General features: G+C 35.8%; 7 protein-coding genes across 8 annotated transcripts; 6 read left to right on the top strand and 1 right to left on the bottom strand.

Moving 5' to 3' along the window:
* Positions 1–2848: 2848 nt before the first annotated feature.
* LOC146164064 (ornithine aminotransferase, mitochondrial-like) lies at positions 2849–8069 on the top strand. The gene is made up of 9 exons (XM_083381231.1): positions 2849–2998; positions 3135–3305; positions 3685–3802; positions 4947–5170; positions 5377–5520; positions 5786–5864; positions 6433–6575; positions 6996–7140; positions 7292–8069. Exons 1-9 carry the CDS (start codon positions 2867–2869, stop codon positions 7465–7467), a joined length of 1332 nt encoding a protein of 443 aa, XP_083237357.1. The 5' UTR covers positions 2849–2866; the 3' UTR covers positions 7468–8069.
* A 14280-nt stretch (positions 8070–22349) lies between these two features.
* Positions 22350–26775, top strand: LOC146164063 (BBSome complex member BBS5-like). Its single transcript, XM_083381590.1, has 8 exons — positions 22350–22488; positions 23750–23898; positions 23959–24008; positions 24074–24201; positions 24272–24356; positions 25038–25184; positions 25562–25762; positions 25852–26775. The coding sequence occupies exons 1-8, from the start codon at positions 22436–22438 to the stop codon at positions 26080–26082; spliced, it is 1044 nt and encodes a 347-aa protein (XP_083237716.1). The 5' UTR covers positions 22350–22435; the 3' UTR covers positions 26083–26775.
* A 1627-nt stretch (positions 26776–28402) lies between these two features.
* On the bottom strand, positions 28403–29956 carry LOC146164062 (uncharacterized). The gene is made up of 3 exons (XM_083382499.1): positions 29863–29956; positions 29515–29688; positions 28403–29254 (listed from the first exon to the last, which is right to left on the bottom strand). Exons 1-3 carry the CDS (start codon positions 29883–29885, stop codon positions 29020–29022), a joined length of 432 nt encoding a protein of 143 aa, XP_083238625.1. The 5' UTR covers positions 29886–29956; the 3' UTR covers positions 28403–29019.
* Positions 29957–32391: 2435 nt separating this feature from the next.
* On the top strand, positions 32392–33798 carry LOC146164061 (general transcription factor II-I repeat domain-containing protein 2A-like). Its single transcript, XM_083380661.1, has 2 exons — positions 32392–33020; positions 33336–33798. The coding sequence occupies exons 1-2, from the start codon at positions 32392–32394 to the stop codon at positions 33796–33798; spliced, it is 1092 nt and encodes a 363-aa protein (XP_083236787.1).
* A 4336-nt stretch (positions 33799–38134) lies between these two features.
* Positions 38135–45510, top strand: LOC146164060 (RNA exonuclease 1 homolog). The gene is made up of 20 exons (XM_083381759.1): positions 38135–38269; positions 38479–38661; positions 38741–38840; positions 38906–39060; positions 39126–39894; positions 40503–40632; positions 40869–40982; positions 41514–41633; positions 41785–41942; positions 42699–42834; positions 42905–42997; positions 43130–43475; positions 43683–43824; positions 43915–44023; positions 44201–44275; positions 44340–44447; positions 44505–44620; positions 44693–44831; positions 44905–45025; positions 45284–45510. The coding sequence occupies exons 1-20, from the start codon at positions 38161–38163 to the stop codon at positions 45373–45375; spliced, it is 3315 nt and encodes a 1104-aa protein (XP_083237885.1). The 5' UTR covers positions 38135–38160; the 3' UTR covers positions 45376–45510.
* A 1672-nt stretch (positions 45511–47182) lies between these two features.
* LOC146164059 (ras-related protein Rab-3C-like) lies at positions 47183–58674 on the top strand. Of its 2 annotated transcripts, XM_083383103.1 has the most exons (7): positions 47183–47296; positions 50431–50494; positions 54884–55111; positions 56209–56327; positions 56441–56565; positions 57647–57707; positions 57784–58674. In XM_083383103.1, the coding sequence occupies exons 3-7, from the start codon at positions 54884–54886 to the stop codon at positions 57911–57913; spliced, it is 663 nt and encodes a 220-aa protein (XP_083239229.1). In that variant the 5' UTR covers positions 47183–47296; positions 50431–50494; the 3' UTR covers positions 57914–58674. The 2 variants fall into 2 exon arrangements, with proteins under 2 accessions (XP_083239229.1, XP_083239228.1); XM_083383102.1 differs by lacking the exons at positions 47183–47296; positions 50431–50494 and adding an exon at positions 52622–52785.
* A 5653-nt stretch (positions 58675–64327) lies between these two features.
* Positions 64328–66017, top strand: LOC146164058 (uncharacterized). Its single transcript, XM_083380660.1, has 5 exons — positions 64328–64481; positions 64635–64642; positions 65372–65424; positions 65484–65610; positions 65994–66017. The coding sequence occupies exons 1-5, from the start codon at positions 64328–64330 to the stop codon at positions 66015–66017; spliced, it is 366 nt and encodes a 121-aa protein (XP_083236786.1).
* The last annotated feature ends 4382 nt before the right edge of the window (positions 66018–70399 follow it).

Raw genomic sequence — 70399 nt, 5'->3', positions numbered from 1 at the left:
GTCGCGCGAATTTTGAGTTTTATTTGGTCGAATTGGCTAAACTGCAACCGAAGAGGCGTTTCGCATTGGGCACCCAACAAATTGCGCGAGCTCGACACATTGATTTTATCGAGCTGATTTTGACAAACGTGTTGCGAGGGCATTTATTCCACAGTTGTAAGAGTTATGATGTCGAGCGCAAAAAATGTCAAGCGCAAATATTAAACATTGCGTTATCGTGTTTCAAAAGATGTAACGACACACAATACAACGGCAATATTGCAAAAACAATATAGTTTCGCACAAAAAATGTTCGACTCCCCCTGTTTCTATAAGTTAATTTAATAGGGCGGTGATACCGTTGATTTTCTAAAAGGGTATTAGAAGATTCGCGCGCAGCGCGAAATTTTTTGCAGTTTTAATGTTAAAGTTGGCAAAAAACAGAGTTTGTATGTAGGAATTATGCCTAACCCAAACGAAACCATTAAAATCCCTGCAAAAAGTTAAAATATTGAAGTCGAGCTCGCGCCCCCTTAGAATTCCTTGGCGCCCCCCTAGGGGGTTGCGCCCCCCCGGTTAAGAACCGCTGTTATAGACATTAATTTGGTATACAGAAACGTAATGTGTTCACTTTTTGATCGAGCGGTAGAACACAACTGCCGGCTTACCAGCCGCGAATGCTTTCAGGAAAATCAGTTGTAGAGCAATATGCAAGATACAAGTGATTTTTGCTTTCGCAATTGAGTGCTTATCGAATTACCAATATTTTAATGTTTGTTATGGTAGAAGTAAATTTGTCATTAAAAATCATAGATTTGTTACAAAGAATCTTCTTTTGTAACAAGTCTGTTAATTAGTGTAGTAATATTCATTTAAATACATCATGAATTTAGCTTGATTCATTGACGACATTTTAATATTGACTGCTTTCATATTTGTCTTTTTTATTAAAAGTGTTCAGCTCTGTTCGACGCTATATGACTCTTTCCTGTTGGACCATTTTTTTGCTGCCTAAGATAATTATACCCACCTGATTTATAGGTATATTTTATTATTTACAATAGAAACAGGCAAATATCCATTTGGCCTTTTTTTGGTATTATTTTGGCTTGAAGACCTTTTCATAGTCTGGCAACCCTGCTATGAAACCCTTTTTTGTCGAGCTTGAATGCCCGCATAGTGCGTGTACTGTACAATGTACATTGACTTCTTGTAGTGTAAAGCTCTAAAGTTGAAAAGAAGTTGTCATAAATATAGGCAGACCTGTTGCAAAGTTTTGCATCAGACGAATGGACAAAAAAATAACACGCAACTGCACAACTTTTAAAGAGCTTGGTAAAAAAAGGAGTGGATGTGTGGCTGTCATAGGCGTAGCCAGGGGGCCAGGCCACCTAAAAATTAATAAATATTGTACTCTTAATAATAATTTGTTTTGCAGCTTTTATGAGCAGTAGCGTACCATAACGTCGATCACAGGCATGCCACACCTTAAATTGTCATGCACTGTTACGTCATAAACAATGTAGTCATTATTACGTTTGCTATATTAATGTAGTTTTACTAATTTTAAGTCATCTTGTTTTTGCTCTCTGAATGGATTTTGAGTATTGCGCTAAAACTCAGTCAGTTGATGCTCGAAACGGTTTGCTAGCTAATTTTTTGGTTTTCGATACGCGGTTGATACAATGGCAAAAGCTAAACAAAAAAAAGTTCAAACGTTTTTATTGTTATTAGTACAATACCGATTTTGTGGTTGAGAAAAACGTGACTCCAAAACAAAACAAAAAAATACGTCCCACTGAATACTCTTAAGTTAATTTCATCCAAACTGTGTTGTGATTGGATGCGAAAAGGGGTGGGGGGACCACCCGTGGACCAACTGTAAAAAAGAACGGCGCTCTTTCACTATTGTACGTGAAAAGTTATGCAAAAAAAAAATAACAATAATACCGCATACCACAACGCATATTGTTTGGGTTAGGGTGCGGGTTAGCGTTTGGTTGAGGGTGGGTCAAGTAATATTATGTTTATTATTAATAATAACTTGACCCACCCTCAACCAAACGCTAACCCGCACCCTAACCCAAACAATATGCGTTGTGGTAAGCGGCATTTGAAGAAAAAAATTTTTTATTAATTTTTACGTACAATAGTGAAAGAGCGCCATATTTTCACAAATGGTTTTCTGTGTACCGGAATAATGTGGCTAATAAGCTCTTTTCTGAGGCTATTTACCGGGCCAAAAAAGTGTTTTTAACAGATTAGGGCATAATCAAAACAATGCAAAAGTCATAAAATTTAATTTTGTACTAGAGAAGAGTTTTAAGTTTGATATATCAGTGCATCTAAGTTTTCAAAGTACTGTCCCAAGCTTTAAATTGTTTTATAATTTTGCGGATCGTTGGACAGTACTGTGAATTTCGAAGTTAGGTACATGGGTGAGCCATGAAAATAGCTTCTTCCATTAGTAATACCACCACCTGAACCTAAACGCTAACCAAACCCTACCCCTAAATAAAAAGTTTTGCCAAGTGCACTCTTATCCGGTGCGTGTCAGGTAAAATCGGAGTAAAAAGCATTAATTTAGTCAAAACTTCAGTCCTGCTTTAGTTTTTGGTAGTTTAATTCCTTTACTGTCACAAAAGTCAAAAATTTTAGCGTTACCTTGATTACAACCAAGCAATTTTAGACTGCATAAACGTCTTCCCTGCACAATATCAAAGTTTCCAATCTCGCCCTAACCCAAATTAATGTAAATCACCAATAGATGTATGTGTGCCAAAGTAACCTGGGCAAATAGTTAAATCTAATAAGCTGTGCTGCCCTAAAAAGCTCCTAACTTTTACAATTTTGTTTATGTTATAGAAATCGTAAGTAACAATATAAAATGTTTGCCGGGAGATCCTTGAAATCATTCGAAACACTAGTATTTGGTCATTTAATTAAAAGGGGTAAACACACTATTTTAGGACAGTCCCAAGCTGTTGACAATTGTGCAGCTTCGCAAGCAATATTTGAGGTGGGCAAAATTATTTTTTGTTTTGAATATATTTTCTTTCAGTAAACATGGTAAACTAGGAAGTATATAATAGGCTTAAATAAGTTACTGTTATGCCTCTATGTATTCTTGCTAATAATGTAATTTCGCTTTATAGAGAGAAAAAAAGTATGGAGCACATAATTATGGCCCACTTCCTGTTGCCTTAACTGAGGGAAAAGGAATACATGTGTGGGATGTGGAAGGAAACAAGTATTATGATTTCCTTAGTGGTTACAGCTCACTAAACCAAGGTCATTGCCACCCAAAGATATTGGAGGCATTATTGGTAAATAAAGTTATTTTTTTGTAGTGCTTTAAATCATATAGGTTCAAACATAGACCCACTATGGCAGTAGGCTGGTGACTTGGGAAGTACACTGGCCTAAAAATCAGCCACAAAACCAAAGGTAAAGGGCATGCTTATCTGTTAATGTAGCCCCATGGATGGAAAAATACTTCCTGATAATAGAATTATAAATATACCAAAATCTAATACACTTTTACATGGTTTTGGTTTTTGTTTTAACGGTAGAAAACAATTACGCACAAATCAATTTTGCGGCTGGGAAGTGTTAACAATGCACATGGTGGATTCACTATGTTTTTCTCTGTAATCGTATAAAAATAACCCATTCTAAATTTGTTTGTGCATCTATACATTTTAGACACAAGCTTCTAAACTCACTTTGACATCCCGGGCTTTCTACACCGATGCCTTAGGCGAATATGAGGAATTCATGGTGAAATTATTTGGTTATGACAAGTTGCTTCCAATGAACACAGGTATGCCTATATAAATATCATTGACAAGTTTTATTATTTTTACTGAATTCTGGAAAAAACATACTGTTTACACAGACAAGTAGTAGTTCACTTACAATTTATTGACAGAGACACCTTAACCTGCTGCATATGATATTAGGATATTTGTAATGCACAGGCTAAATATATAATGTTTATGTTTAACAATGAGCAAATATGATGGAGAGGATATTAATAAAGTTAACTAAACCCACCTTTAGCTGATAAGTGATAACTCTGCGATAATTACTGCATTTTCAGTTCAACTTACTGTTTGTGATGTTCTGCCAGTAATTTATAATGACAAAAGGCGATAAGAGTTGTCATAAGTTTGGATAAAGTCTTGCAAATAGAGGTCATTTTTTTGTAATTAAATGTATCTATGCTCTCATTTTCTATATATTATAATAAATTAAAAATATAAATTTTATTATATATGTTTTATTTTTTGCTTATTTGGCCAGTTGTTCTTAAATATTGACCAAACTGGACACAATAATGGAGAATGTACTGTACCAGATACTTTTAATGGCCAATATTCTACCTTAGTTCGCCTCCATTTCAATATTAGTATGATTCCAAATCCGAAATGTGTAGTATAGTCATTCACTAAAACCACAAGTGGGCTTTTTATTTCTTGCAAAGTTGTAAGCTGAGGCAAGTGTTACACATTAAACAGAATTAACAAATGTTCTATACACTTTCAAGGTTTTTTGTTGTATGTCTGGTTTTGTTTGATGATAAACTATATTATGTTAAAATATATAATTTACCGATTTGTTGTGGTGATAAACGATTTGATCAAAGGTTTAGTCTAGCAAATATCAAATCCAGGCACCTATATCAACAGTATTTTATTTCACCTTATCTGGAAATATTAACCCTTTCAATTTTACATTTTGATTTGGTTAGATCACTATGCAGGTTTGGTCTGCAGTGTGGGTAAAAAATATATCACCAATCTATAACTTACTATTATACTGACAGATTTGTATAACGCCATTTTGTGCCAAATAAATTAAAGAATAGTAAAACATTTTCCCCCATTTAAAAAATCAATTATACATGCTTTTACTCTTAAAATAAAAACAAATGTAATATAACTCAAAATTATTATTAAACTTAGGTGTAGAGGCTTGTGAAACTGCATGTAAGCTTGCTCGCCGCTGGGCTTATGACGTAAAAGGTGTGCCCAAAGATCAAGCTCGGATTATATTTGCCGAGGGTAATTTTTGGGGGAGATCATTTGCAGCTTTGTCTGCCTCTACTGATCCAGATTGCTATGGTGGGTTTGGCCCATTTCTTCCTGGCCTTCAAGTTGTGCCATATGATGACACTGATGCGTTAGAGGTATCTATCATATTAAAAGCTTTTACATTTTTATGATTTGGGTATTAAATTTCCTATTAATACCAAAACAACTTAATTATTGTCTGGTACAAAATAAAATCAGAATTGTAGCATAATAGAAAGATAATAGCTTTATTTTTTTTAATTTTACTGAAATGTAAAAAAACATCACACACACAGTGCAATTATGATTTATTGTACTTTAGAAAGAGTTACAAAACCCAAATACAGCTGCTTTTATGGTGGAACCTATCCAAGGTGAAGCAGGTGTTCGCATGCCAAGTCCTGGATATCTTACCAAAGTCCGGGCACTCTGTGACAAGCACAATGTCTTGTTTATCGCTGATGAGGTAACTTAGTAATTCCTGTTTAGATTACAATTTATTCTCATATGGTTTGATTTGCATTGTATATGCAATGCAGCAGCAATTCTTGCTAATTTTTTTGTTGGTGTTTAAAATTTAGGCACCACTAATCGAAACTACATTTATAGACCTATCTCTTGTTTTTTTAACCACAATTGCGCTATTATAAATAACTGCCTAACAGCAGCCACTAGTCTCTCTGTCAGTCTTTTCTTTGAATCTTATCTCAATTAACCAGAATATTTATCAGGTCCAGACAGGTTTAGGGAGAACTGGGAAGCTCCTGGCCTGTGATCATGAGAACGTTAAGCCAGACTTACTTGTACTTGGTAAGTTAACATTTTTTTCAAAGCATGTCCTAAATTTTGGTTTTCGGCCTTACATAAAACAATGGGAATATACCAAAGTCCTGATTGTAGCTGTAGTGTACAGAGTGTTAAGGATATCCGTACACAAAAAAAACAATCTTGAATACACAAAATTTGCATAAAATTAACTTCCCTTTAAATGTTCAAGTTTTTGCTGCCTGGTTACCTGTCTTAGATTAACATACATCCCACTTTTAGACATGTCCTTACCTTAATCTTTGGGCTAAATCAATCATTTTAACTAATAATCGCAATGGAAACTGTTGGATGCATTAACAGGTTGATTTTTGTTTGTTCACCTGAAGTGCATCCCAAATTTGTGTAATAAGAAATGGTAACCTAATATTAACCCATTTTTATAAGAAATTTGTTTTTTAACATAACAATTGAGCGCAATCTCAATAAAAATGTGCACTGCTTGTAACGAATTTTTTTATAACCCACATATTGGCTTGCATAAAAAGTTAGCTGCTTGAATTGCCCAGTTACTGCTTTTTGCTTTTTAGTTACTGGTTTTACAATGACTTAGGTAAGGCACTTGGTGGTGGCGTTTATCCAGTGTCTGCAGTTCTGGGCAGTGATGAGGTAATACTTTCAATTAAACCAGGACAACATGGATCAACTTTTGGGGGCAACCCTCTAGCTGCCAAAGTAGCTATTGCCTCATTAAAGGTTGGTCAAAGAACAAATAGCTGAAAAGCACAAGTTTTTTTTTTCTATGTGTACACTGTATATATACAGAATTTTTGTTTTGACTTAAACCATGTAAAACTAGTTAATAGTGTGTAAACGTTTAAACTAAATTGCATTTACTTTATCTGCCTTTTAATTGATATTGTTGCAATACAACTAGACAATAAATATGTCTTTTGTAGAAAAAACAGATTAATTAATTAATTATAATTATTAACATCAGTTACACGAGGTATAGGCCATTGGCCATATAAATGTTTTACACTTAAAGATCATTTTTGAAAAATAAGTTGCCAATTAGCTTCTTTCACACCTAGAAAAAGTTTCGAGATTCTACTGGTGAACTGTTTTCTATTGAAAGTTAAGTCATTAAATGTGTCACATTTTTTTAAATTAAAGGTAATTTTGGATGAAAATCTAACAGAAAATGCTGCCAATCTTGGTATACAAACAAGAGATATTCTGAACAAACTGCCTAAGAATGTTGTTAAGGAAGTGAGAGGGAAGGGTCTTTTAAATGCTATTGTTATTCACAACACAAAAGGTATTTAACTATTTATTTTATTCGTCAAATGCATAACATGTAAAGAAAAACCCTCAGTTTGCATGTACTACTCCTTTAATCCGATAATTTTGCCTACTTTTTAAATGTGTTTTAATTTGAGTTATTATAAAGAAAAAATATTACTTCACAGCATTCAACGCCTGGGAGGTCTGTTTGCATCTCAGAGACAATGGAATTCTTTGTAAACCAACCCACAATGATATAATCCGTCTTGCTCCACCTCTTTGTATCAGTCAAGCCCAACTGGAGGCCAGCACTTCCATTATTTCTTCTGTTGTTACATCTTTCAGCAAAGCTCTTCAATAAAGTAAAGAACATATACTAAACTTGTAAGATATTCAAACACAAAATTGAAGCTTTGGATTGAGTTATATTTTGCCCCCCCCCCCCTAGTTCCAACTTTTTGTGGTACGTTATAGACTTCGCTTGTTGTACATCTAGTTTTCGATTAACAATTTACTGTTGTGTCATTTACAAAACTAATACACAAAATACTGTGCATATTTATTTAAATTAATTTTTATACTTCACCCCACTTTTTGTGTATCGATTCTTGTTTATGTTTGTGTGGAAAGGTTGGGGACAGAAAAAAGCAATACAATCATGCATTTTTAGTTGTTTGTCAGATAATGGCAAAACACGTTTTTATTGCCTAGTTTTAAGCATGTAACTTATATTTGTTAGTTTATTCTGCTTTAAAACCTTGATCACTGTTACAATACACACCAGTATATATAGAGAGAGAAAATTGTTCGTTGTTTATTAATTGAAGGAGTTTGTTAAATCTTAAAAATGTTAACGTTAAATTTGACATTTTACACACAGAGAGTCTCATTTGCGAAAAAAGTTGTATATTTGGCAGAACTAAAATCTGCGGTCAAAAGTGAAAAACGCGTTTCCCATAATAAAATGTCAAACTAGACCAAGGTTTAACTCCTGGCCTTCGGTTAAGAACTTGTGTAGAGGTGCCAATAGCCATAAATGGCCGTGAGTCGCCGAATACCTGGGCACTGTAGGTTTTGTTGTTGCATTATCTGAATCAGTTTTATTTCATACTCCTCCGTGCAAACCTGAACACAGTCAATTCCTTCCCAGCAAAGAAAAACGTATTTCACCTTTTTGATGTTTTACTTAAATGTTACCTGCTGACAGAAAAAAAAGAAAAAACCGGCAACAAGTTAAAAAAATTCTCGTACCCTTGCTGTGCAGTACAACGACTGCACCGATGTACGTAACGGCCCTGCATCCACCCGAAAACATTAAAAAAATAAACGAATCGTGTGGTGTCCTTAAGATTACTCGTGACGTTAGGTTCTGACGTAACTTTTTATTGTCACGTTTTGAGGTAACTTTGTGACAAACAAAGCCTCGTAAACGAACCAGTTTTTAAATAGCTTGACTTTTAGTATTTTAATTGATAGGTGAGGGCATTTTCAACATATTTAACCCAAACAATTGCAACAAAAGGTTTTTCAACTGATTTGATTAGTAGTGGGTGTCAGTTTTAACATATTAAAAATCCAACTTCCGGAAAGGTCGATGAAACCATTCTCAGACTTGAATTATGTAATAGCCTATAAATATAATATTGCAATCCAAGATGGCTGCCATAAAAAATGAACAATAATAATATAATCTATTAGTGATTAAAAAAAACGGTGAATTTCTATATAGGCCTATATATTTGGGTAAACTAAACAGGCATAAAGAGTTCATCAATGTGGTCATACTTCTGACCTAATCAGCGTAAAGAAAGCATATGGATCAAGTTTTGCTAACGATCGTCGCTGTCACTCTCGATGTCATCGTCTGTAATTATGTGATTGCTGTATAGGTTGGCACATAAACCAGTTTGGCATGGTCCACATACAGCATGGCATGGTAGCCCACATCTCCAGAAACTACAGTGAGGTGGACACGATTCACATTTTCATTAGGTGGTCCGGGGCAGCTTTTATGTCCTTCATGATTTGAACCATCTGAATATTGTTTATTTTCCATCCCCAGTCTAGAGCATCCATACCGTCGTCAGTACTCATCCAGACCAGCATAATCTGGTAGTAAACTTTGGGGCAGTAGAGGATGATTTAGGTGGCAAACGTTCGGGGAGAATTGGCTGTTGTAATTTTCTTGATTAGTGCATGGTAGAGCAGTGTTTCCAGGTTACTACTGCTATAGTTGCCAAATAAACGGCCATCTCGGTGTCTGCAAAAAGTGAACAACCGGGTGGATGTTCATACCGCGTCTTTGATAGGTATTGTCTTTAATAGACGGATCATCATATCCGTCAAAGACCACCGTTGCTGTAATGACGAATTGTAAGATCTGCATACGACTGTTTAATAGACCCATAACTTTCTCTAGCTCCCCATGGGACTCGATGCAACAAGGACCCTCCATCAAGGACGTATAGCGATCGGTTTTTGAGGCGGATTCTTTCACTATTTTATAATCGCCTGACGTCACACTGCTGGCATGTTTTGTGATGGCGTAAGTTATTTGAGGCTCATCGACATCTTGGAAAATATGTCTATAGCTTCAAACAAGGCGGGAGGGTATATGTACTGAGCCCGTGCTTCATCACTTCCCGCATGGAGAGATCACCTGTTTAGGATACGACGATGAATCTGTGAAACAAGAAGTCGGGATAGGTCGTGCGGTCTGGGCCAATTGGCACGGAAGACGAATGTCAAGGGTTTTAGCCGTATCCTTACTAATGGTAGCCTACTTGGAAAGAGTATGTATGCCTCTCTTTAGGCGTGCATCTGTGGTTTCCCTGTGTTGTTACTGGTGGTATATGTTCGGTTGTTAATCTCCTACATTGTCATGTTGTACATTGCTGAAACTGGCATGGACATTGTCCAGAGTTATGTTCTTTATTCATGCCGCAACCATGTGACAAGCCTCCAATGTTTTTGAGAGACCTCATAAGTTGCTGTTCGATTCACGATCTGAGTTATGGGTCTTTGTACAGTCGTATGCAGATTTTACCATTTGTCATTATGGCTTAGCAACAGTGGTGTTTGATGGATATGGTGGTCCGTCTATCAAAGACAATACCCAACAAAAACGCGGCATAAACGTCCACCTGGTTGTTCACTTTACTGCAGACCCTGAGTTTATTGGAAAGAAGGAGCAGTTCTTGTCCCGAGCTTCCAACAAGAAAGGATTAATTTATCTAGGTTCAAAATGTGATCAACGCACCAGGCGATGGAGATGCTGACATCGTTTATGCGGCAGTGGACAACTCTCATCGACAAAGTACGACTTTAATTGGGAGAGATGCGGATCTTTAACTATATTTGTCTCAAAATTTACTACCAAATTATGGTCTGGATGGTTACTGAATGGTAATGGGGATAGAAAGTAGACAATAACCAGATGGTTCCAATCATGACGGACATGACAGCTGACCCGGACAACCTACTGAAAATGATACACTACAATTGCGACTCGTGTCCACCTCACTGTAGTTGCTGGAGATGTGGACTCCCATGCCATGCTGCATGTGGACCATGCCAAACTGGTTATGTGTCAGCCCATACATCAATCACATAATTACAGACGATGACATCGAGAGTGACAGCGGCAAGCTTTAGTAGGCTAATACTTGATCCATGTGCTTTCTTTATGCTGATTATGTCAAGAGTCTACATGACCACATTGTATGAACTCTTTATGCCTGCTTAGTTTACCCAAATATATATAGAAATTCACCGTGGATTGCCATATTATATTATAGGCTATCAGATAATTCAACATCTCTGAGAACGGTCTCATCAACTTCACAGGGTATAAAAACCTACATATAGACACCAAAACTACATATTTTGGTCATATGATGACCGAGTTATAGCCAATTTACTTTTATTTTAATGGTTTGGCGGCCATCTTAAAAGCCATCTTAAAAATAACCACTTTCCAGAAGTTGGAATCCTTATGATATTTAATATGTGATAATAGACACCTAGTACTGCCCAAATCAGTTAAAAAACCCGTTGTTACAATTTTTCTTGTGTCAAACCATATATGACCCTACCTATGAATCCCATCATTGGAAGTCATTACAACGACACTGCAGGCTAGTGTTTTTTCTAGCCAGCCCTGCTTGCATGATTGATCGACAGATTCGGTTAGTCTGCGATGGCTTTCGGTGTACTATAATATAGGCCTACCATATGTCCTCTTTTAGGAGGATTTGTCCTCTTTTTTCAAGAAAACTGAATGGTCCTCCGAGGACGCTAAAAATGCGCAAATGTCCTCTTTTTTCGTATTTCGAGTTAGTTGCTTATACTTTTAAACAATACATTTAGGCGAGACATTGTAGTTATTTCCAAAAAATACTGTAGCCATGAAACATGCCGAATTGCTGGTTTAAAACAGGTTTTCCAACAAATTGCCCTATCAGCCCTACCTTCTTGATTGTTATTATAAACATTGCGCCAGAAAAGCGGCAACAGATCTAAAAAAGCCTAGGGGGGCCGCCAAGCATTTCATTTTCTCAGGGGGGCACGAGCTCTAAGTTAATATTTAATTTTTTTGCAAAGAGTCTAATGGTTTTGTTGGGTTGCACACCACTCCTACAGCTCTGTACAAACTCCGTTTTTGTCAACTTTAACATGGAAACTGAAAAAAAATCTTAGGTTTTCTGCCTTTGTTCATTTTTTTAGCACAAAGTCTCTTTGAGTACTATTGCATGTTTTCACATCATTTAAGGCAGTGTTTCTTAATCGTGAATGAAACTATAGCATACAGGTGATTCTCAACCGATGCTTTCATTTTCCTTTTATTATTCTTTAAGTTTAGATAACCATAAAGTAAAATAAGCTATAAATGATATTGCCAAAGAGGAAAAGTTTGTTTACTGATGAGCTACGACAAAAGTATCCTTGTTTTGAAAGGACGTATTAATTTCGAAGCTGCATTTTTCTCAAACGTAACAATTCTACTTTTGTTTTACTTGCAGGCAAAATAATGTCCTCTTTTTGGGTGCTGAAAATATGGTAGCCCTACTATGTAAGCGGTAATCGTTGGTCAAAACGTAGCTTCAGAGGGGCTAGATAACAGCAGGGACGTGCAGTCAGGGGAGGCAGGTGAGGCACTGCCTCACCTGTCAACATCTGGCAAGGCAAAAGATATATCAAGCAAAAGTTATATCAGTTATATCTCTACAGCAAATTTTACGTTTCTATACCTAAAGCGAGTAAAGCGTGCTTTATTTTTTTCTTCTATTTCTGTTTCGTTTTCTTCTATTTCTGCTGCGTCAGTGGTTCTTAAACTGGGGGGCGCGCCCCCCTTGGGGGGCGTGTGAGGTTCACAAGAGGGGCGCGAAAAATTGACAAACTCTGTATGAATTATGACTAAACTTTAAGGTGAAGTGATGTTAGAATGGACAACATCGAGTTATCACACATTAGTTTTTTTCTGTTATGTAGAATAGTCCTGTTGATTTTAAGGTTAGTATTTTCGTTTTGTGAGGAGATGATTCCACAAAACCTTTATGCTAACGCATTAATCACGTGATTAAGTTACCAGCTCTGAACGGCCATTCGAGGAAAACATGATGTGTGCCGCACGCACGCATGCGATTAAAAATATATTTGTTAATACCAAAACTTGTTTAATTTTTTGTAGTGTTTAATAAATAGCTCAAATATTCACAGGGGGTAACTCGAGAAGTGCTAATACTGCTCATTGTTTGAAAATACTGTTCATTGTTACGTCACAGACTACCAAGTTTATGGCTTTCTAACAGTTTGTTTTCGCTTTTGAATAGTTTTTGCGTATTGCGTTCTGTTTTATTAGGCCCTGTTAGAAACTTTTACCTAGCATGTTTTTTTTATGTTTGTAAGTTAAATGATGGCAAAACAAACAAGCCTAAACAACAAGATTATATATTTTTCTTAGTAAATATGGATTTGCAGGTAAACATTATTTGCCTACCGCTAAACCTACTGTGGAAACTCACTTGTTTAGAGTTGTTTAAAGTCTTATTTTAGCTAGACACAATTTTTTTATCTGGCCAAGCTGCTGTTTATTAGCCGAATTGGTATAATAAACATGACCTCTTTTAAAAATTCGAGCTGAGTTTGTTAAGATCTTAAATTTACTCCTAAGAGAAAATGTAAATCCACGAGTGAAATACAAGTAGAATATCCAAATATCCATGCTTCAGAAATGGTAGAATTTGAATGGGAAGCAGAATGTTTAGTTTACAACCCAGCCACATATATGTCACTTTCATACAAAGGTAGCGCGAATTTAAAATCGTACATTAGTTCTGATAAACTTTGTAAAATTATGTGAATGAAAAGCGTGAAATCTATGTCTAACCCGTTATGTTGAAATCAGATCGGCCAGAGGCGTCGTGCGTCTCATCGCACCATCAAAAAAAAAATTTGGATAACTTAAACCAGGGGTCGGCAACCTTTTTCTAGTCGCGGACCAAAACCAAACTGATAAAGGTCTCTGCGGGCCGCACAAAATGTTTACTAATAATTGTGTTATTAACATGTTAGAAATGTGGATCAGGCAGGCCTCGGATCGTTTTTGCACTTAAAAACGTGTTTAATTACATTTAAGGAGGCAGTAAAGTGTTGACGCAAAGCGCGAAAAAGACGTTTGTTTGGTTTAAAATTAGAGTTCACTCGTCGTCATCCGTGCAACGAATGAAAAGTGTGATAAAACTACTTTGATGGAACGCGATAACACTTCATCTATAGCTCAGTGTTTGTTAACCTTTTGGGTCAAAGTAGATCTGGCGAGCGAAGCGAGCGCGATTTTTTTGTTGTATACGGGCATTTCTTTTAAATTTCTTGCAAGTTTTCATACATTGCCGAAAATGAAAAATAAATAAAATGTTAAAAAATATATGTCCAATGTTTTAGAATAAGTATGTTTTCCGTTTTTCCGCGACGCACTTGACAACCTTCCACGGCGCAACGGTAATAAAGAGCTAATCTAGTTCAAAAGACAGCATCAAAACGTAAACAAACCGGATGTAGAATGGTCATTCGCGCGAAGCGCGAAAATTTTTCGCTCTTACGTAGTTAAAATAGTCAAAAAGTATGCGAAATAGACTCGTTTCTAATTTATCAAAGAGGCGGCGGGCCGGATCAATTTCATCGGCGGGCCGGATCCGGCCCGCGGGCCGTAGGTTGCCGACCCCTGACTTAAACTATATACAAAGGCATTTTTCACGCAGCACACCATCGTTTCCAATCTTTTAATTTAAAAAATACGTCATGTTTTGACATAACTTTTCAGGGAGTCGAACCGGAACCGAACCGGAACTTTATGAACCGGTTTTGGGTCAATTTTTTCCGAACCGTAACCGAACCCGAACCGTTTTTTTATAAGATTCTAAGGAGCCGGACCGGAACTGAACCGAATAATTTGAAAGTACCTGAACCTTAACCGAACCCGAACCTGTAAATAAAAGCGGTTCGCTCCTGCATGACGTCACAACTTCTATTTTACAGAGTCAAGTTACGCCATGTTCGAAATTTTATGAAAAAAATATGAATATTTAATGAAAAAATCGTTGATTTTTTATTTTTTAGATATTTCAATAATGAGTTGCTGTTTTTTTTAATAAGTCACGTAACTTAGATTAAATGACTTACAACTCAAAGATTATTCTCTACATTTATTGACCCACATTGTGAGATTTAACGCAAATTATATTGTATCTGAACCGGAACTTTATAAGCCGGTTTTAAAATAACGATGGTTGAACCGGAGCTGAACCGGAACTTTTAAATTCCTCCGAACCGAAACCGGAACTGAACCGGATTTCGAAAAAATCCATGAACCCGAACCAAACCTGAACCGGAAAAGTCAAACGGTTCGACTCCCTGTAACTTTTCAACGTGGTTTACGAGTTTTTTTAAGGTCCCTGATCTGGAGTTGGCCACTGTAACTTGTCAGAATTTCAACTTTCAAAATATGGCAATCCTAGAGGTTAGGCTAGGTTAAATATAGTTACATCCTTTACATTGATGCAACTTACCTGGAAATAAATTGCTGTTATGCTTATGTTTTTTGATTTTGAAACAAGGGGGGCGCGAGTTTGTTAAAATTGTAAAAGGGGGGCGTGTCTCAAAAAGTTTAAGAACCACTGTGATGCGTTATTCATATCAAGCGTCAAAATCGTCAAAAGCATTGAATACCGGTACGCGAAGTGAGGCAGCGCCAATTAAGCCGTGCCTCTGTTCAGATTACAAAAGTGCCATACACTGCATTAAGCCTGCCTTTTTCTTTCGCAAATTCTCTCGGAAAACATGATGAACGATTTAGCTACGATTTGAGGCATGCCCAGGGTTGCCACTTAGGATTTTTTAATGCCAAATTTGAAAATTTAGGCTTTTTTCTAACCTCTTTGGATTTTATTTTTCCAAAAAATAAAACTTTTTGAGGCTTTTTTCGTTTTTTTCAAAAATGTCAGGAGTGTTATGTTAAGAAGATATCAAACTAACGCAAAAACAGAAAAAAAAAAAAAAAAATTTCAAAAAAATTACAAAAAAGAGAAAAATTGCCAAGAAAAAATTACAAAAAGAGAACAAAATTGTCAAGAAAAATTTACAAAAAAAGAAAAAAAATTAAGAAAATTTGCCACAAAAAGAGAAATTCAATGTACGAGTATGACCACTTATTGCATTTTTTATTTATTTAAGGAAAAACATAGGCTTGTTAGAGTTTGCAGTAGATTTGGCTTTTTTGGCCTTTTTTTGGAGTAATTTTGGCTTTTTTTATTTTTTCTATCTGGCAACCCTGGGCATCATAGTTGCCATTCTAGATTATTTTAATCTAGATTTAGATGTTTTGGTTTGAATCTAGATGTAGGATTATACAATCTAGATGTTAGATGTTTTTTTAGATTATTATAAAAAAATATTGTATAATCTAAATTAGTGACAGATTCGCTATTGACGATAAATATTTCAGTAATTTCAAAAGTTTTTTTTTGCAAATTGAAAAAAAAATGATGAGATATAAAATCGAAATTTCAGTAACTCGTCATATTCAGTAAAATGTTTTATAAAGCAGAAATCTTAAATCTAAAGCATCAAGCAAGTCCCTTTATGCAACTTTATACGGCATTAAGCCAACGCCTCAGTCGTTGATTAAGCTTTTAATGTTGATTTTTTGTCCAAAAGTATTAAATATTTTCAAAAATCATTTTTAGATTATTTTTTAGATTTCTCCATAAAAATCTAGATGTTTTTAGATTATTTTTTTGGTAAATCTAGATGATTACTGTGAGAAAAAAATGGCAACTATGCTGGGCATGCCTAATTGTGACGTCCACGCTATGAAACCTTTTTTCGGCCAGCTTGAATGCCCACATAGTACGTGTACATTGACTTCTTGTAGTGTAAAGCTCGAAAGTTGAAGTCATAAATAAAGGCAGACCTGTTGCAAATTTAAAAGTTTTGCATCAGACGACTGGACAAAAAAAATAACACGCAACTTTCAAAGAAATTGGTGAAAAAAGGAGTGGTTGTGTGGCTTTCATAGGCGTAGCCAGGGGTGGGGGGCTTACACAAACATTTATAAATATTGTACTCCTAATTATAATTTGTTTTGTAGGTTTTATGAGCAGTAGCCTTCTAAACAGTCGATCACAGGCATGCCACGCCTTCAATTGTCATGCACTGTTACGTCATAAACGATGTAGTCATTATTATGTTTGTTATGGTAATATAGTTTTACTACCGGTACTTTTTTGTTTTGCTCTCTGAATGCTTTTTTGAAGTTTTGCGCTAAAACTCAGTCAGTTGCTGCTCGAAACGGTTTGCTAGCATATTTATTTGTGTTAATATGCAGTTCATACAATGGCAAAAGCTAAACAAAAAAGGTTAAAACTTTTTTTTTATTAGTACGATAACGTTTTTGTGGTTGTTAAAGAAAACTGTGACTCAAAAAAAGTTGTGCCTCACCATCTACGAACTACACCGCACGTCACTGGATAACAGTTGTAAACACACATGTGTGTGCATGTTTCATTGAATAATGATATGTAACTGTAGATCCCCTTCAATATGAAGTTGCCTATACCAGTGCTCTTCAGCCTATGTGCAAAATATGCATGGGGTTCACTAGTACGAAAAGTTGTAGAAGGGTGCATCACAAACTTTTAATGAACCATTAATATTTGACATTCAGAATATTACCAAAGGAAGTAGGTTTCAACTGATGTATAAAAAGGCTGAACGTTTGTTATATGCAATAGTACTCACAAGCAGCCTGCATTCATATTTGAACTCTCACCGACAGTGTGTAAAACTTCGGCAGCTCCACTCGGTTTAATTGACATGATGATATTGATATGCATAATGATTTTCATATCGCTTTTTACCTTTTAAGTAAACAGTGTGCATGAGTTCCTCACAACAACTTTAAGGGTTCACCAGAGGCGTAGCTAGGGGAGGGCGGTGGGGTACATATATCCCCGGGCGCCAAGGTACAGGGGCGCCAAAATGAGGCTTACAAAAGCCAAAATGAGGCTGATTTTTCTTTAAATACAATGTTGTATCAATTTGAATCATAATTTTCGTATAAAGTACGGTATACTATGTTATTGTAGTAGAAAATGTGATTAAACATGGAGCAGGGAGCGCCAATTTTATAGTTTGCCCCTGGGCGCAAAACACCCCGGCGACGCCTCTGGGGTTCACCAAACCAAAAAAGATTGAAGAGCACTGGCTTATACTAACACAGTGATTCTCAACCTGGGGGTCGCGACCCCACGGGGGGTTGTCTGGGGGGGGGGTCGCCGTGTAGTATTTGATAAAGAAAAACTTCATGACAAATAAGCAATATGAACCACAAGTTTATCAGTATAGAATGAGCAAAAGCAACCGCCAGTCTAACATTGGTCTTTGTGTGGCTTTTGCTGCAGTGAACCTGTCGCGTTTATGACGTCAATATTACACTTTCCAATTAATGAATCAAGCGTAGCTCAGTCAAGCAATTTCTAATAAAAATGAATGGACGCTCAAAGCCTCAAACCGTAACTTTAGCTTGTGTAGCTCTTTTTAGCCAAATTTTGACACAATCCTAGTCTAAGCTTGTATGTGTATCCACAACAGAATCTGGCCCTCCAACAGAACACATAATGCCGACGATAAAAGTTCTAAAATTTATTAATAAAAGCTTGAGAAGCGCACCGCTCCGAACAAAAATCAGTCAGCTAGGTCTAAAACTTTAATACACATATGCGTTTCGCCATATAAATGGCATCATCAGTTTGTCTGTACAAATAAATAGTAAAAAATTAAAATGTAAATGTAAAATAAATTAATAAAATACATCCAAGATGAACAAAGACAAAGACAGTCTGCGTATAAACCCCAACCACTACTATAAAAACAAAAGCAAAAGGAGCATGCGATACGTGTAGCGGCCGCAGAAAGCCACTGATAAAAACACGGCCCAGAGGGAAGCGGTTTGAGAATCAGTGACGTAGCAAAACACGGTAGATAAGAAAAGGTGGAAAGGCAAAAGCAAACCTAAAACCACATTAGCGTATGGCAGGGGTCGGCAACCTACGGCCCGCGGGCCGGATCCGGCCCGCCGCCTCCTTGACAATTTAGACACGAGTCCGTTCCACATACTTTTTGACTATTTTAACTACGTAAGTGCGAAAATTTTTCGCTCTCCGCGCGACATCATTCTACATCCAGTTTGTTTACGTTTTGATGTTGTCTTTTCACCTATATCAGCGCTTCTTTACCGTTTCGCCGTGGAAGGCAGCCAAGTGCGTCCGTATTCAAAATGTTGGAAGTATATTTTTCAACATTGTTTTTATTTTTGGCAATGTAATAAAAACTTGCAAGAAATTTAAAAGAAATGCCGGTATATCAAAAAATCGCGCTCGCTTCGCTCGCCAGGTGTGCCAACACTTAGCTGGATTAACTTTAAATGTTAGCGCGTTCCCTCAAGGTAGTTTTATTACTTTTCGTTAGTAGTATAGATGGCGACGTGTCAACTCGAATTTTAAACCAAAAAAATGCTTATTTTAGCTCTTTGCACCAACACTTTACAGCCTTCTTAAATGTTATAACGATCCGAGGTCCGGCTGATTCACAGTTGTTTTAACATGAAAATAGCACAATTCTTAGTTATCATTTTGTGCGGCCCGCAGAGATCTTTCTGAGTTTGGTTTTGGCCCGCGACTAGAAAAAGGTTGCCGACCCCTGGCGTATGGTTTCTCAACTCGCTCCTCTCTGAGCCTGTGTAGCTATAGTTTGTAGAGCGACGGTCCCGGTACAGGGAGTCGAACCGTTTGACTTTTTCTTTCGGTTTCGAGCAATTTAAAAGTTACGGTTCAGCACCGGTTCGACCATCGTTATTTCAAAACCGGTTTAAAAAGTTCCGGTTCGGATACAATATAAGTTGCGTTAAATCTAAAAATGTGCGTTAATAAATATAGAGAATAACCTTTGAATTGTAATAAAGTCATTTAATCTAAGTTACGTGACGTATTAAAAAACTGAAATATCCGAAAAATAAAGAAAATCAACGTACGTGTTATTTAATCAATGTTTATAATTTTTTCATAGAATTTCTAACATGACATGACTTGACTCAGTAAAATACAAGTTGTAACGTCATGGTGGAGTAAACCGCTTTTTTGACAGGTTCGGTTAAGGTTCAAGCAGGTTCTTTTAAATTATTCGGTTCAGTTCCGGTTCTGCTCCTTAAAATATTACAAAAAACGGTTCAGGTTCGGCTACGGTTCGGAAAAAATTAACCCAAAACCGGTTCATTAATTTCCGGTTCGGTTCCGGTTCCGGTTCGGTTTGACTCCCTGTCCCGGTATGACCGGAGGCCGTGAGTTCGAACCTAACTGCAGGCTAGTTGTTTTTCTAGCCTGACCTCCTTGCATCATTACTAATTATACGTCGCCTAAGCCGTAATCGTTGGTCAAAAAGTAGCTTGACCGTAGCTTTTTTAGTTTTGAACGTCAGACGCTAAAAATTTTACAACTTGCCCCGAGGCCATTCCTCATAAATTTTTGACTATTTCAACTACGAAAAAGCAAATAATTTTTGCGCTTTGCATAAATCTTGTTCCTCCATCAGTGTAAATTGCAAAATACCCCGGTTTTATCCCTTATCAACTGTCGTTACGGTCATAATAAGATGTGTAAAGTCTACACAGTTAACTTTAAACGGCCCACAGAGAACTTTTTGAGTTTAGTTTTGGCCGGCGACTAGAAAAAGTTGCCCACTTCTGCGTTAACCAACCACAATAGACGAAAGTTGGTTAGAAATGTATTACTTGATGAAAGAACGACCAGTTTCGAACCTTTAAACAGCAGAGTAAGTTAGCATAAAGCAGATGCCACATACAAGTATTTCAGTGGGCAGTTAGCGTACGCAAGTCGATAATAATAATCAAGAAGGTTCATGTGTGGGCCAGGGGCGCCCGCAGAAAAATTTCCAGGGGGGGGCAATCAGGAGCGTAACCTGAAAATAAAAAATGGGGGATCCTGAATTTCAACTTAGGGAATTCCCCTATTTTTCGTCTGACGTTAATGAATAATGACGTAATAAAACAGTGGCAGTATGACGTCATAAAATGGTGATTGCAAGACGTCATAAAAAAACTCAAAAACAGCCAAATACGTCCAGCAAAAGCGAGCACGTGCGTCGTCGACAATCCTGTCAGGCGCCAGCTGCGAAACCACTGTGTGCAACCGATAACTTCAGGCAAAAATACAAGCCAAGACCGTAAAATATGTGTGATTAGTTGTGGTAGAATCATACATAATTCGACTATCAGCATCGCAGTTTTCAAGTTCCATGAACGGAACTAGCGCTAAATTACAAGCAAGCCTTTCACCACGTGCAATTGCAAACGAAGATCGTTTTTACCGGGTGTTATTATGCCAGGATTAGCGCAACATCTGCGCCGAGCTGTGTGCCAAGTCAGCTAAATTACAAGCTGCGATTGAGGGGAAATAAGTTGTGCCCCTTGCACAGCACGTGGTCTTAGAGTATGCTTAAAGAGCATAATTTTGTGTTAACTATCATTACTTAAAAATGCAGGCTTTGAAACGCGCACGACAGTCACCATTATACCTCCTTTTAAGAATCTGCTTCAATTAAACAAATGTCAATGTTACACCAACATCGGATATTAGCGCAGAGACCGAACATCGAGGAACATACTGCGTATAACTCGACGTTTTTCAGCGAGAAAAAAGGAAAGAAGGTTTGACTTAGCGTTGTCAAATGTCGAACACACACTTGCTAATCAGTCAACCTAAACCACGGTTCTCAACCAGTGGGCCATGGCTCACTGGTGGGCCATAAAAACATTTGAGGTGGGCCACCGAATGATTTAAAAAGCTAGATTTAGTTTCATTTGTGTCATTATATTTAATTTTACAGAAATGATGCCTTGGGGAGGAATTAAAAAGGAATGTAAATTTATTGTTCAGCCACAAGTATCTCACTAATGCACGATTGAATAAATAATCTTTTTTGAAATATGTTCTGCTGTGTTTTGTTCTAAACCTATTTTAAAGCTTTTTCTTTCATAAAAATTCTATTGGGCCACAGAAATTTTTTGCAACGTAAATGGGCCACGAAAGGAAAAAGGTTGAGAACCACTGACCTAAATAAATAACGAAAGAGAAAAACTATTCAGCGTTTACGTCGACCAAACTAAAGACGAAAAACGGCGTTTTGCGCTCGATTTTGGACGCGTGACCCAATTACTTAAAAAGCACGCCGCTTCGAACAGTTTGTTAAACCATGACAAAAATGACCAAAAAACGATAATATCACTTACAAAAAGGGAGGTAAGAACTCCCGCCCCCCTGGACACTGGGGGCAATGGATAGTTTATGCTATTTTTAACCTTTATAAGTAATACATATTACACTTACAAATAATGCTAATAATCGCATTTTGAAATTCCAGGGGGGTAAGTGCCCCCCTTCCCCCCCATGCGGGCGCCATTGTGTGGGCCCAGTTAAGACACTTTAGTGAGCGCGTAAGTAACTCTTGTGAGTCCCAAAAGAAACTGACTGTAGGTCCAAACCCGATCACTTATGAAGCCAATACAAAACGCTGAATAACATGTGCCCCCTTTGCAATAAGAATGAGATTGGGATAGGTTACCATCGTATGTGTAATCATTAAAGCGTGACAACAGTAAACATTCCTGTTTGTGGATAAAAAATATATAAACGTTCCTACATAATTTTAAAATACCATAAATGTTGTAGTTCACCAAAATTGTGAATCCCTATAAATCGATGATGGAAGTACTTTGGGAAGATCGGGATATTCGTTTTGATTTAAGTGCACAGTAAGTTTGTAATACATATACTATGAAACAATTGGCGCAGGCAGCAGAGGTGCCCCCCAATCTGTATTTTTAATGGTACTTTACGCCGATATCTCGGATGTGCAGCGCCAAATTTTGAAGTGCACTCCCGAGTTTCGTAAGGCACAATTCATACCTTTTCTGGAATTAGGTGTGCAAGTTCTTAATTTAAGTGTACACAATAATTGCTTTCAAAAAAGTCTCGGGTGTGCACCCGCCACAGAATACAGACGGGGGCAGTGGTGTAGCCAGCAGAAAATTTTTGGGGGGGGGCAAAAAGTTGGAATTTTTTGTTTAGCTTTTGTCATTGTGTTAACTGCCGTAACGAGCACAAATAACATTGTTAGCAAACTGTTTCGAGCAGCAGCTGACTGGGTGTTAACGCAGTACTGAAAAAACAGTCAAAGAGAAAAAACTGTCTAAAAGTAGTAAAACTACATAGAAAACGTTATATTGCGTTATCATTTCTCTTTTATTAGACTACATCGTTTGTGATGTAACAATGTATGACAACTGAAGGTGTGGCATGCCTGTGATCGACTGTTGTGGTACTTCTCATAAATGCTAAAGAAAACAAGTTATTAAGAGTAAAATGTTCATAGATTTTGGGGGGGGGGGGCCATGGCCCTTCAGGCCCCCCTGGCTACGCCTATGGACGGGGGTGCCCTGCCCCGGTGTGCAAATTTTTTCTAAATTCTGCAAAATAATCTAATACCGCTCAGTAATCGCTAAAAAAGAAAGGATTTGGTTAAAGTACTATTATGAAAATTATTATAAATATATTTCCCGAAACTATGTGTTTAAAACTGTTTAATAACACATAATATAGTACCATTTTAAAAACTTAACAAATCATGTAGGCGTAATCCATAAATAATTGCGGCTCTTGAAGGTTGGTTCATGCAACACGCGTTTTGAGATAACGGAAAACAACAGCTCCTAAATCGTATTCGTTATTAGATCCAATGACTATTCAGAAAGTAAAGTAAATATCAACCCTGGCAATGCATTATATGTGAATTGATTAACACTAGAGCTTGCAAAAATCGCCTAGTGTAAACTTAATCCCCCACCAAAGATTTACAAAACTTATAAAATATATATATTTTTAATGCATTATTTCATTAGTAAAAAAAAGTTAATTGGTCTAAAACCAACTTAAAAATGGTGGTTAAATAAGTTTCCTTTTTAGTGTTCTGCAATGTTAAAATGATTTATAAAAAGATGAACTTAATGTTTTTAGACAAATGAACATGAGACCCGGTGAAGAACTTATTGAGGTTTTTCAGTCTGTTGAAGACACTAAAGGAAACAATGGAGACCGGGGAAAACTCATGGTTACAAACTTGAGACTGATTTGGCATTCTCTGTCATATCCAAGAGTTAATCTGTGTATGAAATAAGTTTGCAAAATTGCAATTTATGTTCCTGTAAATATGTATTTTTTTACAGCTGTTGGATTTACTTGTATTCTCAGCATAACTACAAGAAAAGCAAACTCGGTAGAAAATATTTGGATTTTTTAAAAGTATTATATATATACATATGCAGTAAAGTTTATTTTTAGAAACTTCGGGGAAGTACTGAGTCAATATGTGTTTCCACAAAGTGTAATAATAATCGATTTGAGTTTATCTTTACAAATGAAACATCAGAAAATACTAATCTATTTGTTACCATTCTGGCAGTGTACAAGTAAGTTTGAATGTGTTATTTGTATTTCTAAATGGTTGATTTTATTTCATTTTTGTAAACCATTTTCAAGGGCATATGATTCGAGCAAACTTTATAGAGATCTAAAACTAAGAGGGGCTCTTATTCAAAATAAACAGCTCAAGTTGCTTCCTCAGGTGATGTACTTTTGTTATGCATATACACTTATGGGAACAATTGTTGCCCATATGGATATATATGGCATAATTATAAATCCATTACTATGCATTTACTAGAAAGTAGCATGAATATTTATTGCCTTGTATTATGCTTTGTAGTACAATTTTACCTGAACAAAAAATACTTTATTTAGCATTTACTTTATTTAGCATTGTTTTTGACTTTATGGTAAGAGGTTTGTAATCTTAATTGTTGTATTGTATACCAAAGAGTTACAAATCAAAAACCTATTAGCTAGTATCCCCACAGACCGTTTCTGATATGATAGTATATTTTCTCATATTGTTAAAAAATGTATGTATGTGTAAATCTTTTTATATATTTAGTGACGCTAAACACGAATCTGTTCATAAGCTTCAGTACAAAAAGAGGTGCCTAAATAAATGAAGATTTGATTTATTCTTTTATTTGCACACGTTTTGGCAAGTGCTTATGCCATCTTCAGTGCGGTAAAACGAAGTTAAGATAACCACAAATCATTATATAGATGCTCGGACGATTTTGGACTTCCCTTGCCGAAATGTATGCAAATAAAAGAATCAATCTTTCATTTATTTTGGCCACTCTTTTTCTACTGAAGTTTTTTTATATATTATTTTTAAATTATACCTATTTTTTATTGGTGGCATTACTCACAGGAGGAGCTTTATGACAAGGTGAATGGAGTGTATAACCTGTCCAGTGACCAGGGAAATTTAGGTACATTCTTCATAACAAACATTAGAGTGGTGTGGCATGCCAACATGAATGAAAGCTTTAACGTTAGCATCCCATACCTACAAATTGTGAGTATAGTCTGACTAAACATACAAAATGACATACATAAACTAATTGGGTCCAAAGGTTCGTTATTCACAGTTTGTACTTAATTTGCAGTATTTTTGCGATCAATTTTTTGCACTTTATACTGGATTTCTTTTGAGGTTACAAGCAGTTATGGATTCCCTATTTAATTAGGAATGTAAATTGCGTTACTCAACTTAAAATGCTGTTACTAAGATGGGTTGCCCAACTATCATCTGCACCTAGTTATAATTATAATGAAATCGTTTAATAAAAAAGTTGTCACTTTTCTATCATTAAATTCTACAGACACTGTATAATTGCTTTAAACAATCAAAGTTAACGGTAAAAAATAATGGAATGTTTTTATATTTTGCAGCAAAGCGTAAAAGTAAGGGACTCAAAGTTCGGGTTTGCAATGGTCATTGAAAGTACGTGGCAAAGCGGGGGATACGTGTTAGGTTTTCGAATCGACCCAATAGAAAAGTTGCATGAAACCGCTAAAGAGATACAAAGTTTACATCGGGTCTATTCCGCAAGTCCAATATATGGTGTACAATACGAAAGAAGCGAGGACAAGGTATGAACCTTTACCTACTGTATATATTTTTACTGAAACTTAGAGCCGAAGGCTGAAAAATATTTATCTAATATGCTTTTTATAATTAGGTCGATAATGAAGTCGAAAATGGTCAACTCGTTCAGTCCTCGGTAATGGAAGACATTGACATCGACACAAGTATCAAGTCAGACGCGTGTGTGGCATACTATGCCGACGGAATGACGGGTGAAGAGAGCGACGCCGCCACTGTTAACCCTGTTTTCTCACCGGACCTCGGCTTGGCAATCGAACCCCTTAAGCCTGGCTACACGCTCGAGTCTTTATGGAAAGTTTTTTAGGATGTTTTTCACATTGCCTGATGTTTCAGTGAAGTGGCAAATTAACGCTAAATTCCTAAGAGAGTGAGACGCTTGCCGCTCCCTGGTTGCGGTCAAGTTACGAACTAACGTTTTTAGTTTAATAACATTTTGTAGTTTTGCACTTGTGTGTTTGTAGAGTCCATATTATGTAAGTACTCGTGTTGTAAATTTTACAAACGTTTTATAAAAATACCTTTTTGTTACATAATTTACCATTATTTCGTGCATAGCCGAGGAGTTAATTTATTGTTTCCGTATGACCTACTTAAATATAAAACTTTTTCACTACAGCAAACGTAAGCAAGTTATTTTTGTTTAGTTTTATTCCTTTCCAAGTTTATAGACAACCAATACAATGTTTTGTAAAGTCAACGAAAACCCTGTCGGTATTTTTTGACAATTGCCATCGTTATAACGTGTGTAATGTGTATATTGCTTTGGTGCATTTTTTCCAATTCTATTATATTATTATTGGTCTGAAACAAACTTTAATATCAGTATTTTGTATGTATTTCAAGAATCTAAGTGTGACTATATTACTCACAATGTTTCTTCGAGATGTTTTTGCCAGGTAAACTAATTTGTCAATGCTCAACCCGCATGTTCTTTATAAAAATAACAATTAGTTTGATTTTGCTATGTTTTGGAAAACTGTAAAATATTTTCTGTTTAAAAGCATTTTTGTTAGCCGAAAATTTTTCGTAAACGACATTTTTTTATTTCGGTGTAACACAGTTATCAAAAGTGTAATAAAAGCGTGACACAAAGTCAAATGTGGCAGCAAGATATCACTATTAACTGGTTTAACGGTAGCAGGGGGCGCATTTGAACATAAATTAGCCTGATGTCAAAGAGGTCCGGTCGTCAAAGGTACCTATATACTACAGACCCAAATAATTTATTTAAACTTTCCAAACCCTAGATTTCCACAAATGATAAATAAACAAAATTTTTTCTTTGTTTGTCCCGATTCGTGTTTGTTTAAGTAACAAGATTAGTTGTTTTATGACTTCACATTGTGACATCATCTCTCAAAATTTTTATTTCAACTTCGTCTACTACGCATAGCCATAGACTAATACATTTGGCAATTGTTACATACCAAACAACTTCATAGTGCTATAGATGCTGATTTGCATAGGCTATAGTTACATTGTCAAATTAACATTTGCTAAAGAAATCCTCAGATATACAATTATAGTTCCACAGTTTAACATTTAAGCGCCTCTATTTTTCCCAAGCACTGTTTGTATTGAAAACATTGTCTATAAAAGGCGGGCTGTAAGTATGGGCTTATTGTGGCTATGAAACCCATTGGAAGAGGGGCGCAAGTTTCGATCAACTGTGTAAGCGACCCAAAAAACTAACAACCCCTGTTTTAAGATACTCAAGATCGATCTTAAAAGAAATAAAATACTTTTGGAGTAAAGTTACTAGAAACTTTTCCGCTTGAATATTTGTGTTAGTACACATTTCACGTCAGTTACAACATTTTTGGCTGAGGCCGTCTTAATGACGTCATTAGTTGATTTTGAGTGGTCCATAGAGTTTTTTAAGAGCAGTAATAATTTTTTTAATTTGAAATCAACTTTTATGATCGTATCCTGGAAGAATTTAGGACGAAACGCGGTTCAAATATCTGATTAAACGCTCGGACTCAATATTACGCCTATACTGTGACTCACTAATAAACGTATTTTTTCTTAAGTACATCGAAAAACTACCGCTTACTTAATTTCCTAAGCAAAGCAGAATTTTCTTATTCCAAGTAAGCTAGGCCATTAGGTTTAATGTCGTAAATATTCGAAACGTGCAACGTGACTTTAACGGTTTACCTGTCTAATTATTAAATAGTGGTATTTTAGTCATCAAGTAAAAATGGGCTCATTGTCTATTTTTTCATGCCTTCTAATTCTAAGTAGAATTTCTGCATAATAAACTGTGAAATTTTACAACTGGAAGTCTTATTTTGTTACTGGTATTTTTCGGAGTGTTTTTCTTTAATCAAGCATTTTTTTGTATTCTGATTAAGTGATTCTTATAACCGCCGGTAGTCGGATCGCTGCTTGTGTGTCAAAAAGTTTTCTTTATTTTTGTACTAAATTTTAGACCCGCACAGTGAAGATTGGCACTGATCTATAGCTGCTCTCAATTTCAAAATTCGTAACAAATTACGATGACCAAACTTGCAGTATAATATCACTCCTTTGAAATATTTGCTTATTTATGAATAGCCCTAAGTCAGATTTATATTTCGTGCCTTCAAAATTCTGGTTGCCGGTGCGCAAGTATCAAAATGTTAAGAACTTTAGTTTTATTTTACTCGTATCGATTGTATAACAAAATTGATTATTCTCACAACAAATAATAAAAACAGGTCAGAGTAAAACACATATTCGCCATGTATAGTCGCAACGATATGCAACTCTACACTGTTCAGTATATGAACCAAGATTTCTATTTGGAGGCAATCATTTTTTGCAGTTGACGTCACAGAATCGTATTAAGACGTCACGTCAAAAGACAGGGGGGTATTTAAAAAAAAAAACTGGAAGTTTCCAGTCGAACACACGTGAGCAATTGCCAAATTAATATCTAATCTGTTTTCACTTAAATTAATGCGCTTAAAGTCTCCATCGCCAAAAAGTTAAAACAGTTCATTTGTTTTACATGGAAGGAAGGTTATATATTCAATTACATATTTCATTACCGTTGAGGTAAAATTTTCTCGTTTTGGCTTTGAACTAATTGTTAAATAATGCTTGACTATAACTTCGAAAATCTAATGGATAAAGCCACAAAAAAAAAACAAATGCTTCAGTAACAGTTTTTAGCCATAAACAACAAAACAAACATGTGGGCAATTACACGAAAGTTTAATTTTCTGTTTTTTTTTCTGTTCTTCTTTCTAAAAACTTACGCCGTGGCCGCGTAGCGAGTGCTCTTCATAAGTCGGTTGATTGCGCTTGTCGAGCCTTTCGTTTGGCCCAGGTAGACTTTTATGGCGGCATTCATGTTTCTTTGGTTGTCGTAGCTTATATTGTTCATTTTGTCTAATTCCATACGCCAGTAGTCATCAAAGGTACGTTTATAGTCGTTGTTGTACTTTTCCTTGCGATCAATTCGGAACAGTCTCTCTTGTATATCTTTTCTATCGTTAACATTGTATTTTCAAGTAGTTAGCCTATAGTTGTAAAGAATAACAATGTTTTTTAACCCAAAAAAGGTAGATATATCATTTGGTAAAATTAAACAACTTTCTAAAAAGAGTTTATTCCAAATAAAAGTTTATCATTTAGCAATTGATGAATTTAATAGTTGTTTTCGACTTTCTAAGATCATGTTTTGTATCAATCTTTGTAAACTAATAGGTTTTTACAATGCGGCTTTTCCAATGACGTAATATATTACCTGAGAACTGGTACTTGGTCGTAATATATCTTTGGCTTTTTTCCAACGTGTGGCTTGACGATATGTACCATAGGAAACGGTGGCAATCTAGTGCTACCTTTTCGGGGTGGTCTTGTCAACTTTTCCCGCGAGTGCTGCTCATCGTCCTGTGTGACTTGTAGCTCTGCCACTTGGCTTCAAAAACATGCTCATTTACACAATCTTGTATAAAACCGACTTGCAACGTTTAGCGCAGGTAAAGCATTTAACTATAGTCTATAGGGAACATTAATATAACTTTATACTTATAAAGTGGTTTGGAATAATATAGCACAACTCGTTTCCGACTAAAAAGTTGAATAGTGTTACCTTTGTATTTCAGTTTCCGCCATTTCCCTCACACTTGTAGGATCGTAATATCTTTAGACACCCTTCGCGCAAGCAGGCACCTTCTGTGTCTGTGTAGTCAACATTAGGAAGCTGTCGCGTTATAGCGTATTAAATTTCATCGCTTCTAATACTGACTTTCACTAGCACGTTCAGCCTGCTGACAACATTCCGTATCTATTGTTTGTAACTCGCCCCACTAAGGTTACCCATTGAAAGCGTAATGTTCGCTTGTTTCTGGTCCTGGATTCAAACGGTTTACCGACTCAGAAAGTGTTTACTCAACACCCCACATGCTAGCCTTTGCTTTAAAGATTCTGCAAAGTTAATCAAGATATATGCCGAAAGTAGCATTTAAAATGTATTCCAGATAAAATTTCTTGTTTTGACACACTCACGACAATCGTAGACCTACAGGGTAAAAGATTTACGTGTGGACTGCTTTTCATTAAAAATCATCGCTTAAACCCAGATTTAACTTTTTTCTAAACGCTAACCCCTAAAACCTGTTTTTTCACCATGGTTGAAATGAAATTCTTCAGATGACGACTAAACAAGTATAGGTGTACTAAAGAAACCTGCTTTTTCGGATAAACTCTTAAAATAATATTGATTTCAATTTGTATAACAGCTTGTGTGTATTTAAACCAGGGTTTCTCAACCGTGGCCCTCGGCCCCCTGGGGGGTCACGGGCATAACTCCCTAGCTTGGTTAGGTATTACAAAAGTTCTGCCGTTATGTCGGGTAATTAAAAATGATATAATTTATTCGTTTTAACGCGGAAAATTTGGATTAACGCCGCCTATCGCTGTGGCGGCAGCTTATATGTGGCGTTAGCGTTTTTTCCGGCGACTAATAACTGACCGATAACCTTCACCTATAATCATTAATTAAGCGTCCGTCAAATGCTGTTGGGAGAGCAACTAACGGGTAATACCAGGTAATCTACAGATATTTCCTTAAAGGGCGTTAAGTTGCAAAACAAGCATTTCATCGTAAAACGAGTTGTAAAACAAGTGAAAACACGTTAAACATAATGCTAGGTGTTTTTATAAGCAGGGGGCCACGACGGTTGAGAGCCTATCAAAGGGGGCCACGAAGCATAAAAGGTTGAGAACCACTGATTTAAACTGTCAGCATAATTGCTGCTCGTGCTTTGTTAATTGTCCAGAATTTGCTTTTGTCAATTATCCAGAACAAAAATTAAGTATGGACAGCTGGTATTAAGTATTGAAAGAATTGCATTTTATGCAAAAAATCAGCAGTTACCGTATACTGTTCATCGTGTAGTCCTGATCGCGCACGTTACGAAGGTAAACTTATTGTACGTATCGTAAGTACCTGTAAGTACCGATTCTTTTTGTTTATTCGCAATAAATATTCTTTCATTGTGGTGAAGACCCACAAATTCATTCATGGAAGGGTCAATATACTGTTTAACTAACCTCTTTTATTTAAACCAAATTATTCCCTTTTAAATTACACACCTTTACACAAGATTTAGTTTCCTTAGTGGATCCTCCTAAAACTAGTCCAAATAGGCCTATATAGCAACAAAGATTTTTCTGATATTGTATAGCTCAGTGGTTCTCGAACCTTTTTTTAAAAAAATTACGCAACGGTCCCCCCTAATTATTTTTAATTGCGCACGGCCCTTAAAAATATACACAAATAAACACAAAATAATTGGTATTATTGGGACGGGTGCACTTGCAACTTTGCCATTAGCTCGGCTAGGTTAACCTCTAACGCAGGGTGGTCCAAACCCTGGCACGCGGGCCGCATGCGGACACATTTCGTGCGGCCCGCAGAATAATTTTAGTTTATATAAAAAAATTTCAGTTTTGTTCATTAATTGCCGAACGATCGCCATGTTTTCTAGAGATACGATTCGTTACATCATGATAATGCAGTACTGTAAACAGCTGTTTTTGGTATTTATGACGTAACAGTGGTATAAAATTAGTTTTCATTAGAAGTTGGGTAAGGTAGTTTTGAACACAGTTAGCTACAAGCACGTGTGACAGCCGCAATCGCAACGTAGGCAGGATTTGTTGTTGTTTGACGATAGTAATAGGCCTACTTACGCTGAAAGTTATAAAATTAGCCAAGTACAACAATTCCTAATAAAATGAGTCTTAAAAGAAAGGTGACAGAGGAAAACAGAGTGTTTAATTCTAACTGGGAGGAAAAGTATTTATTTGGCGACAACAATGGCAAACCACAGTGTTTGGTGTGCTTTCAAGTATTATCTGTTCCGAAAGAGTTAAATTTGAAACGACATTACAGCACCAAACATGAGGAAAATACGGAAAATACCACGGGACTTCTCGGGAAGCAATTTTAAAAGAACTGAAGGGTAACTTCTATAAACAAAAAAATATGATTTCCAATTTTGCCAAAAGTGATTCAACCGCAAACATGAAAGCATCATATGAAGTTGCATTAACGCTCGCTAAGCATGGTAAGGCTTTTCGTGACGGGGAAATCATAAAAGAATGTGCAATTAAGATGGCTCTTGCATTTGGAGATAAAAAAATTGCCCAAAAAATTGAAAATGTGTCTTTATCCCATCAAACCGTTGCGAGAAGAGTGGTCGATTTAAGCGACAATGTTACTTCACAATTGAAAGAAGTTATTCAGCAGTGCAAGTTCTTCTCTCTGGCCTTAGATGAAAGTACTGATATCAGTGACATTAGTCAACTCCTAATTTTCATCCGCACTATTGATGAAAACTTTGTTGTTTGCGAAGAACTGCTCAAGACAGTTCCATTTCATGGGACTACAAAAGGCTTGGACATTTATAACAGCCTCGCCTCTGTCGTTGATGCATATGGAGGTTTTGAGAAATGTTCATGTGTTGCAACAGATGGTGCCAGGGCAATGACAGGAAGGAGAAATGGCCTGGTTGGCATTCTTAAAAGTCATGGTGTGGACTGCCTAACATTTCATTGCATCCTTCACCAAGAAGCACTATGTGCCAAAGTTTTGAACATGAGTGAAATTATGCATAGTGTTTCAAATATAGTAAACATCATCAAAGGGGGGAATAAGGCTCTTCGACATAGAAAGTTCACCCAATTCCTTAAAGACGGGGATGCAGAATATGAAGATATTCCACTATTCTCTCACATCCGATGGTTAAGTGCAGGCAAAACACTGAAATGCTTTTTTTCTTTGAGAAAATAAATTTTGACTTTTATCCAGAATGAAATAGGAGGGTTTCCTGAATACGTGATTCAATTGAATGATGATAAGTTTATAGGTTCACTGGCATTCTTGACTGATATTACTAATCACTTAAACACCTTAAACATGAAATTGCAAGGTAAGAAACAAAACATATCTCAATTGGTGGGATACGTTGAAGGTTTTCGCAAGAAACTTCTATTATTCAAGACTTCTTTGCAAAGAAATGATGCTACTCATTTTCCTTCATGCTGTGAATTACTTAGTGAAGAAAAATATATTGATTTCGTCACATTTTCCGAGAAAATAGGTGACATTATTGACGAGTTTAGCAGCAGATTCGCTGACTTTGATTCACTGAAAGCAGAATTGGAGCTTTTCAACAATCCACTGGAAGTAGATACTGAGTCTCAACCGTCTTATGTCCAACAAGAATTATGTAAACTGCAATCAGATCCTTTTCTTTTGTCAAGAAAAAATGAGCGTTACGACACCTTTTGGAAACTTGTAAGCTACGAGCAGTTTCCACGCTTAAGAGAACTTGCACTGAAGATGTGTTCCATGTTTGGTAGTACCTACATTTGCGAAAGCACTTTTTCAATTATGAAGCGGATAAAAAGTGATGTACGAAACAGAATAGCTGATGAAACGCTGGATGCCTGCTTACGATTGTCGACAACTGAAATCAATGCTGACATTGAAGCAGTAATAAAAAGCAAGAAACAATGAATTGTTTTGTTATTTTGTTTGTGCTTCATCTATATTTCCCTAATGCAAAAAACACCGCTCTTGGCTAATTAGTTCGGTAAACTCGCTTATTTAATATAGAGTAAAACTTGCAGTTTATTGATTACTTTGGAGTTTCCCCGACTGCGGCCCGCAAGGCTTTCTCAATTTTTTTTGCGGCCCTTCATTCGGTCAACTTTTGGACCACCCTTAGAGTCTAACGAATCACTTTATTTGAGTCCAGCAATCACGAACAGTTTTAAAACCGTGACCGTACAGCCTACAGTATCGGCGCAGCAAGCATAGTTGCCATTTTTTTGTCACAGTAATCATCTAAAGATACCAAAAAAATAATCTAAAAACATCTAGATTTTTATGGAGAAATCTAAAAAAATAATCTAAAAATGATTTTTGAAAATATTCAATACTTTTGGACAAAAAATCAACATTAAAAGCTTAATCAACGCCTGAGGCGTTGGCTTAATGCCGTATAAAGTTGCATAAAGGGACTTGCTTGATGCTTTAGATTTAAGATTTCTGCTTTATAAAACATTTTACTGAACATGACGAGTTACTGAAATTTCGATTTTATATCTCATCATTTTTTTTTTCAATTTGCCAAAAAAAAAATTTTGAAATTACTGAAATATTTATCGTCAATAGCGAATCTGTCACTAATTTAGATTATACAATATTTTTTTATAATAATCTAAAAAAAACATCTAACATCCAGATTGTATAATCCTACATCTAGATTCAAACCAAAACATCTAAATCTAGATTAAAATAATGTAGAATGGCAACTATGGCAGCAAGCTGTAAAAACGTAATTCTCACTAGCACAACTCAACACTATGACGTCACAATGGACAATTCAATTTCAATCGTAAAGTAAATTAACAACTAATGAGCTTGGTTTGAAAAGTAAGTTGCCTAAAAATTATATTGCACAAAAAATTATTATCTTTGGAAGCGTCGTGGTGATTTTTTGTTAGGTGCTTCGCGGTCCCAGAAAATTGTCTCGCGGACCCCAAAAGGACCGCATACCCCAGTTTGAGAACCACTGGTATAGCTAATTGCAATTTCGACTTTGGCAACAGTAAAATGAAAACTTATTCCCACTTAAAACTTACTCGAGTCTCGAGTTGGTGTTTCTTAAAAAGTTAAACGCATTTATGCATCATGCAACAACAACAATTAAGAGTTTTTTTTTTGTATTTTTGCCGTTAATATTTTATTCATAGAATGACACAACGAAACGAATGCGATAAAAAAGCGAGATAAAAAAACATGTCAGAAAGTGGCGATTTAGCAGGAAGGCGTTAAAAGACAGCTGGACAACCAGGACCTAATTGGGCTGGTATTCAATAGAGGTGTCCACTTGCAGAGAAAGGCAGCAATTAAAAGTAGAAGGGAATTTTTGTAGCAGTGGTATAACAGCGCCACTTTGCGGCAATAAACAATCGGTCTGCTTCGCTGTTTAATCTAAAGCAGTGAATGTGGGTTCTTTACCGGGCTCGCCCCCAGAACTTCCAGAAGGGGCGCCGGCCAATTTTTAGGGGGCACGAGGGCGCTGGTCTAGAATCCTACCACAACGAAACACCATTTGGGTTAGGGTGCGGGTTAGTGTTTTGGTTAAAGTGGGTCAAGCATTATTATTAAACAAAGAATATAATAATACTTGACCAACGCTAACCCGCACCCTAACTAAATTTTTGTGCGTTGATTTTAGAACTGTGGTAGGATTCTAGACCAGCGCCGGCACGAGTACTACTGCATGAAACTTTTTGAGTCGTAATTTTTTAAGGTTGCATGTTACGCTTGGTGTTAATTCTGCCTTTATGCTTTCCCATGCTTAACATTGAAATTACACACATGTATAGTTCAGTAACTGCAAAATTTGGTTCGTCGATTAGCGATTTTCAAGTTTTTAGTCTTTGGTGTCTAAGCTTCTATGAAAATTATATTTGCTACTTTCCCAACCGATCTGGGTCAAAACAATTTGGTATACTGTTGTGGGATGACTGAGATCTATTCTAGGTTGTGCATGGATTGGCCATATTTGGTTCTCAAGAAAATTTATATTTTCCATAACTTAAAAAATATACGTGCAAGTTCACATATTTTAGCTCAAAGTCCCTGTGTATACCATCGTTGTTTTGTTTCTTAATAATAAGAAAAATAACGGTCCTAATCAAATTACAATTTTTTGCCAAATTTGATAAAAGGTATTTCAACCTAAATATTCGTTTTACGAAAATTGTCGCCTGGATTTTTGTCTTGTGCCGCTAATGAAATGAAATTTTTATACAGTCCCTGAATTGGCTTTAGCAATTCACAGTTTTGTAATGACCTAATGCCATGTTTTCAAATGAAATGACTTGACGTGACTTCAGTCTTTCTGACAAAATTACTTGACTTGACTCAAGTTTTTTGAACAAATGACTTAACTTGTCTTAAGTCTTTTAAACAAATGACTTGGGTTGAAATAAAGTGTTTTTGTTTATTATTTTGTTCATAACTAATTAAGATATTTACCCTAATGTTTGCACATAACTCGATTTGCATGGTGCATGTTGTTTTTCTTTTTTTTTACTTGAGTTATTGCTCATAATTGTTTAACAATTCTAATAGTTTAACGTTTAATTTTTATGACAAGGACGAGACTTGAAGTTGACTTGCTCTAATAATGACTCGACTGGGAATTGACTTGGGCAACCAATGACTTGGACTGGAAGTTCACCTAATATTTATTCAAAAATATTTGACTTGGGCTTAAGTTATTTTACAAATAACAACTTGACTTGGAATTAAGTCATTTCAAAATGACTTGTTTGCAACACTGCCAATCCAGCAATCACTATTTTAGCGAAAAACATTAAAAAATGACTTATATTTATATTTAGCTATATAACCACCTAATTGTCGACCTTTCCAGCTGATTTTTGTACGATATAAACTACAAGGCATACTCTTCAAAATGAGCCATTGCTTGTCAGCAATAGCAGTTGGGCAATGCTTTTAATATTTAATCAAAACTTTATAACTGGTCAAGTTCAACATATTGCCTTTCGCATTCAAAGTCCTGCTACTATAACATATGGGAGTGCATATTCATTTTTGTGGTGTGCAGGTTTAGTCTTCACTTACATAGTTTGTTATTATCTGAGGGCCGTAAGCACAGAATAATTGTAAAAGGGGCGCGCTAGAAGAACAGCTGATCTCTAGGAATTGTGAAAAATAGTGAGCAGGATTGCTGATTGGTTACACATTTCAAACAGGCTTGTTAGAAGTATATTTTTTACCCAGTATTTCAGTAGTAGTGTTTAGAATATTTGAATTGTATATTATAATATAGACCAGTGGTTCTCAAACTGGGGTCCGCGGTCCTTTTGGGGTCCGCGAGACAATTTTCTGGGACCGCGAAGCACCTAACAAAATATCAACACAACGCTCCTAAAGAAATTTTTTTTGTGCCATAAAACTTTCAGGCAACTTACTTTTCCAAACCAAGCTGATTACTTGTTCATTCACGTTATTGCACGCTTTAAGTTGAATTGTCCATTGTGACGTCATAGTGTTACGTTGTGCTAATGAGAATTAGGCTACGTTTTTACACCTTCATGCGCTGCCACTAAGGGCTGTACGGTCACGGTTTTAAAACTGTTCGTGATTGCTTCACTCAAATATAATAAAGTGATTCGTTTAAGGCTAACATACCATTAAAACCAACGTCTAGTTTTGTGTTTATTGGGTATATTTTTAAGGGACCGTGAGCAAATAAAAAAGTTGCTCGGGGACCGTTGCATAATTTTTTTAAAAAAGTTTGAGAACCACTGATATAGACAGATTGTGATTAAAAAACTCTCTTACTTAATAAGCTTTATTGCCCAAAAACTTCGGGAATAAATGTAGACCTGTTTATTTTTGTTTGCTAACAAATAAAGTGGGTGTTGACTGGTAGAAGATAATAAAATTTAAATGTTTTTAATAAGGCATTTAATTGGTTCTAAAATAGGTGTTATATTCTTATTTAAAAAATATATATATGTGCTTTATTAGGCCTTAAAATATTTTATTACCTTAAATTAAAAGCCTTAAAAAAGTAATGCAGGGGTACCTTATATATACTGCATGTATTGGGAAAGGCTATTGATTACCAAGTACATACAATTTTATGTTAGGAATGGATTAATCACCATAAACCAAAGCACCCTGCCAATTATTGCCACATTCAAAAAACAATTATTTATGAGCCTATCAATTCTTAACAAGATGTACATTGTACATCAATATATATTTTTTTATATATTTTTACTTTTTGTTTTTAGAACATTTTTCATAGGTTTGGAATGTGAAGTAAATATGTTGCCGAGTTTGGGTTATTTCCGCAGCATAGTGTGTCCTGCAGTGACGAAAGATGGTGCATGCTATAGGCCTTACTGTCAGTTCCGACATTCCAATATTCCATCAAGTTAGTAAACTTTAAGTTCTAGGTAAAGCTAATATAACTTTAACCTGGCCTATTTTTTTAATTTTACTGTGTTTAGCAAACATGATATCAAAATAAAAATTTTTCATGTGCTATTTCATATGAAACATTTGTGGTAATAGAATATCTCAGTAGTGAATTTTAACAGCATCATGATAACCAATTAAATTATAAATTTATGTTATTTTCAGGCAGTACAGACAATGCAATTAGCCTGGATGCAGTTAACCAAGCAATCCAGGACTTGAAATCTAAAATTCATAACACCTCAAATATTAATGATACGGAAACTGTTGTTTCTGAGGAGGTCAGTTATGTTCCGTACAAACCCTACGAGCCAGCATCTAATCTTTACAAAGATTTCAGGCAGGCTGGTATGTATTCTTTATTTAATTAACTTTGTTTCCAAACACAAATACTAGTCTTTGCTTAATTGTGCCATATCGTTTAAAGGCTCTTCAAAAACATCAATTGATCATTATGAAATTCAGCAAAGGTCAAGAAAAAAATCAATATTACATGCTGCTAAAGGACCTCAAAATAGAAGTTTTAAGTAAGATTTGTACAAATGATATCTACTTTTATAATTTTTGGGTTTATTGCACTTTGTATTTACAGAAAGCAGTTTCAACAAAAGAAAAACAAACCATCTTCTACTGTAAAGTATACACTAAATGCTGTTACAAAGCCAGTAACTGACTTAGAATATGATCCTTTGTGTAACTACAATGTTGCTGTATCCTCAGAACTTGAACCAATGGAAAACAGTGCCGGTAATTGTACATCTACTTGTATAAATGAAAAAATCCTGATCACAACATCATCTAATTACTGACAGATTCTCATGAGGAGGAAATTTCCTTAATAAAAGATAAAGAGACCTTGTCGTTTGATGACGATGAGCTTCCTGACACGGATCTTGTTATTGATGATGTTGATGAAAAACAACAAGAAGAAGAAAATGATACCAAGTTAGAAAGTGACAGTGAAAATCTGCATCCTCCCTGCAAATTAAGTCCAATCATTGAAGATAAAAGTTTTAAAATAAAGCATTGTTCTGTAAGACTTGATGTAAGTAAACAAATAAATGAACTTGCTGAAAAGTCACCCCCTGATTTCCATAAAATAAACAAGACAGATACATCAAAATTTAGAAATTCCTTAGACTCAAACTTGCAGGAGAATCTTTTTGGTAATGATAGCGATTGTGAAATTATAGCTGTTTTCAACACAAAGAGTTCAAAAAAGAAATCTTTTTCTGGCACATCTGATAAAACACCTAAACAAATCACAACATCAAAGGAAGAACTTACCAAAAATGAAAAGCAAGTTGTTTTAAAAAAATGCGAGCGAGATACAAGTGGTCAAAAGAAGGATAAAAACTCTACTCAACATTCTAAATTTAATAAAAAGCTAAAGAAAGGCAAAAAAGCAGACAAACATTTGCCAAAAAATGACAGTATTTCACCAATTAAGCAAAACATATCTGGCAAAATATCCAAGAGGAAACACAATGAAGATGGTTCCTCCAAACCAAAAAAGAAGAAAATAAACCCCCAAAAGGATGCTAACATATCTGATTACATTGCTGAAGATGAAATAAAAAGGTAATTGCCTATATTAGTGGTCAGCAAACTGTGGGCCACAGAGCCATTTTCAGTGGGCTGTGAGTTACTTTTGAATAGCTTTGTGTCATAATGTAGTTGTGGGCTGCGTGACAATCCTTGTTAAATTCGCGACACTCTTCGTCAAACTTACGTTTCTTAGCAAATCCATGGGCAAATATTTATTGTAAATTCTAAATATAATGTTAACACAAAACAAAGAATCTGAAAACACAAAGAACTAAAGAATAACTAGCAATCACTATTATTTGTGGCAGAATGTGGCCGCGGGCCACAACCGGAAACTGTCTGCGGGCCGATTAAAATCCCGTTGCGGGCCGTATGTTGCCTGTCCCTACCTTAGTTTAAAATCAAATATTCTAAATCCGCCACTGTTTAGTAGTGATTTTTTGTAGTGGGCCTTTAAATAGCTCTGAAAAGAGTACTTTATGCTGTGACAAAACAGTATGCCGACCACTGTCCTACATGTTTATTACTGTTTTGTATAATTATTTTGTTTTGTCTTGTATTTAATAGTGGCAATAATATGCATAATTGCATATTAGCTTATTATAATAGACATAATGTTATTTTATTTATGCTACCTTCAGGCTTGATAAAGAATTACAAGGTGAAAACATGTTGGAAGAATGTATGCAGATTTACAAGGAAGGCCTCTCTGAAAAAGCTTCAAATGCACCAAAATCTGTTGACCAGCCGAAAGTTTTACAGGAAAGTAAAGTAAGTCAAAAAAGCACTGAATTTCAAGCCAAACATTTGTTTAGGTTAACAAAAACTAGAACAACTTTCTAGTAAATATATTTTACAAAAAATAGGTTTTTATTGTTAGTGTGAACCTTTTTTCCTGACGTTTTTACATTTTAATAAGAACTTTTTTTCTTCGTTGTCAAAATTATTGTCCTATAATAAAAAATGATAAGAAAGAGATGTCTATATAATAGTGTCTTTTTTGTTAGGGGAAACCTATTGAATCAAAAATCACAGATCCTTCCAAAACCAATATTCCAAGATTTAAGGCAATAAGAAAGGCCCACACTTCTGCTGACAACTCTGCAACGTCATTGTGTAGGGTAAGATGTTTCTCTCTCATATTTGGCATTTTTCTAGATTACCTTGTTGCTCATTGGTGTAATGGGCCTTGCGATAGGCATATTAAGGCTGTTTGAGTATAAAGCGCCTGGAGCACTTACTAAAAGGTGTCCTCTTCTAAATGGCTTATTCAAATAACTCCAAAAAAAATATAAATTATTTAAAGATTGCAAGTTGCAACTTGATTATGTGCATCATTTCTGAGTGTCATAGCTTATTTGTGTCACCAAACTAGTGATCGATTGTGTTATCAAATATTAAGCACACCTGTTTGGCTGTTTGAGTTTTTTTCTGAAATTTTTTGCTGCATTATTTTGTTAGAAGGATATTTCTAATAATATTTAAATTGATTATTCAGGTAATTGTTTGCCAAAAACTTAAGAATGTTACATTTAAGGCTTGACAGATGTGAGCAGTTTTATTGTCAAAGGCATGTATAATTGCTTTTGGAGAGTTAAGGTTGCAATTAATATGAGATTTGAAAATAACTTTTATTCGTCTTCATATTTAAGGTGCCTAAAAAAGCAAGGCGATTTCCAACTCCTGCCCAAGCCATGCTTCGCAGGCTGGAAATCATTAAACATGAGCAAGAAGAAAAGATATTAGATGCAGCAATTGCCGGATACTCAATGGTGGTTATAAATTTTTTTGTCTGTATTTTTTCTTCTTAATTTGGTTTGTGACAAGTGATACTAACATGGCTTTGGGCTATCTGTTTTTTTTAAATAGTATATTTTTAATGATTCTTTTTTATAAATAATTTGTTACACATTTATTAACCAGTTACCATCTGCAAGAAAATCAAGACTTGCTCATCCTTCATCCAAAAATGTATCATCAGCAAATCTGGAGGAAAAAACTTGCAAAACTGAACAAAATTCTTATGTCTCATTATTACTTACTTCGAGGCATCAGAGGAAACCCTTTGTAGACTTGGTGAGGTCAGTAGCAGAACAAAATTATAATACTATTTGTTTGTCAGTTGTGTTCAATTTAGCAATGCTACCCATTACGTCCAGCAGATGTTAATTATTTTATGTCAGATAATTTTCTCGCCTGTGAGCAAACTTCTCCTGGTTGACTTTCCCTATTTAATGATGACATAACTGAAAATACATAAAAGCTGAAAAATAACAAAGTTAAATAGCCCAACTATGGCTGCTACTGAAATTAACATGCCCGGCTTGGCATGCCTGGATGTGTATTTTTATCTTTTAGTAGGTATGCCTTGTCACAGTGTGTTGGCTAAAACAATCTCTTTAATCTAGTTTTCTTTTACATTTTGGCTAAAAATGGACAATTTTTTGCTAAATATTGACAATTTTCGCTTCCAAGCATCGTTTTGCAACTATCCAACTTTTTTCTTCTTATTTTGTATGTGCTTTTCACAACATTATTTGTCATATACTACTAGCTATTTTATTATTTTCTGGGTATAACAAGCTTTTTTTTTAAATGACCGCTTTTGTTTTTTGGAAACACATCCCAAGCCACATAGTATGGCGTTATTTTATTTTATGTTCATTTCATAAAAACCTACGATATGAAAACAACTTAAAGCAAAGTATCTGCTTTTAAATAGGATCTCTGCACCTGCATGAAATTTGTTGTTTGATTCAGCGTTCATTAACTTACGGCCGTTGGTTTCTACAAATAACAACATGTTGTTCTTTTTATTGCTGATAACGTTGAAACAGGTCCAAAACAGATTCGACGCAGCAAGGAACTGTCACAAAAGGCTGCAAAAGAGTCGCTCACGAACAGAAGAAAGAAGTTTCGCCAGGAAAAGAAGTTATTGAGCGACCGAAAATTTTACCTGATCGATTTTCAAAAGTGAACACTTTTCTTCTCTTTATTTTTATAAATGTTGCGTATTAGTTTGAAATGCATTTCTTTTTGTTAGGTTCCCACCAATATACGACAGCGTTACCTATCTGTTTTTATCGACGAATGCTTGAGGATATTCGCCAAAGACAGAAGAAAAGCATACCAAATGGTATGTGTGAGATTAGTAGAGGCGCGGGCCGCGGATACCTGGGTTTTTTAATAATACTTATTGCAAAAAGTAGCAGCCCTAAAAGTAAAATTAGTCATGTGTATGAAAATGTCGTTATTTGATTTTTGCAAGGCAAAAATGGAGGAAAAGCAATGCAAGGAACGGAGCAACACTAAAAACATTTACTTAAGCTTGGCCGCGAGCACCCTGAAAAAGTTACGGAACATGGACTCTACCAGTAAACAAGCAGTTAACCGCATAGAAAAGGTGGCGCCCGACGAAAGTTCTTACTATCCGACTCCGGTCAAAGTTGCTTTTAAAAGTAACGGTGCTCGTCTGGCGCACGGTTCTTCGACAAGTAAGACTGTTACAGATCGATTGAAAAACAATGTTAAACATCCTAAGGTGTCGAAGACGCCCAGACGGCAAAACTCTGGATTCTCTGTTTTGCCAAAGGAGTCCAGCTCGGAAATATGCGGTACTTGTATTTGTAATCATTTTTTTCCTATATATATTTTCAGATTGGTGAACACCTTTTACAAATTGGGCAAGCTCGAATTATGTTTAACGTTTTGTAATGCTGGGGTTTTCGGATTCGTTATTAACATACCATCTCAATATTACGTATGAAAGTCAACCAAACAGAGTGAGTTTAAAAATGTTAATATTTTATATTTTTACTTAGGCGAAGAAGTTTACGAGAAAATGTGCAAGTACATTATGACAGAGGAACAGTTGCAGGAAAATGGCTACCCTCGTCCCGGCGATGTTCCTGGAAATTGCGTGTTTATGGTCGAAAAGGGAAAACTGAACAACGACCCTACCAAGTAAACTTTGACCAATGCCATTGTATAAGCATTTTTTTCCGCGTACTATTTGTCTGGCGATGGGGCTAACAAATGATTTGTTATATTTAGAAAAATATGTGCCAGATGTGGAAAGGAATTTGTCTTGTATAAGAGCGGAAATTTTGCCAAACAGGATGACGAATGTATTCACCATTGGGGAAGGGCATACTTCACAAAGGTATTTTTGATTCTGTTCGAACTAGTTGTATTCCGCTTGATAATCTTCTGTATTTTTTTAAATTTTGTGCCAGGCCAGAAAAAGGGGTGTTGTAAAAATGCACTGCTGGATTTCATTGAGTTGCGTTGTACAATATGTTGAGCGATGTTTATCTTTTCGTTTTGTTTCATTTCCTAGGTTGGATCCACTTGGGAAAAGCGCTACAACTGTTGCCAGAACCCTGTCGGGTCCGAAGGGTGCTCAGTTGGCGAGGTGCGCTTTCATATTTTTTCTGTTCGCCAAGTAGATAGCTTTTTACAATTTGTTATGTACTTAGACCCATGTACACCAAGATAACAAGCTCAGCGTGTCTGGCTACGTCAGGACGTTGGATAAAACCTCCGACAGCGGTAACCCGGGAATTTTTTCTCTCGACTGCGAAATGGTAAGCAGCTCACATCTCAAATAACTATATCACGATTTTAAATCGGCCGTATTTTAGGTTTACTCAACTGTAGGACTGGAGCTGGTAAGAGTAAGTGTTGTTGATTACGACTTCAACGTTGTGTATGACACTTTTGTGAAACCCAGAGGAAAAATTTTAGACTACAACACAAGGTACGGTTACCAAATAGTTTAATTAGTTCCTAAAGTAGTTGGTATCAATAATAATTTCTTTTTGTTCGCCAGGTGGAGTGGTGTATGTGAGAAGAACATGGTTGGTGTAAAAACCACAATTCGTGACGTTCAGGCAGCCTTTCTTACTAAATTTTCGTCGGACACTATCCTCATGGGTCACAGTTTGGAAAGCGATTTAGTAGCACTAAGGGTTAGCATACATTTGTGCACTTATCTAGCTACGCCTTTTTAAGTCTTGCCAATTTTTTATGTTTCTGATGCAGATTATTCACAGCACCGTCGTGGACACTTCGATAGTGTTTCCGCACAGACTTGGACCGCCGTACAAACGAGCTTTGCGAAACCTCATGTCTGACTTTTTGGGTATTTTGATTCAAAATGCAGGTACGTTTGTTGCAATAAATATTTTGGTCAGTCTTCGTCGCCATACCTAGTGCTAAACAATACAAATATTACAAATTAAAAACTTAGGTAAAAATCATTCTGCTATTATTACCAGTTTTATTATGGAAAGAATATTGGCCTGCGATGAGATTAGGTTCTGTTCTTGTTCTGTATGCGTTTTGTTTTAAAATAGGCTGCTTATTGGCTGTATTGAACGCGACACACTGGTAACCAGGCTAACGCACCTTGTTTAACTAGATGACGAGGGCCACGACAGTTCTGAAGATGCGACAGCTTGCATTAAGCTGATGAAGTGGAAACTTGCTGAAGATGCCAAGCTCGGTCATTAAGTTGATTTTTGGCTTATTGTGTAACTATGCGCGCCTTTGTTGCAATTGCAAGAATGTTCTTTCTAAGCGTACCTTCTGTTATTTTCTCTTTTTTGTTTTATTTCCGTAAAGGCGCGATACGTTGGTTCACAAATAAATGTTATGTCTTTACAAACAAAAGTGAAGTGCGGACTTTTATAAACCTTCGAGTTTAAATATGGCATATCGGCCATTATTTAAATATGTGGTCAGCGATAAATGCCGAATCAATGATATTTTTTTAAAACAGTAATTCGTTAAATTGCCAAAACTTTTCAGTTAAAAAGACACACGAACACAAATCGCTTATTGATAGACATAATGAAACATTTTTAACTTTTTTTATCCATAAGTTGCGAAAGCTACTGACTTTGCGGTAAATGGCTACACAAAAACCGCCGTTAGCCTTATATCCTGTCTATCATGAAGTAGTTTTTTTTAAAGAAAACGATAGGTTATTAGTGGAACCTCTAAACCAGTGGTTCAAAACGTTTTAGTTTTTGCCACACCTTTTCAGTTTTCGAAAACCTATGCAAATCCACCTCTTTACATTTTTTTAAAATATTAGAAACCTTCATGATAACAAATTAGTGTGTTTTTTTCATTTTTTTATTCACAAACACTTTATGTAAATATTTTGTACACGGCGCCGAATTTGAATATGGTATTGACTCTTTCAAATATATATTGTGACGTCATGCTGGAGTGAACCACTCATCTCTTCATAGAGAATTGGCATCCCATCCGTCAGAAATCAGTGCAGTTCTAAGCAAAAAGGTCTACGACAATCAGTGCATTCAAAGGATCAAAAAGTCCGACTTTTAGACTTTGAGGTCTTGGACAATGCACTAATTTGCATTAAGAAATGTGCATAAGAAGATTTAGTTTAACAATACTTGACCCAACCAAACCCAAACGCTAACCAGCGCCCTAACCCAAATAATGTGCGATAATTTAATAATTATAACGCTTCAGGCCCCAATACCTCAATTTGTGACGTAATAATCTTAAATACAATGGACGAGAAACTATCTTATGCCCATCCCAGTATGGGCTTTTTTCCCTAGCATTTAAAGAATTATTAAAATAACGCACATTAATTGGGTTAAGATTCGGGTTAGCGTTAAGGTTTAGGTGGGTCAAGTGTTATTAATCCTATCTCATACTTTTTGTTATCTTTTCTGAACTTTTAATGAATATTTTCAATTTATCTACGCCGGGAGTTTACCTAAAGGTCCAAATCAGTGCATTGCCAGGACCTCAAGGTCTAAAAGTCTAGACTTTTCTGCCATTGGATGCCCTGATTGTCGTAGACCTTTTTGCTTAGAAATGCACTGATTTCTAACGGATCGGGTGGAATTGGAGTGAACCGCTTTTTTAACAGATTCGGTTAATAATGTGCTTTCGTTTCTGGTTCGCCTCCTTCAAGCCTTACAAAAAACGGTCCAGAACTCGTTGTGTGGTCCGGGAAAAATCCTCTAAAAAACGGTTCATTAGGTTCGGGTTCGGTTCGACTTGTAGTGGACGTCTACAGACCTCCTGGAAAAACATACATTGCGTTTATGTTATTTTGAAGTTAAATAGGTGATAGTAACAATGCATGAGCCTTATTGCAAAGAGGTTATTATGTAGATTTATGGAAAGCAAAAATTGCATTTTGTAGAATGTCAGCGCAAAGAGATTATGTAATCTCTTTGGTCAGAGTTCACATAGGTTGTGAACACATAAAAAAGAATTACTAAATTCGTACAACAAATTGACGTCACAAAAAACATAAAAATCATAAAAGTGTGACTCTAGTCTAAAAGAGCTTTATGCTGGCATCATACTTGTTATTTTAGTTGGCGGTGGTAAAAAGTCAAACAGTTTCGTCTTTGTGCCGATAGTGAAAATCAAGATATCGGTAAGAACTATTTTTGGCGTTGATCTAGCATCGTAACACAATGTACATTATTTGTGTTAAGGTGCGGGTTAGCGTTTGATTGGGTCGAGCAATATTATTATTAAATAATTAACATAATTGGCGCTCTTTCACTATTGTACGTGAAAAGTTATGCAAAAAAAAAATAATAATAATACTGCATACCACAACGCATATTGTTTGGGTTAGGGTGCGGGTTAGCGTTTGGGTGAGGGTGGGTCAAGTAATATTATGTTTATTATTAATAATAACTTGACCCACCCTCAACCAAACGCTAACCCGCACCCTAACCCAAACAATATGCGTTGTGGTATGCGGTATTTAAAGAAAATTTTTTTTTTATTAATTTTTACGTACAATAGTGAAAGAGCGCCGATTTTTTTGACAAACCTGTTAAGCTCTGTAATATGCTTGGTTTATGGTCGCATCAACGGAAAATTTTTCTTTTCCCAAAGAGTTATTTTGGAATCGAACGGTCTAGACTCTAGACCAGCGGTTCTCAACCTTTTTGTTTTTTCGCGACCCCCTTTACGTTTTCGATAACTTGCGCGACCCCCCAATTATAGTGTATGATAAATAAACCTGAGTAAATAAAAAACACAATTTAAAACTGGCAAAATTCAAAAGGGAAAAAATCTAGTTTAGGATTGTATCAAATTTCGGATCAAATGTGCTATGCACAACAAGCTAAAGTTACGGTTTGAGCCAGGGTTGCCAGAGATTGACATTTTAGGTCAAATAATATTTAGCATGAACCTAGTGCGAGACTAAAGGTAATTCAATGGAGGTAACTGTTCTTGGTGAGCAGCCAAAATTCCTTACAACTTTACAAAACGGTTAGTCATTAACAGCAGTGCAACAATAAAGCTGTCTGTAAATTCTATTTCTCTTTGCCAAAACGGCAAGACCAAAATTTGATTACCGTTATTCTGTGGATGTTTTGGAAAGGGTTATTTAAAATGTTATGATACCGCTGTAAAGTAGAAATACTTTGCCTGTAACCTATTGTAAACCTAGCCCAAATTTTATTCTTACTTGGCCTAAATTTAAATTTGGAACTAAAGCGCCCTATACTACACCTGACGCTTTAGTACTGCAGAAAATTATTGCAGAAATACGCAAAAAATCACGCGAAGAACAATTTTTCAATTAACGTTGTTAAAGTTGGTATAAACAAAGTTAGTAGGCCTTGTGAGCCTCTGGTTTTACTTCATCCCACAATATTTCAAATAAATTCGACAAAATTAGGACAGAAAGCTTAACTGTCCTAATGATTTACAAACCGTCGGACACAGCAGTTAAATTAGGACAATTTATTGTTTTTGGTTCACATTTTAGGCCTTCTGGCAATCCTGGTTTGAGCGTCCATTCATTTTTATTAGACATCGTTTGATTGAAGCTAGACTTGATTCATTAATTAAAAAGTGTAATTGTGACGTCATAAACACGACAAGTTCACTGCAGCAAAAGCCGCACAAAGACAAATGTTAGACTGGCAGTTATTTTGCTGCTTCTATACTGCTAAACTGTTGGTTCATATTGCCTAATTCTTATGATTATTTTCTTAATGAAATTGTACATGGCGACCCCACCCTTGGGGGCAATAAAACTTGTTTTAATTGTATTGAAAAACAAAAATTGACTAACCCTTGCTACTTCCCTTACTTATTGCCTTTTAGCTTGCAAAGTGAATACAAAGTTCTTTTTAATATTGATACAGTGGTAAATTGATATACCGATGTATCAATTTACTACAAGACCATTCTTTTGTAGATAACTAGTTTTGTCACTTGTTAATATTAATAATGTAGTTTGTAACAAAGTAAGTCATTTTGTTTTATTTTTGTTGTTGTTATTTTTTACAGTAACTGAACAAGTTGTCAAAATTGAAATTGCAAGTAAGAAATGGATGTAGGAAAAAATATCTAATAATAATACTTGAACCACCCAAACCCTAACATTAACTCACATCCTAACAATAATAATTTGAGCATTGTAAACCCTGGACGACGAAAATATGGCAGGTATCCGACTGTATTCCATAGTTTGTGGCCGCCAAAGGTTCATGGCAAAAATTGTAAGGCCCGAAATCGTAAGCCAAAATGGTATGGCCCGCCAAAATGGACTACATTTCATTGTTAATTTATTAGGCTGGTGAAATTTTATGTCAAATGACGTCACTGGCGTGGTTTTGGGAAAGCACAGTCCTCAGAAATGTAATCGGGAATGGCTTGGCTTAAACGCTCCTAAGCCACTGATTTTAAATCACTTTACTTGACTAAGTTGTTTGGCAAATTATTTGGTTTGACTTGGACAAAAAATTGGTTTGTTTTTTTTTACTTGTCTTTTACTAGTCAGGAAAAACTGTATTTAAACCAACTTTTTTATGTTTTTTTTAGAAAAAAAAAATCACAACCTCATTTTACTAAAATTGTTTTGTGACTTACCCAAACCAAACCAAACCGGGCAGACATAGGCAACTACTCCCATGGGCCAGGTCAGCCCGCGAGGAGAAACATAGCTTTCTTTTAGCAAAAATAAGCCTTTTTTGCCCCTTTTGACCCAGTCCTTTGAGATAACAATCATACTTATGATGCTATGGCAACAATGCTTGAATTCAGTATACTGTATTTATTATAGGAAACAATGTGCTTTTACTATTAGTTGACAAAAAAATAACTACCACATAGTATAAAAATAGTAAATTTTGGTTGGATAAATTTACTAATAATGTAGATTGACCAAAGAATACTGTCTAAATGACAGGTGCATAGCATATATACACTGGTCAAATATTTGGTGTCAATTGATTAATATATACAAAGTATACGACTTGAATTTTAGCCATTATTAAGTAGCCAAGAATATGCTATATATATATAATTTTTTAAACTTGAAATTTTTAATGCCATATTATGTTATGTAATTGCATATTCTACTATATATTTTTGCTTTTTGTATTTTTAGCAAATTATGTGAATACTGCCATTTTGGTGTATGACAGGTTGCGGACTAGAAAATAATCCAATATTAACTTTTTTATAGTTACTAATGCTGACAAAAACATTTATGTTGTGCTTTGCTTTGTCTAATTAATTAAATCTTTTCTAACATAGGTATTCAGGTTGATTTGTAAATTCAATTGAGAGGAAGTTACTAAAGTAAGAGACATCTACAAAAGTAAGGCTGATTAATATTTGGTTTACTTTGTATAAAGCGTATAATTGTATGTAGCGCTAAAAGGTAGGAAAACAACATTAATTGAATCAAATCAACTGTGCTTTAAATTTTTAATATGAGCATTACATGCATTGTTAATTCTGTCTGACTTAGTATATAGATTAAAGTTAAAGACAGACCGGTTGATCAGTTTCTATAATATCGACAGATATTCCACTCCTATCTATATATCCATATTGGCAAATTCCAGCTGATGTTTGACAAAATTTTACTATGAAAGTAAAAAACAAAAAAATCTGTACATGTTACCTTCATTTCATGGCTGATTTAACAGAGTGTTGGTTTGCTGTTAAAAATAAGAGTTGTATAAATAAATAGGAAGATTACCTGAATGTAATTGTCATTATATGTTCAATTAATAATTGTTATTGCTGTATTTTAGTAGGTATGTCAAAAATCGTTTACCAATAAAGGGTATCATTTGGTAAAAAATAACAAAATGGTTATCAGTGTTGTTAAAAGTTGCATGGGTTGCTCTCTAGTTAAAATCTGCTTATTAGATGTGACTAACTAAACATATAACAGGACAGAATGCATATATTGTAAAAATAATAAACTGTTAAATTATTATGTCTTTCTTTCTAAGCCATATTTATATACGTACAACAGGCTATTCCGATTCTGCTTCTTTTTTATATCACACAGCACAAACATTCTAAGGTGTGCCACAAAACATTATCCTGAACAACTTATTTCAAAAAGCTTTAATTTAACTTTTATGTGTAATGTTAACAACTTTTTATTGAGTGTGGCCGCAGGCTCTGTTTTGTGCTAACCATGGCATTGTAATCTATGTCTAGTTGTCCACATACACACTTGAACTACTTGGTATGGTTATTAGGACTGGCCGGGAAACTAGGGAATGTTTTAAGGAATGTGTTTCAGCAGATGTTCGATATGATACTGTATGCACTTTGTTATATATATTTTGCTTTAACCACAACCTAGTGAAATCAATCGTATATTCCTACCGATACAATGTTGTGTTCCAACTAGATACACCTACATTTCACTTGTTGTGGTGGTTGATATATACCCCAGGTCAAAGGATGACGTATAGGCAATACATCCAATATTCACGACGCCAGTTTCTGCGTCATGAAAAATTCAGGCGTTCTAAATGTGGCTGTATTTCTGCTGTGACGCGGATCGTTGCTCTTTTTTTCAATCAAACGTTTGCCTTATTTTGTTTACAATGGCACCATTGTAAAAGCAAAAATTTGCGCTTCTGCGTTGTTGCAATTCTTTATTGGTTAGGAGGGCGACCGTTGCTTTTGTTTAGTCTTGTGCGATCTAATTTCGGTAATGCGTGTCCGGAGGAAAGTCACTGCATTTTCTGTAAGGCTATTGATTGCAAACCGTACTACCCGAGACCTAATTGCAAGGATTGGGCGGTCGAAGCCGTCAGATTTTCAGACTTTTCTTTCGTCTTGAAAAAGATCGATATGTCGATCGATATCGTTCTCAATTAACCTTCCTTTCCATTTCAGCACAGTTCTCAGATTCAGTTTTATGTTTGGCCTTTACTAGTAGTTGCAGGGAGTAATTTAGGAAAATAGATTCGACTATAGCGTAATACAGTAAACTATACGAAAGAGTTCAAAAATATTTATGGAGGCAACGTCAAAATATGCGCTGTCAAAATATTGCTGTCATCCGCCTTAAATTCACGGTCCTAATGTGATAAATGTATTCTTATTTGTCAGAGTAATGCAACTAGTCTAAAATATTTTCGGTTGGTTGCATCTGAAATCCGTGTTGGTTGTCACTTGGTTCAAAAGCATTGTTACTAAAGCCATTAATTTTATAGTGTCGCTTTCAAACATTTGTTACTAAATGTTTAGATATATTATTATTTAAAGCGTCGTAATACGTTCCCATTAATTTCAACCTACTTTAACAAAAAATCTCGACCCTTAACTCATACTCCGTTTTCGGGTATATGTAGTCAGTTAATGCAAGCGCAGTTAAAGGTCATTGGTGCGTAACTTTTTTTTCAGTGTTCATTCGTAAGCGACGGAATTTAGAAACCACTGGTCTAGATAGTGCCTTCGTTCCAGCTTAATTTTACGTCCCAAGTTTAAATTATTCATTAAGTCTAGGAAAACTCGCCGCCTGCCTTACACTAGAGGTATTTGAAAGCAGTGCTAAGATATTACTGAATCTGCTAGACTTTTCGTATTTGATAAAGCAACTAATCCCAGAAAATGAAGCACGAGGCTGGAGTTGAGGTATGTTTGTTGTCTGTTTACCTTGCTAAACGAATCTTTAAACTGCGCGCTTATTTTGTACCTAACATTAAATTTTTTTAAATTTTTTTGACCTAAAACTACTTAATTTGACAATATTTTGAAATTTTAAGGATACATTAATTTAAACAAAAATATTAATATTAGGGCCATATCGCAGTCGTTGACTACGTGTGTGTTAGTAGGCTTCATCAGTTTAAAAACTATATTAATGTTTAGGCGTCGTCAGTTCCTTTGGCTGAGAGCATTTTAGGTATTTTGCTGGCGACTAGTGGAACGCAAATCTATTATTTTTAGGGTATATGCAAAACATTGATGCACTTTTTCCAAATAGAGATTTACGAATGTTTGGCACCAAAAATAGCACGAGCTGAACCTAACCTGATATAATATCAACTAGTTGATTTTTGACCAAATTTTGATTTGATTGATTAGATCAAAAAATATTTGTCTTATTTATTGCCAATAAATGGAACTTAGAGGAAAGCGTTTCCTTACATTGAACAAGTGGAGAACTGGACGTAAAGCCGTTGCCACCTGCCAAAGTGTTGATTTAATAATTAAACTCGGCTCAAAAACCTGGAAAGGAAGAACCGTGCCTCACGCGATTTGTTACGTTGCCCGTCGCTTTTGTTGTAAACCAAAGAAAAATATCGTTGGACGTTTCGGTTTCACGCTCGGTCGCGCCTGGAACGAAATGTTGCAAAGGTCTGGCTTTTACTTCAATAGTGCTGAATTACATTGAGGTTTATGGTGGCGGCTTTCGGCAAATAATGATCACTGTTGTGGTCAGCATGCTCACTGTGCCCGTCGGCCGCATAGCAGCGGGTAATTGACCTATATCCAGATATTAGTTGTTCGACCGCCATCTGTCGCTCCACGTATACAGAGGCGCATTTCCATCGGCTTTTAACATCGAGGACCGAGATCGCGCTTGTAGTCCGGAAAGGGCAGGCGACACGAACACGAGCCCGGTCACCAGCAAACCGCCAATCAATAGCGATTTTTTGTGTTCCATCTCCGTAAAAACTACGTAGAGAACGACCGTCAATATCGACTGTATTTCCCCAGGCACTTTTCCATGTCCTTATGCGCTGAAGCCATAAAGGTTAGGAGTTAAGAATGTAGCGAGAGTTACTTAGATTATGTTAAACTTGAAACATTAAAAGATAATTTTTCCTATTTTAACTGTAGTAGGCTAGACGCTAGACTGGCATAACCCTAGTTTAGCAAGTCTGTGCTCAGTTCTAGTTTAGCAAGTTCGTGCTCTTCTATAGTACAATTTAGCTTGGTTGTATTTTTTTAATATGAAAACACGATAGAAAAAAGTGCGTTGAACGATTTTTTTTTAATTTTAATTTCGATTAATTAATAGGGCCAACGAGTTATTAGTTTGATTGTTTTTATAAAAAATCGTTTCAAAAAGTTGAGAAATGCCCAACCGTTTTTGTGTAAATAGAAAGTGCAAAGTTGTATCAGCGTTGCGGTTGTGGCCTTGCTTTAGACAGAATGACCCCGATTATTATTTGACATCCTTTTCCAACTCGATTGGTATTAACACAGGAAATTGTCGTTGTAGAACGTGGGGCGCTTGTATGTAGCAACGCTAAACGTTTAATGTTGTTCTCATTAGCCCGTAAATTGTGCATATTGGTTAGACAGCTGCCAACTTTATATTTGATCAAGCGTGTGAAGTAGTCACCGGCTTTAGGGCGTCATGTTATATACGTGTCGCATGGGCCGTTGCCGTTCCGCTTCTACAGCTCTCTGAAAGTGTGGAATGTGGTAGTGGAGAAATCTTATAAGTTGTTGGCAGAGGGCGTTTCTTCTGCGTTCTGTTTACTTTGAGACCGTTGAACGAGTTATTTGAGCGGGCGAATTACGCTAGTCGAATAGGCATTCACTTGAAAAAAACAGGGCATAGTTACTTTTGCTTTGTATAAGTTTAAAGTTGACGTATGTTTATCGATTTAAAATCGAATAACTGCGCTGAGTCTCATTGTATGCCACATTACCGCGAAGAGTAATTCTACCGGGCTTGCCAAGAATAAAGTAACCGAAATTGTGTGGCTTTGTTCAGATGGCGAGCACAAATTCGTCGTCGCAGAACCAGAAAGACGCCGCCGATCAAAACTTTGACTACATGTTCAAGCTGCTCATAATTGGCAACAGCAGCGTCGGCAAGACTTCATTTCTTTTCCGTTACGCCGACGACTCTTTCACCAGTGCATTTGTATCCACCGTCGGCATTGACTTTAAAGTAAAGACCGTTTTCCGCCACGACAAACGAGTGAAGTTGCAAATATGGGTGAGTTAAACTTAAGGGCAATGGCCCCTAAACTACTGTGCTATACCGAAATAACAATATTTTGTATTAATCGTATAAACCATTTTACATACCATGGAACCTGATTTGCTCTGGAACTATTAATGTAGTTGCTTATTTACCATTTTACATAAATAGACATGACTAAGACTAAATTTAGGTAATCATTTCCTATGTTTAGCCAAAAAAACGGTTAAATCAATTGTGGCTTGAACACACAATTAGTTTGATAACAGATTAGCAGTTTTGCTGCCAGTCCAGTGCAAAATAATTCTGTTGTGAGTTGTGACCCACTACAAACCAAGAACATTAACATTATATTAATTCCAGCATAGTACAATGGTTCTTAACCTTTTTTCTATCACGCCCTTTTTGTAAGCAGCCCCCTCAGACATTAAATAAGCATTTTACCAAAAACAATTCTGTTTTTTTACATTTTTTGTGCATAGCCTATTTCATCACTGACGTACACTATATAGGTCTCTATGAACAAGACTGTTATGTTTTTATGACTTGAAATAACCAAAATTGTTTTCAAAAATTCTTTGGACTTTCCTGTCTTTGTCAAAGTCAGTCATTTATAAGTTCTAGTCATTTTTAGACTTTTTTGTCTTGGGCAAAGTCGGTCATTTGGGTGCCAACACTACATTGTCATCATTTGTGTGTAAAGGCGAGGAGATTCTTATTTTACACAATCAGTTTTATATTGTTTGCAACAAACCTAGGAAATACAAATTAAAAGTAGGCCATGAAAATTTACTGTGCAATGAATTTACTGTCGATTATTACTTTATATATTGGTGAATGTGTGTATCACTCCATTTTGCTACATTGTACTTATGCCTCTGAAAGATGGCGAAGCATCACTTCCGAAATAGTGGAGTGGGGCTCTTGTGTATTTTAACCTGCTTGTAAAGGTGTAAATGGCGTCCACTTGGATTATGTTATAGTTTCTCTGTCATTATCAATAATACTAGCAACATGACACTGTCAACACAAGTTTTGTCTATGTTTGCCCTGTAGTCATTTAGATTGTTTCGGAACTGAACCTCTTTAAAAGCAAACTTTCATGTTTGAAGGACACAGCTGGCCAAGAGCGATACAGGACGATCACAACTGCCTACTACCGAGGCGCTATGGGATTTATTCTTATGTATGATATTACCAACGAGGAATCATTTAACAGCGTTCAAGATTGGTAATGTATAAACATTTAACTAACTATCCATATTTTTTTTTGTTATGACTGCTATGCTTAAAGATCATTTTTGCATTTGTGTACTAGCGTAATCAGTTTATTATTGTGTTTAGGTCAACCCAAATTAAAACCTACTCCTGGGACAACGCTCAGGTTACTCTAGTGGGAAATAAATGTGACATGGAGGATGAAAGGGTTATTGCAACTGATAGAGGAAAGCAATTAGCAGATCAACTCGGTAACTAATTAGCTTTTATTGGAGCTTTTTTTCTGTATTTTTTTGTGAAGTTTTACCATTTAACAAAGTAAATAATCAGAATGGTTATTTCTATGAACTTTGGCTTGGGGTGTTCTCATAGTATAATCCCATATGATTCTAATATAACGATCTTTTAGAATCTATGTTAACGAATCCATTTTTTTAAACCACTAAAGCGTTTAATTAATTATTATTATCTACTTTGTTGGGGATGTTTTTATCATACACCTTTAGTGACAGTAATTAATCACAAAACAATTTTTACCATACTAAAATGAAACTCTTTCGGTACTTGTATTTATTTTATCCAACGTATTGGATACCGATTCAGGATGCCTTTTTAGTCCGGTAATGCAACAACACCACCTTTAAGTAAAACGACAAAAAACTAAGGAGAACGTTGAATAAGTAAAGATAAGTACCGCAAGGGCTTATTCTTAGTATGCTTTATACTATGCCAGCTAGCAACAGCATGTTCATATGTATATTGTAATAAAAAATAAATAAAAACAAACAATACATGATACAAATACGAGGTTCCAAATCTTTATTTTCGGCCTACTTGTTTTTTTTGCAACTTGTTTAATATTCAGTTTGTTTTTATAATAACATTGTGTTTTAGTTCTACTTTACCGCAAACGTCATCTGTTATGCATTCAAATAATTAAATGGCAACAAAGAGTACATGACCATGAGTAACCTAGTAGCGCATTTGCGTAACTTGGCTACATTTCAAGATTATGTTTATGTACTGTAAATGTTGCGTCACAGCGACTGGCCTTAATCAACAATGCAATTAGCCGCGGCGTAAAACGAAGAAATTCTGGTGGCTTTAATTACCCGATTATAACGGAAAAATCCTATTCGAATACTCCGCTATCCGAATTCTAAGAATCCGATATTTTACTTTAAAACATCTCTAATTGGGATATTATTTTATAAATAAAAAATACAAAATGTAACTTTGTATTTAAGGGTCAAAACTTATTCCATCTTTTAAAAGTTCGTGAGCGATTAGTGCTAATTCTACTTGAATTACTGCAACTATTTCTTATTTCAGGCTTCGAATTTTTTGAGACCAGCGCAAAAGATAACATCAATGTCAAGCAAGTTTTTGAAAGGTAAGTTTTCTTAAGATGCGATATAAAGTTTCTTGTCTGAAATGTTAACACACTTACATGTCTATTCTGTTTTTAGGTTAGTTGATTTAATTTGTGACAAGATGTCGGAAAGCCTAGAAGCAGACCCAACTATCGGTAATGCTAGCAAAGGAACAACCAGATTGACAGATGATAATGAAAACCATGGCTCTGGCTGTGCCTGTTAGTCGTGAACCCTCAAACCGCCACCTCATGGTGTATACAACCATGTTGGTAAAAAGCACAAGAGCCACTTGTCTTCAAGTCTTATGGTTGTCTAACAGTTTTTTTATTCTTTTGAAATTGTGGATTTTTTGTTTTACGAAATTCCTGATACGACTGTAAACAAGTCTATGATATTATCATTCTGTACTTTTTGTTTTATTTAACTAGGAATTAATTTGATTAGGAATTTAAAATAATTTGCTGCAAATCGTGTAGGTGTAGTGTGCAATAGATGTCCAGAGTTTTGTGCATTTTAACTAATGAAGCTACTTTTCTATATATTCTTTAATGTTTCCATTTATTAAATTCTAAGTGGTGTTTATGTTGAAACATTCTGCTTATTTTAATGGTTGTCTTTATATTTCTGTATTGTTGCGTTGTGCTGTAATATATATATAAGGTTTTGCACAAAACATCGGAGATGCGACATTCTTAAACATCTGCATTAGTGTAAGGTACGTTTTAGTTCTTTAGGGGTATGTGCAAAGCAGCAGACTTTCCGAATATATTGCTTCTCTGTTTTGTTTGCATACATGTTCTTATTTAGAATGGCAGAAAATTAGATTCTCAAATTGGGTGAAAACATGTTATCCATACTGCCATCGGATGTGTTCTTTGACGTGCATTTTATTTGTTAAAAATGTAGTTTATGTTTAATGTTTATAGAGGTTGAAGCTATGGTGTTGTCAGCCCTAAATAGTTTCCAAAATAAATATCTGCTTTAAACCAACTCTGATTTTTGGTAGTATTCATTGACGTCCATCAGATCAGGGAAGGGTTTCTTTTCTGAAGACAACCCCATCGACAGGCGTAATAGGTAAATGAGAGCCCACCCAATTAGAAGTTCATCCATTCATTCATTAATTTGATACAAAATGTATTTTCGAGCTGTTCCAATTCACTTGTGTTTTATGGCTGATGATGCAAGATGCTTTTTAGCCGATTGACACATATCTAATTTACCTGTGATAATTTTCAATGCTTCCATCACCCTTTGAGTGACAGTTGCACAACAGAAATCCTGCATTAAAAAAATATGCGTTGTGAGACAGAAAATTATGCATGAAACTTTTTTCGCATATCATGAAAATGGACGACCATTGACCAAGATACCTTTCGGAAAAAAATCTGAAAATTGTGGTGTCGGAGTTTTCCGATCCCGTATATACTTAAACACCGCGGTGATTGTTATTTCTGCATTGTAAATATTTTAACTAAAGAAAACCAAAAGGCAGAAAAAGCAAACTACAGAAAACACATTTTAAACCCTTTGTTCCTTTATCGATTGCGCGGTTATAATAGATTTGTAAAGTAGCTATTGCTGATCCACTACTCTCGCAAGACAAATTGTATTATGCATTTTCGTTCACATTATCACAAGAAAATGTTTCGGTTACGTCACCGCAAGAAATTTTGAACATTTGAACAATTATAACTAGCAAATTCGCATCGGTCGCGATATCAATCACGTCCAACGAATGCGGGGTTTAAATTCAAGCGAAACAATAAAATCGTACATCACAATGCACAATTCAACTCGCCAAAAACGTCACAGGAAAGCAACACACGGTTGCCAGATTGGCCTTTTCACGGCCCAAATGTAGAAAATTCGGCCTTTTAAGAATACGCTTGCCCGCCAATTTTTGTTTTGCCTTTATAGTTAAATTAGCAATACACACATACCGGTACGGGGAAAATATTATTTATTTTACGTGAATATTACTATCTTTATAATATTGATTTTAATGTATGCGCTGGATAGCTGCTAATACAAGGTTTGTGCGAAAATTTCAGCACAGTTGCGGCATAACGTGAAGATATTACACTCTGAAAAACTCAGCGCGACAAGTTCCGCGAGGTCGGTAAAGAAACACATGCTGAGAAGACCAGATTGCCAAACTTGGCTTGTAATAAACGTCCCTCATGCAATATCCAAATTTTACCATCTGGGTAAAAGATATCAAGAATTGGCTAAATAGTTTGTTTTCACAGTAGCTAGCCTTAAATCCCTAAGCCAGGGTTCGGCAACCCCTGGCACGCGTGCCAAAATTGGCACGCGAGATGATTTTTCAGGGCACGCCAAATGATTCAGCAGTGTTCGTGTCACATATTAGTGTCCTAACTGTTGTATTTAACATTATTTTTGTGGGCCTTAAACTTGTTGGTTACGACTCGTATTACGTCACAATGCCCTAAAATTGGCGGGATTTTTACTGCCTTGAAGTAGGGCATTCTACATTAAATTTAAAAGTAAGCATGTGTGTTTTTGTGCGACTGAGAAACCAAGATAAAAGCGAAATGGCATATGGTGGCATATTTTACTCGGAACTCGATGAAATTCCACATTTGGCCGGAGTCGGACTCGGGTTAACCGACTCTGTAGCCTTGGTTACCAGTGCAAAACCAAACATAGAAAAATGTTTGGCACGCGAGTTGTTGATATTTTAAAATTATTCATAAACTGGCACATTGTATACGAAAGGTTGCCAACCCCTGCCCTAAGCAGTATTTGGCGCTGGCGGAGAATCCTACCTAATTTTAATCGTTGGTTTATAATACCAACATTGTTTGGGTTTGGGGTGCTAGTTAGCGTTTCGGGTGGGTCAAGTATTATTATCATTATATTTATTACCCGTATTTATTCGTTCTTTGCAATTTCATTTTTGACAACTCGTTTTATTAAAAGAGTGGTAGGAAGCTGGACTGGCGCCCAGCATTTTAGTGTTAAAAAAGTTTGACCTTTTTTCCCTGTGGCCTGTTTTTTCGAAATTTTAGCCTTCTTTAATTTTGTTATCTGGTCACCCTGATACAACAAAACAGCATTAAAGGTTTGATCAACAATAGTTCAAACTGTAAATAAAACACGAATTCAGTTTAACTAAGTCGCATATACGATAAGCAGGACTTAACAAAAAAGCAACGTATCTTACCGAGTTTAACAGTTAACTGCATTTACACCCACAAATTAGGCTACTTACATCTGCAGCACACAAAGCAGTATTTTTTTTAACTGTAACAGCTTACAAAATACGGAACTAAATAATAAAGGTTATGACGAACCGCAACCATGCATCAAATGTATTAATTTGACGGTAGGGGAGCGTGTAGAAATTTTGTTACACTTATAAAGCTTGAATTAGGCTACGTCTAGGGCCCGAATCTGACCCTTGGCCTGGACGTTGTACGTTTATATGTTCATGGGGCTGATGGTTAGGTTTAGACATACAGTTGTTTTTACAAACTTAAAACAACTTCTCGAATTAGTAAGCCTAAGCAAGTTTTCGTGATCTTGAGTGAGGCCACAAGGCCATGACTCTCATACTATATTTTTTGCCCACACTTAGGCCATTATCTAAATACATTTTTATTGCTTCGCACGAACGTTTATCCGTTTTTACTATGCTTTTGTCGGCTTTAAGGAAATCCGTTTAAACCAAAGGCACTCTGGTATAGGTGACCAAACTCTTACAATCAGTCGCATCGCCACTTTAAATATTTTAATGGCCCGCAGAACCTATAAAAATAAATTAAATCACAAAAAACAGGGGAGGAACTGGAATTTTATTTAAGGAAGTGACCATCACAATTTTCAAAGATTATAAAACAACTAATGTTAAAACATCCACTCTTGTCATGTGAACTCTTGCGCAAATATGGCAATTATGTGGGCTAAGAGCGCGAGGACGAAAAACTGAGTTCACAGGCATAACATGCCATGGTACGCCATATTATGGCATGAAAATATTTTCCGTCAAAATCTGTTCGCGCGAAGCGCAACCTGGCCAAAATAATTCGTCCCCAGAAATTTCGTCCCCCCGGAATTAAATATAACTTAACTTCAATATATACCTTTTTTTATACTAGGAACCCTTAAGCTCAAACGATTGTCGTAACGCCCTAATGCCCTCTCTTCATAACAACTTAAAAATATGACGATAGAAAATAACGTCATAAGATAATTAACTTAAGTCGAGTTTAAATACTTTCATCTAATTTGTGTCGAGGGTGATATAAATTGCGCGTAGAAAGAAAAAAATGAGTTTATCCAGTCTAAATAGACACATGTTTTAACATGTTTGGGAAAACATGATGCAATGCATTTAATAAATTAAAGCAAACTGAAACATACGCTTCGAAAAGGCCAAATGAGAGCAAGGCTAAAGATGTTTTACTTTGGTGTAAATTACCAGAAATAGATTTTTTAGGGACCATGGTCTTTAATTTATTCTTGATGATAGTTTTGATTAGTAAATGCAGTTAACAAAATAAGGTAAAATAATTAGTGACAAATAAAGACTGGTACTATAACAATTTAGTATGTCTTATTTGTTTTAAAACGTTTTATTTTTACTTAACGCATTTTTTTGTTATTTGAATTGGAAAAAATGATAACAAACCAGAAAATTTAAATATTTCACACCCCCTTTGTAGTTGTTGTTTTTTAACTGATGATACATTATAGCATTAATTGTAATTAATTTATAAACAATTATATTTATTTAAAAACGAATTTAAATCTGGAAAAACGCTAATATCAAAATTTTATTTTAATCATTACTTCGCCCCTTTTAATTTTATTTCAACATAGAAAAAACGTGCATTCACACCAACTCTGTGATCACAGACTAGTGAGATCATATACCAACCCATTTCGCTACAAACGTTTATTACGACACATAAAATAACAATTGAGTATCTTAATATAAATAAATGTTTTTATTTTATCTTTTTTCGAGAGGACTACCGATTCGGTTGCAAACCCGACTCCGACTCTTGAGGCCTACCCTGGAAAGTTGAATCTCGAGTCCGGTGCCGGCAATATATGTGTATGCATATGCATAAATGTGCAATAGTTACCAAAAATGTAGAGACTAATTAGGCAAGTAATCACATAGCTCAGTGTTTCCCAACCTTTTTTACACTAGTTCTCTTGGGCTCCACATTATTTTAAATCGCCCTGCTTTACAGTTAAGTTTTAAATTAATCGTTGTCTAACATTATACTTTCATTTCGATGAGCTGTCAGTCATGTTTTAGGTCAGGGTGGTCCAAGGTTGACAGCATCGCGGGCCACAATATTTGTTGCATACTCTTGGCGGGCCACATAAAGCAGGCTACATTTTCGTTTGGTCGGGGTACGAAAAGTTTAACGATAACGCCGCAAAGCATCGTCAAAAAGTAACGTCGAAGGGCATATAAGGTCCACAAATTTGCTACTATCATGACAACGATACTGGCAAAAAGGTGCGCGCGAAGCGCGAAAAAAAAATGGCGTATTTGACAAAATTTCAATTTAGAAGAAGCTTACTGCATTTATAAGCGCAGAATTTTATTTATTTTTTTTATTATTTTTTTTTAAACTAGATTAATTTGGCTAAAATGCATCACGGAGAGCGTCAGCCTTTAGTCATAGCGAAAACCTGTAAAACAGTGTTTGACAACCTTATTTGGCTTGCGACACACTTGTTTTAAGTAGCTTACTAATAGAGCAAAAATTTAAATCCTAAAGAATTTGAAATATTTTTTGGCACCCTTGAGCGTCAAAAATGACACCCTATAGAGTGCCAGGGCACCCCGGTAGAGAACCACTGCTGTAAAACAATACTTTCCGGAAGCGTGGCATATTTCATCGTTCATTTACTTTGAAGGGGCGGAAATAGTAATTTATATGGGGCTGTGTTTTTATGTAATACTCATATCAAAAAGACGGAAAACAAAAAGCAAATATAACTTATAAGTTCGCAAAACAGCCATTTTAAAAAGTCCCGTAAAGGATGTAGTGCGACTTTTAAACCAGTCTAATACATCACAAAAATTAGGCGTTCTTTGTCACCCCTGAATTCGAACTTGATAAGCGATAGTAGGCTAATCTGGTTTATTTAATAGTGTAACCGGAAAAAATGTAATCATAACCAAACAATTGCAGTATGCTTGCTGATCGTTGGTCACTTATATTTCTTTGATTAAACCCTCAACTACGCATTACAATAATTCAACAGTGCTTCGCGGGCCATGAACAATGATGTCGCGGGCCACATGTGGCAAAGTAAATATGTCTAAAATCTAAATCAACAATAGGGTGTATCTTTATAGAATCGAAAACCATCGGCGGCAGGTTTTAGCCAGTCGATCACTGCTCCGCTGACGCGTATATTAACAAGTAAAACTCATAGTTAAAAACATGAGTAAAACCAGGATCAGACGTTTTGTTTAAAGGAAAATATATTTCGCCAATGTGGCATCATCAGTTCCAGCAAAGAGCACTAATACTAGAGGCGACACTCGTAAATATCGGCAGATCGGTCACGCTTGGATGAACCGGGTAAGATTCGACCTTTTCCAATATCGCTTGATACAGCAGTGGATAAAAAGGTGAACATGACACACTGTTGCATTCCGGGGTGCAATTATACAAACCGATCAAAGTTTGTTAGGTCTTTGTTTGCCATAGGAAGACCAGATTTGGCAAAAAATGAAGAGGAAAAAGCGCACAGGACAAGCTTGCGTCATTTTATTTTGCAGTTTTGTGGGGGTGGGTCCGGTTAATGAGTCTTCATTTATATAATTGCCAAGATGAATCGACCACACTCCTACAAGATTTGAGATGGCCTGTCTTCGTGAGGCCATTCAGGTCCAATTCTTTCCTTTAGTTCAGATATATGAACAGTCAACTTTGCTGTCTTAGTAAAAGCTGTAAAAGCCTCTCTCTCTGCACTAGGCAGTACTGGGTGATATTGGTTGATACTGGTTGATACTGGTTGATACTGGTTGATACTGGTTGAGTTACAAAAGCACTCAAGTTTGCTGTCTGAGTAGAAGCTATAAAAGCCTCTATCTCTCTCTCTATATTGATTGAACACGCTATTTATAGACGAGAATCAGTTAAGAAAATTTCTGCGATAAAGAAAGATTTACGTCATTAATTCTTATAATACTTAACAAAATATCACGTGATAACAAGGCGTGGTCTAAACCTTTTTCACACTTATTTCTGACGCGAAACATACAAATTTTACGTCAAAATGCGATTGCGAAACAGCCTCTGCCTCCAGTTAAAATGTCAACAGTTTGAAAATCACACAACCGGGGAAACCGACTAATGTTCAGACCGCGGTGTTTTGAAACATATACAAAAAAACGGATGTAAATACCTTGACGCATAAAAATTGGTGTCAGCAATTTGAATTTTTTTGCAAATTCGCTGCAAATATTATGTGGTTGCAAGAAATCTACGTAACGGAATTTTACCGAAAACTTTCCGCTTATCGTTTGCACATTGGCTGCAAGGAGTAACGTAAACATTAGAATATGGTTACAAAGAATTTAGGCCATAGATTTTTACTGAAAATTTTCCGTTACGACACATCGATTAAAAACAAAAATTCTCTGTGTAAACACAATATGACAAAATGGCTTCTACAGTTTAGAGATCTTTGCCAAAATGACAAAATTAAACACATGTTACATAAGGAAACGTAGGTTGCTGTTTTTCTGTATATAAGTGCTCGTTTTAAGAAAATGATAATATATTCAGGGCGGCGATTTGTAAAGCCCATTTTGAAAAAGAGAAAATTATTGCACATGGAACAAGAAAACGATTAGCGATTGGGGCACTTCCAACATTGCTCCTGCCTACAAAATCTTATTGCAATAAAGAAAAGGTAAGTTTTATAACGAAATATATTTTGTAAGTGCATCTGAATGTTGTAGTCTATAACTTTTATTTTTTTATTAATCTTAGTCAGCCAGAAAACCACCAACAGACAGACAGCCTCCTTCAGCTAAGATTAGGCACTCAAATTTAAATGACTTAGATTTATCAAGCAAAAAAAATTGGAAAAGCATTTAGAGGTAGGTAAATTTAAACCTCCCAAATATATAAGTTTATTTGCAGTATTATTTTACAACACGACGGGAATGTTTTTTTATTGAACTTCATGAAAAAACTTACATTCATCCCAGTGTTAGGTTTGTGAGGTCCACTGAATTTGTAATTGTATATTACTTCACCGCATACTTAATTTATTTCAATGATTTTGTTCAGTGTCTGTATATCACCATCAATTGAAGTAAATTGGATTGCATATCATGGGTGGAGATTGGTTTCTCCCAAGCTGGACATTAAATATTCCACCCTAAATTCTTTCCTGGGTAGGTATACATGACATTTAACAGCGTATTATCTTAAAATAACTAAAGTTTTGAATGACCCTTATTTCCAAACAACAACGTTACAACTTGTACAGTTAAGCTTGAAGAAATGAGCATATGCAAAGGGGTAAATCAGGCAACAAAAAATACATCTAAACAAGTACTTCAATGGTGGGAAGAAAACCACTTGGCATCAGAAAAGATTATTAGATCTCCAAACTGTGATGTTTACGGTAAAGCATTTGTTGTGTTCTTCTTACACTGTAAATATTTTTAGCATGTATTTATGTAGTAAAATTCGGGGAAAACTGCTTTAACTGTATAAGGTATGATGTAAAGACAGCATATAACCGGAAATATGCAACAAAAACAGATGTGCCAGATGAAAGTTACGAGAATGGTGTAGTAGTGACTGAAGATCTTCATGCTGATATTTATTTATTAGAGCAAACTTTGAGAAAATTTTAAAACGTCCTATGCAATTACCAGCACAATCAAATAAAAATGGTCACGTGGCAACGCTTCATCCAAGCGTGACCAATCTGCAGAGGCTGGTCGAATGAAAAGGTGTCGCAATTCTTTATTTGTTTAATTTTTGCAAAACTAAAACTTTATTCCAAAGAATAAAGTTGTTTATTACCTTATTGTTTTAAAAAATATATATTTTTTGCTAAACAAGAAAAGTTATGATTGATTTCACGCTTGAGTGAACAATCAGTTACCTCTCTAGTATTAGTGCTCTATGGTTCCAGTCACAAACCCATGGAACAAAGTGGTCTTCTATGGCCATCAGGCACTATCAAATACTTAGGCGTTGAAATTCCCACTGGCCCGAGTAACGACGCCGATCTAATTGAAAAAAACTTCACACCACTTCTGAAAAAATTCAAATAGTATCAAATATCTGGTCAGCAAGAAGTCTCTCGCTCCTCGGAAAAACAACAGTTATTAAGAGCCTCATGATCCCAATTTTAACCTTTAATATCAGTGTTGTCCCGGTTAGTGTACCAAAATGCTTTTTATCTTCAAAGTTAAACGAATCCTCTTTACATTTTTATGGGGGTCCAAATGTGAGAGGGCGAAAAGAGAGACTTTGAGTGCGAGTATTGCAAATGGGGGGACAGGCATGATCAATATAGATAATTACTTGTTAGCCCTACATACAAAATGGATCTATACACTACTCGACGAAAACGCGGAAGCGGATTGGAAACAAATCGAAGGCCCCTTTATCCAAGGTAACAGATTGGAAGCGCTTCTTAATGGGAACATATGAACAAATAATGCAATTACAAGGCATCCCCATGCGAACACTACGTTGCGCAATAACGGCGTGCAAACAACTCCTGGAAATCATAGATACAAAGTCAAACAGCCGTCCGCTGTGGCTAAACAAAAAAGTAAAGTACCACTCAAATGTTTTTTTCATGCCATCACTTATAGATTCCAATATAATTTTTCACCAGGATTTATTGAATATAAACGGCAAATACCTACAATATGATAAAGTTTAACTTGGGCGCAATTGTTACAAATAACTCCCTTTATTCGTTTGGTAAAACCGAATCTAACCAATGTACTTTTTGCAAAAAGGCCACGGAAACACTGTACTACTTGTTTTATTTGTGTCCTGTTACGTGTCTATACTGGGAAAACGTGAGTGCTTGGTTAAGTATACTAAACTACGAATATCGTGTGTTTTTCTTGCGAGCAATTACTCTTTGGAGTGCACTAAATTGAACCGTGCAAAACATTTGTAAATTGTGTCCTTTTATGCGCGCGATATGTTATTTATCCATGTAAATATGCCGAAGCTGTCCCGACTATGTTACGCTTTCTTATGATGTTATCTTCTGTGCGAACTTCCGAGCGATATTCGACTTTAAAAAGAGGTGGTATGACAAAACACAAAAGTAAATGGTCGTTAGCTGCTTGAGAGCTTTACTATTTTGATTTGTTTTTCTTGTTCGTTTTTTCGCTATTATTTTATTAATAAAAAAAAAAAGAATCGGTGATCTATTTCAAAAGACAGCATCAAAACGTAAACAAACCGAACGTAGAAACATCATTCGCGCAAATCGCAAAAATTTTGCGCACTAACGTTGTTTTTCGCACTAATAGTCAAAACTAATAGTCAAAAATAATATTTTTTAGTAATATTTATAGTATATTTACTCTAAGCATAGTTTAATTCAACCATTTGGACTTTTTCCAGACTTCTTGTGACATTTTTAAGGATAAATTAGCGATTTTGAAGGCCGAACCAGTTTTGGCCTAGCCGGATCTGTTTTAGCGGCTGTTCCAACGCCAAAATATATCCGACCGGATCAGTTTTGGCCCCGGACCAAATTTCGCGTTACATTCCCTCTCAGAAAATTTTCTACTGCGCAAATATTTTTTGCAGCGCGTAAGAATATTTTAATGCTGAGATGACAGGGGCCCGCGGCAGATCACTATTTTTTGTATTGGGGCTAGTCGTGAAAATTTAAGATATGATGTCACAAAGCGTGACGTCATTGTACAAATATTTTCAAGAAACCTGTATGTGCAACCGCAATCGGGTTTTGGCAACAAAGCGGTCGCGCGAAAAACAAATCCGATTAATAGTGGAGTTAAACTGACAAAATGTCCAATTTAGTAAGATAGGATATGTGATGCCACAATCACAATCAAGAATCGCGAATTATTCGTTCGTTTGTATTTATCAAGATGATTTGGTAAATTTGTGAGGGCCATTGTCCTCACAGCTGTATCTGCACAAAAATGACGTAAAAAAATTGCGGTTAGGCCTATGTTCAAAATATACATATCCAAAAATGCATTTCTGTTTCATTATCCCGAATTACTGTCAAAACACTCCACTGCTGTGTTCAGCACTCTTCCAAACTTATTGTTCGGCAAAACATGTATACCGTCACAATCGTCATTGTGGATTTGTTGACTGCTTTTAGCTACAAACATCAACGAAAAAATAGGCAATGCGAAATACTCAAACTGTTGTGCCAAAAAAGTGAAGATTTTTATTTTTAATTCAGAATTATGCAAGTGTGCAAAAGGCAATTTTACTGCGCAACTGCGCACCCTACAGAGGGAACGCTGAACGCATGTCATATTTATACCAGTGCTTTTCAACTGGGTGTATCGTACACCCCAGGCTGTACCATACTTGGGGTGTACAGGGGTGTACAAGATAACGCATGAAAAAAGGCCGATGACTAGCTATCTGATAGCAGTTTCGTTACTTTGCCGCCTCTCACTAACCATTATGAGGTAATATTTCTATTTAATTATATTTTCGTGACACCAGTTTGACCAGTAGTAACCTGTTTTTTGACGTGACTTTGTGGCTATTCGACATAAACGACGTAAAGTCGTAAATGATGTTAAAGTAAGCATCTACACTACAGTTTTTGCTGTACACGTTTAAGGTTTGCCAGCACAAAATAGTATCTTAAGGATATCTGAATTAAAAGTTAGTGACACACTAGTTAGAGCAAAATATGGTTGCAACGATGCCCTGAAGCAATTTTAAAAAGACTGTAACTGAATGTTTTGTAGTGCGATTCAAAAACCAAAGCACACCGTGGGCCATATATATTTGGTTCCTCGGGCCGCATTTGGAAGAGTAGCTTGGGCTACTTAACCAGTAAACTTATTCAACTACGATCATACTTGGTTCAAAAGGCAGAGTTGAAACAGTTTAAAAACTATACTGAATTTTCACCCGATCCGTTTGAAATTAGTGCTGTAAAAAATGTCTACGACAATTAGGGCATCAAATGATCAAAACGTCTGACTTTTCGACTTTGAGGTCTTGAACAATGCACTGATTTGACTTAGCAAATCTGCTTAACAAGATTAAGTTTAATAATACTTGGCCCACCCAAACCCAAACGCTATAACCAGCACCCTACTCAAATATTGTTGATTTAATAATTACATAACCGCTTTAGGTCCCAATTAATACATCAATGTGTGACGTAACAATCCTATATACCCTGAAATTATCTTATGCCCACCAGAGTTTGGGATTTTTCCCAAGTGTTCAAATAATTATTGAATTACCGCACATTATTTGGGCTACGCTAAGTATTATTCATTTTATAACACATTTTTTTCTATCTTTGGTGAACTTTTAGCGAATATTTTCAATTTATCTATACCGGAAGTTTACCTAAAGGTCCAATTAGAGCAGTGATTTCCAAACTTTTTTTCTCGCGTACTATTTTGTGCTTACGTACAGTGTTCATGTACCACCTAAGTTACATCCGACTAGAATATTTCAAACTACAACTATTT

Source organism: Ascidiella aspersa, chromosome 2 (genome assembly GCF_963924565.1).
Source record: "Ascidiella aspersa chromosome 2, kaAscAspe10.2, whole genome shotgun sequence".
NCBI classification, from domain to species: domain Eukaryota; kingdom Metazoa; phylum Chordata; class Ascidiacea; order Phlebobranchia; family Ascidiidae; genus Ascidiella; species Ascidiella aspersa.
This window is presented reverse-complemented; position numbering and strand designations above follow the sequence as displayed.

Bases quoted from the DNA above. Each gene is read 5' to 3' on its own strand.
- LOC146164058 (XM_083380660.1), top strand. From the start codon at position 64,328: ATGACACACTGTTGCATTCCGGGGTGCAATTATACAAACCGATCAAAG. The intron at 65,425-65,483 runs GTAGGTTGCTGT...TAATATATTCAG, and splicing joins CACATGTTACATAAGGAAAC to GGCGGCGATTTGTAAAGCCC. The intron at 65,611-65,993 runs GTAAGTTTTATA...GATTTTGTTCAG, and splicing joins CTTATTGCAATAAAGAAAAG to TGTCTGTATATCACCATCAA.
- LOC146164061 (XM_083380661.1), top strand. From the start codon at position 32,392: ATGGCTCTTGCATTTGGAGATAAAAAAATTGCCCAAAAAATTGAAAAT. The intron at 33,021-33,335 runs GTTAAGTGCAGG...TGAATTACTTAG, and splicing joins CTATTCTCTCACATCCGATG to TGAAGAAAAATATATTGATT.
- LOC146164062 (XM_083382499.1), bottom strand. From the start codon at position 29,885: ATGGCGGAAACTGAAATACAAAG. The intron at 29,689-29,862 runs GTAACACTATTC...ATGTTTTTGAAG, and splicing joins GCGGAAACTGAAATACAAAG to CCAAGTGGCAGAGCTACAAG. The intron at 29,255-29,514 runs GTAATATATTAC...TGTTAACGATAG, and splicing joins GACCAAGTACCAGTTCTCAG to AAAAGATATACAAGAGAGAC.
- LOC146164060 (XM_083381759.1), top strand. From the start codon at position 38,161: ATGTTGCCGAGTTTGGGTTATTTCCGCAGCATAGTGTGTCCTGCAGTG. The intron at 43,476-43,682 runs GTACTTGTATTT...ATTTTTACTTAG, and splicing joins GTCCAGCTCGGAAATATGCG to GCGAAGAAGTTTACGAGAAA. The intron at 44,276-44,339 runs GTGCGCTTTCAT...TTATGTACTTAG, and splicing joins AAGGGTGCTCAGTTGGCGAG to ACCCATGTACACCAAGATAA.
- LOC146164059 (XM_083383102.1), top strand. From the start codon at position 52,762: ATGAAGCACGAGGCTGGAGTTGAG. The intron at 52,786-54,883 runs GTATGTTTGTTG...GGCTTTGTTCAG, and splicing joins AGCACGAGGCTGGAGTTGAG to ATGGCGAGCACAAATTCGTC. The intron at 56,328-56,440 runs GTAATGTATAAA...TATTGTGTTTAG, and splicing joins TTTAACAGCGTTCAAGATTG to GTCAACCCAAATTAAAACCT.
- LOC146164063 (XM_083381590.1), top strand. From the start codon at position 22,436: ATGATGGAAGTACTTTGGGAAGATCGGGATATTCGTTTTGATTTAAGT. The intron at 22,489-23,749 runs GTAAGTTTGTAA...TAATGTTTTTAG, and splicing joins CGTTTTGATTTAAGTGCACA to ACAAATGAACATGAGACCCG. The intron at 24,357-25,037 runs GTGATGTACTTT...CATTACTCACAG, and splicing joins AGCTCAAGTTGCTTCCTCAG to GAGGAGCTTTATGACAAGGT.
- LOC146164064 (XM_083381231.1), top strand. From the start codon at position 2,867: ATGTTTGCCGGGAGATCCTTGAAATCATTCGAAACACTAGTATTTGGT. The intron at 5,521-5,785 runs GTAACTTAGTAA...AATATTTATCAG, and splicing joins TCTTGTTTATCGCTGATGAG to GTCCAGACAGGTTTAGGGAG. The intron at 5,865-6,432 runs GTAAGTTAACAT...ACAATGACTTAG, and splicing joins GCCAGACTTACTTGTACTTG to GTAAGGCACTTGGTGGTGGC.